The sequence below is a fragment of the Leiobunum rupestre genome, chromosome 1 (assembly GCF_980474605.1).
Source record: "Leiobunum rupestre chromosome 1, qqLeiRupe1.1.hap1, whole genome shotgun sequence".
Taxonomy (NCBI): Eukaryota; Metazoa; Arthropoda; class Arachnida; order Opiliones; family Sclerosomatidae; genus Leiobunum; species Leiobunum rupestre.
Genome location: NC_143384.1, coordinates 93,331,046 through 93,403,134, shown reverse-complemented (window position 1 = coordinate 93,403,134; position 72,089 = coordinate 93,331,046). Strand labels below are relative to the sequence as shown.

Genomic DNA, 72,089 nt, shown 5'->3' with positions numbered 1-72,089 from the left:
TGATTTCGAATCTAGGGTACGAGTTTAAATTATCTTTGTTATTACCAAGGGTTAATTTAACCTGAGGTTTTTCTTCACATTTTCTCTTTGTTGGAAAACGCTTCTGTAATTTCAGGACAGTCACAAATATGACCGCGTTTCAACGTTACATCATATTTTACGGTTGTTTGCAGTAATTTTGATTTAACTTCTGGGCCAAATTGTGAAGAAAAAACCGCCGTCATTCGCTGACTTCGCTCCGCCATTTTTATTAAACCATTAATTTTGTAAGAAAACCCGTCTGCCAGCCAAAGAGTTGAAACGAACTACTTTCGCAAGTTACGTCACTAGAAACTGCTAGTCCATCCCAAAGACCATAGCTCTCGAGTGAATTATGTTATCTATGGAGAAACTTTCATGTTCGCGATTTTTACCATTGGCTCTATGGGCCATTTCATACTTCCCCCATTATCCACATCTGCTGATAATTGTTATTTTTTCAAAGATATCACTGTCTTTTTAAGATATTACGTGGGCCTCTTCACGAATCATTGTGCGGTATTTCAGTCTTATAAGTTTGGTTTGTTTTGAGAAATACATTTCCCTTCTTTACACTAGAAATTACCCAAACTTCTTATTTAAAAGATCAATTGAAAATAATTCCACATTTTCATTACGAAGGGAAGAAACTGGTATTGAGAAGTCGTGAGTTTGTTTACTCTACTTGATGATATTGGTTTCTTCTTGACATGTCACTTCTTTTTAGTGACACTGAAGTTGAAATGTTTGGGCGCTCCTTTGCTTATAATATAAACTTAATCAGTTTTGTTGAAAAGTTATATTTTGGAAGATGAAATACGTACATTTGAATTATCATATTCAGGACCAACATTGATCATCTCGAGTGATTCGTTATCATTACTAGAAGTGGAACTTGTTTGGTTAATTATCACTGGAATTGTTCCTATATAATCCTTCCGGACAACTTTTCTATGTTCATTCCAGATTACATGAATGAATATAATATTTTAATTTCTTAAGTATATATGTACAACAAATATAATTTTAATACATGATTACCTTTCCATTTAGTTGAACTGGATTTCATTTCAATTTAATTTCGAAGGCCATCGCTACCAAGAAAATATTTCGAGGCGATTTTGAATAAATAAATTTTTCAGATGAAGTCAAGTCCCAACCACTGGCCCTTAACCATTGCTCAAACTTAATTTGTTGCTTTTGGGGATTTGGATATCGATAAAATTTTAAGTTTGCACCTTTAAATAACCCAGTATCACTTCGACAATCACCGTAATAACATTATTTCGGGCCCCATAGCTAAAAAAATATTTATAAACTCGTAAAGCAGGCTAGGGAGATAGTCGCCATTTTGAACCAAATTTTTAACTCCTGCGAATTACGTACGGTAGCGCTCCAGTCGAATAGCGCGACAGTTCGAAGATAAATACTCTATGGGAGCTTAGTATAGAATTGCGATTCCTGTAGTTATTGCCCATGTTCAGAAGGACTGTGAGTTTCGGAAACGGGGAGGTGGGAGGCGGAGGCGGGGGGTTTAGGGGTCGTTCCGATTTGAAAGTCCCGTGGCTGCGTTCAACAACTCTAAAAAAGCTCAGCGCTGAGCTCAACGGTCAGCGGTTTTTTGCTGAACGGGTTTTTTACTTCCGGTTTTGACGTCACGTTGATCCTCGGAGACTCAGCGGAAACATCGGCTGAGCGAGATGGTTTTTACGTTGCTTATCGGTGTAGTGACGTCATTCGACAAAGTTAAAGGAGGGGTAGCAGACGATATCTTGTTCGTTACAACAACTTTTAGTTTTTCTCCGTTGATAGTTGTTGAACGCAGCCAGTGGCTCTCTCGGCGTACGTTAGTCCCGTGGCCTTTATGCATCAGCGGGGGTTTAAAGGGGTACAGGGGGGTTTGGTACGACTGCGAGTTTTAGTTATTTTGGCGGGGAATTCTCGCATTGGAAAGGGGGAGGGGAGTACTATGGAAATTATCGCATGGAGAAAAGGGGCAGAGGGTACCACGGTAATTATCACATGGGAAAAAGGGGGAGGTGGGTACCACGGTAATTATCACATGGGAAAAGGGGGAAGGTGGGTACCACGGTAATTATCACATTAGAAAAAGGGGAAGGTGGGTACCACGGTAATTATCACATGGGCAAAAGGGGGAGGTGGGTACCACGGTAATTATCACATGGGAAAAAGGGGGAGGTGGGTACCACGGTAATTATCTCATGGGGAAAAGGGGGAGGTGGGAAAAGGGGAAGGTGGGTACCACGGTAATTATCACATTGGAAAAAGGGGGAGGTGGGTACCACGGTAATTATCAAATTGGAAAAAGGGGGAGGTGGGTACCACAGTATTTATCACATGGGAAAAAGGGGGAGGAAGGGCCTTACTGGGGGTACCCCGGTAATTATCACATGGGGAAAGGGGGAGGTTGGTACCACGGTAATTATCACATGGGAAAAAGGGGGAGGAAGGGCCTTACTGGGGGTACCCCGGTAATTATCACATGGGGAAAGGGGGAGGTTGGTACCACGGTAATTATCACATGGGAAAAAGGGGGAGGTGGGTACCCCGGTAATTATCTCATGGGGAAAAAGGGGAGGAAGGGCCTTACTGGGGTGGTTCGACTATGGGGAAAAGGGTGCCACGGAAATTATCGCATGGGTAAAAGGGGGAGGGTGCCTTACTGCGGTGGTTCGACTATGGGGAAAAGGGTGGCACGGAAATTATCCCATGGGAAAAAAGGGTTGGGGGGCGTACTAGGGTGGAGTGCCTCGAAACACACAACTAGCTGAGGGCTAGTTTTTATAATAAGGAAATAATGGAGAGTGACGCAGCACCAAAAGTTTTTAGCTGCGACCCCTAGCGGTGAAGTTACTTTCCCTGAAGAAGCACGGGGTTTTAGCTGGTGTCATTCGATAGTTCTTAGTGAATTTAGAACAAAGAATATAAAGCCCCAGGAATGGAAGGTGTAGCTCCGTCTAGTGGAACTTTTGCGCCTCTCGTTTTTAAAGAGAGGCCGGGTTGCGTTACCTGTTTCCGGTTACTCTGATTTGCTTTGCCGGAAGTTTCTAACGCAACCAAAACACGCGGCCAATAATATCAATCCTTCCATTCCTGGGGCTTTATATTCTTTGTGTAGAACATGAAAAAAATTCTTAGTCATAAGTTATTTCAAACAATAGTTATAACTAGTTTAAGATTTGGAAAAAGTCATTTTGTAGCATGTTAAACCGCGGTTTATTCCGAGAGACGTGTGTAGATAACTATAATTTTTTCAATGTTTATTAGTAAACGTTACAATTAGTTCATTCAATAATTTTATTAAGTTTCCCCTGCAACCTTTGGAGAAAATTGGGTTTTAAAATTTAAAAATTAACAGCTAAATTCCTAGCGAAAATTTGGCTAGAAATCATTGTAGCAGAATTAGTCCTACCTTTGCGCAAATTAAGGTTACCACTTGATAAGACTAATTTGCCCACATAATTATATTAGAAACAATATTAAATTAATCTATTTTGTACCAGTAATCGCTAGAGTACATGAAAAAGATCAGATAAATACCGAGGGGGTGATTACTCCCCGCAATAGGTGTAAAAATTGTAGCTTTGACTGTACTAAAGTGATTAGAATATTAGAAAGTGGTTAGCCCCCTTATACATACTGATACCAGTATAATAGCAACTGTCAGCTCTAACATTGCCCCTGTATTATGAAAAGGCCACAGTTATTAGAGATGGCCATGAATCTATCCGATTTTGGTTTAAAAATGCGATTTTATTGGAAAGTGTGGTGCCATCTATTAATGACAAAGGAAGCTAAAATTCAAAATAACGAAATGATAACGTCGTCAGAGAGCCATTGTAGAGTATTATAATTAGATTTTTACTTCATTTATAGGACTTTAACATAAATTATGTATCCCGTGTAAAAACTAATGTTTAAAATTAATTTATTTAGGTAATTGATTAATTACCTTTTTGATTTCGACGCTAGTGACATCCATTGAAAAAAAGAGTTACTTCACGTCGATCCGACACTTGCTTTAAAACCTTTCGAACAAAAAGCAATATTTCTCGATAAATGGAAATTTATAACATTTAAGATTATAAAATGAAATAAAATTATTTTATATCCGTTCTCTTTTTTAAGAAAAGTCTTAAAAATATTGAAACCTTTTTCTTTCAGTTAACTTTATTTACTATTAATTTCCACGTGTAAATAAGATGAACCAAATTTATTAATAATTCCTCTCATTGCCGGCTTTTACAATTTATTGCTAAATATGGCGTTTTTAGCATAGCTTTTCGCTAATATTCTCCAAATTTTAAAACCCTACTTTCTCCAAAGATTGCGAAGGGAAAATTAAAAAAATATTATTAAATGGACTAATTTTAACGTTTACCAATACTCGTTAGAAAATTATAGTTATCCACATGCATCTCTCGGAATAGATCGCGTGTTAATCTGCTCCAAAATGGCTTTGTCCAACACTTAAGCAACTTTTGGTGCTGCGTCAGTCTCCATTATTTCCTTATTATAAAAATGTACATATTATTTGTAACAGACCAATTTTTAATTTTTGTCAAAATTTGGGCTCTTTGAAACACTGTGGTGTGGTATCATGTTAAAATGTTAAATATAAATAATGAAATTAAATTTAATTATATAATTAATCAAATAAAATAATTAGGAAAATTAAATAATTAGGAAAATTAAATAATTAGTATAATTAGTCAAATAAAATAATTAGGAAAATTAAATAATTAGTATAATTAGTCAAATAAAATAATTAGGAAAATTAAATAATTAGTATAATTAGTCAACTAAAATAATTAGTATAATTAGTCTAATAAAATAATTAGGAAAATTAAATAATTAGTATAATTAGTCAAATAAAATAATTAGGAAAATTAAATTAGTATAATTAGTCAAATAAAATAATTAGGAAAATTAAATAATTAGTATAATGAAATAATTAGGAAAAATAAATAATTAGTTAAATGATATAATTAGTAAAATTAAATAATTAGTTAAGAGATAATTATTAAAATAAATAATTAGTTAAATGAGATAATTATTAAAATAAATAATTAGTGTAATGAATAAAATAGTCAAATTAAATAATTTGTCAAATTAAATAATTTGTCAAATTAAATAATTTGTCAAATTAAATAATTTGTCAAATTAAATAATTTGTCAAATTAAATAATTTGCCAAATTAAATAATAATATTAATTTCGAAACTATTTAGGTCTTTTTAAAAATGCATCTCAAAAAAGCTAAGCCATGCTTGTAGAAATTTGCTCCAATTTCTATAATTTGTAAATCGTTTTCGATTCGAAGGCTTATTTGACCCGATCTTCGTGGTGCGAGTAATGCGGTATGTTTTATAGTATCTCTAACCCGACGAACGAAAACACTTAACACACAGACAATTTGCCAATCAAATGGTCTTTTCATCCATTTTTTCAAAACACCAAAAAAAAGGGGGCCAATCAAATGGCGTTCGATTATTTGCCCCCCAATCGGTATATCCATCGATTCGCTAGTTTCAGATATCCACGGTAAAGAAACAAAATGAAGCAATCCGCCATATTTGAAAATGGCGTCGACGATAACTTACCTCATGATAGCTAGTTACAAAACAGTTTATGGATTTTAAGATTTCTAATTGAAATATTTAATTTAACTTGATTTAATAATGGAAAGTTTCTTAGACTTATTTTATTCAAATAGCCCATTTGATATTGATAGAGAACAAGACGAAAGACAAGCTCTGTTGAAATCAATTGCTTCGAAACCAGAGGACAGCACCGTCGACAAAGGGATCTCGACCAACGAAGCCAACTGGAGTATAGACTACGGCGACCACTTGTCCGGAAGCGATTCGGCGGAGGCGACCATTTCCGCCGGAAAACCACTGACTTTTCCTCAAACCAGCGCCATCAAAGGTTACATTCTTCCACCTCCAAGGACCACAAAATCATTTGAATTTTGAGGGTTGAATTATGAATAAGTCTCTTGACTGAAGAGGAGGACTTACGTGAAATTCAACCCGAGGTTTTTAAATGATCCTGTGGACCTTTACTTGGACATTTAAGTCTTGATTTTTATTAAAGCAATTGTCAGCTCCATCATTGCCACCTCTATTTTGATATTAGAGATGGCAATGAATCTATCAGCATAGGTGATGAGGCTGGGTACACGACGAAGCAAAAAATTGACCGCCAATACTAATGCGATGTTAATAGACTGCAGTCTACCATACCCATTGCGTCGTCGTGCACCCTGATTTACCGACGTATTTTAAAAAAGTATAAATTTGCGAATTGTTAGAAATAAAGCGGACGAGCCAAAGTAACCAATCAAAAAGTGAACAAGATGCGAGATTTAGAGCCTCGCCAATAGGCGCCTAAATAAATCATCCTCCAAGGAAATCGTCAAGAAGTAATATTTCCGAGAGCCAGGACCCTCAAGGTATTGTTTATATAATACTTGTTGAAATAATGGAAACTTTTCACCTGTAAACAGAACTTCGTGTTTTTGCCAAGCCTTACTATGTCAAAACATCTACCTGGCTAAAAGCGAACGCTTGTTGCTGCCGTAAAGGTGAAACATTTCCCTTATTTTAACAAGCACTATATAAACCGTGACTTGCAGATCCTGGCTCTCGGAAATATTACTTCTCGGCGATTTCCTTGGAGGATGATTTATTGAAGCGACTATTACGGAGATGATTTCGAAGCGTGTGATTCCCAAAAACCATAGAAGGCAGGTTGACGTTTTGGCCTTTAAATGAAATTGTTGTTTGAATTTCTACCGTAGTAACGTTTTTGACGACACTGGCTTTAAGTCGGTATTCTTGATGACGCCTATTTGTAAAACGAAAACCATGCGTCGTCTGCTTAGAGGTTATTTAGCTCGGTCACAGCTTGGATTAATAAAAGTAGTTCCTACCTGGATATATCACTTGGAAAAAAAACTGACAAGCAACTGGCTTTTGCGACAGCAGCGCCGCTTTGGCGAAGTTAACGGAGAATTTCCGAAACTCCCGTAACACGTAGCCTTCTACAAGACAGAACCCGTAACAAACAATTAGCAAATGCACGCGGAACGATGGTGATATATCCAGGTAGGAACTACTATTATTTATCCAAGGTCAAACCGCTATAGTCAGTTGCAGGCTAAGAAAGACAAAATATATAGTACAGTCGGCGCAAGGATACCTCAGACCATTTCCGGCCAGTCGACCGCGCGTAATTTAAATTTGACCACTTTACGGTCAATTTCAAATTTCGTGAGTTTCATCGTTTTTTCGCGCCATCTAGGAACCGAAATTGGAATCTATTTTTTAATTTCATGTTGTCATGAGTTTAGTTACTGAATGCAGCTAAAGAAGGTTCGATAATTGAAGCTCCAAATATTTTAAATAGCCCAAGAGGTTACTATAAAAAGCACGATAAAGGTTTATTGTTAAAAAGTAAAGATAAAAACATAATTTTAAACGTCTATAGCTCATTAAGACAACGTTACCCCAAAGAAAGCGTGGTAACTATTTTACAAGAAACTGCCGATTTAACTGGTAAGCCGTAGAAATAAATTAAATAATTATAAATACTATTTTAAATTTAAGAATGATAGGAATGCCTTATCTTTTAAATTTGCTCACCACCACAATTATGAAATTTACAAATAAAGATTCCAATTTCGGTCTCTAGATGGCGCTAATAGACGACAAAAAGAGCAAAATTCGAATTTTACCGTAAAATGTCCAAATTCAAATTTCGCGCGGTGGAATTACCGGAAACGATCTGAGGTATCCTTGTGCCGATTGTACTATATATTTTGTCTTTCTTAGCCTGCAACTCACTATAGTAGCAGAATTTATTTTCTTACATTATCATTGGTAACGAAATTTTATAACAACTTACCATAAGCACGGTTATTCAATCGGAGGAGGTTGTATTATGAAAGCTTTCGGATGGCGACCATAAGTCAGACTTGCTTTCCACCATGGACACTGTATCTCTAACCGGACGGGAAAAGCAGCCTAAAAGAGGTACCCCCTCACTGTCCGTTTGCGTCCTACTTCGTATTAGCTGAAATAGTCGGCCGTATTCGATTCGCAGGGCCGTCAAGGTAATTCGAAAGAATGTAAACCCCTATTTCAAACGGAACTTTTTGTCGACCACGTGACGAATTATATGGCCTTGACAGCTCGAAACTTTCAAAATTCTTGAACCTCCCCTCCTTTACACGGCAGGTGATTTTGTATGGTGGAAGCTACAGCTTTTCCCGTCCGGATAGAGTTACAGTGTCCATGTTTCCACAAATTCCCTCCTCTTTTCTCGTTATTGCATAGGAACGCCATCTCGATTACCTATTTATTAACTTTGCTCATTTAATTGAGTAAAGATATCCATCATTTTAAATAGCAATGTACTGAAAATATTTATTTCCAAAGTGATAAAAGTAAACAAATTTTAATAAAGTTTATTCGTAATTAATAATAGACCCCACTATTATATTTTATGTTTCGCGAGCTTCTAATTATTGGCTAGAGAGGGCGCTATTGACGTATCCACATAAACCCTCTGCCACCTAGCTGGAGGGACGAAAGTCTGACTGATTGTGCGACACCGTTTCTATTTCGGTTATAGTGTCGTAGTCCAACCTTCTAAAAGTTGAATACCTCTGCCAAAAGTATGTCAGTTAATCAAAATAATTTATTGTGCAAGAGTACTCGTGACTAATAGAATTTTAGTTTATACAGATGTAACTAAACTAAGGTATAATATTAATTAAATTTTTGAATCCATAAGTGTGAAATAATTACTGAGAGCTATGCGTAGAGCGACGTAAAACCTGAACACGTCGAAGATATGGAATTGATACACTTATATGTGTAAATTGTTATTAACTTATGGTTGAATCCAATTGAATTTAGTTGTCGGTGGCGCATCTGAGAGTGGCGATTTCAAAGACCCGAGCAAGTCGTTGATGGCTTTTGTGAGCGGCGTCTCCCAGCTGGGCCTGCACCACAAAGACCTCAGTCTCATTCTGCACTACGCCTTCTTAAAACAGAACGACTATGACCACGAAGAAGCATTGGCTTACATTAAAAATGGTGAGCTACATTAAAACCGGCTTTTTTGACTTTCATTGGGCAAATTCTTTTGCCATTTTGACTAATTAGTTTTTTTTGTGTGGAAATGCTATTTACACACTAAATAAGGTCATAATAGCTTAGGCTAATTTCCTGGCGTTAAAGGGATAATAAAATCGGAAAATACAGTACCTTCAAACTATTCAGCTTTCAAAACTACATATTTTTCCAATTTACAGTCATTAGAAAAAATGTAAATTCAAATTTTAAGAAAATAAAAACTACGCCGAAAAAAGCAGACGCCGCCAACGCGAAATCGCCGTGTGTTTTGAAAGTCCCGGAATCAGCCTTGGAAATAACGGTGGTCAGGTGGTCAAAGACCAGTTTATTAATTGCTCAGACCAGTTTATTTATTCAGAATTATGGGGGGTCACTGGTCACCGTGTCCAGTTTATTAATTCGAAATAATATCAAATAATAGGAGATGACTAGTTTATTAATTCAAAGTTTCTATCAATTTTGATTTTCCTATTCACTGGATTTCTATGTATCGCGTACTACCGTCGCACGTTGAGGCATTGCAGAGTACCTCGCTCGCATCCCTCGAATGAGTCAAACTGTCGAAGCCCCCTCTGGCCTCAAAGCCTCATGTCTAGCTTTCCCCGGAGTACGTTAGGCTACGCGGTAACGGAGCGGGGACTCGGGAGCTACGGGGCCTCGAGTAGAGAGAGAGAATACTTTAAATTACGAGGGTCTTCTAGGCTATGGCAGTAGTCTTAGGTGAGATATTGTGATACTCATAAAATAAAGTTAACTATTTTGAATACGTTTAAAATTAATGTTACCAACATAATCAAACTTCTAAACATGTATAGGTTTTTTTAGGCTTATAAAATGACATTAGAACATTTTATATGAGACCAGTTTAATAATTCATAAGCTAGGGGGACACTGGTCATAATGACCAGTTTAATAATTCATTATCTAAGGGGTCACTGGTCATACGGACCAGTTAAATAAAATACCTTATTTCCAAGGCTGCCCGGAATCTGTACGGATGCCCAATGAGAAGCGACGTTTTAACTTCAAAAGTCGCCTCTCATTGGGCATCCGTACAGATTCCGGGATTTTCAAAACACACGGCGATTTCGCGTTGGCGGCGTAGTTTTTATTTTCTTAAAATTTGAATTTACATTTTTTCTAATGACTGTAAATTGGAAAAATATGTAGTTTTGAAAGCTGAATAGTTTGAAGGTACTGTATTTTCCGATTTCATTATCCCTTTAATAGCAACCCACTTAGCGGCAACTATTTTCACCCGAAAGTCCGGCCATAATAATCAGACTAATTTCACCCGAAATAATAGTCTAAAATAGACTCGTTATGTAAGTTAAGCCACGGCCAACTTTGATCTCTCGCGCTCGCTTGCGCTACAGTGGCTAACCCATTCGTGAGCAAGGATTCCCCCCCCCCCCCTATAAACTGTACTATAACTTGAAGGAGTTCAGCGCCACACTCGTTTTCATATTGACTTCAATGCAAAAAAACTATTCTAAAAATAATATACCGCTAGGGGCGCTCAAACCATACAGATATCTTTTGCTCATAGGTTAACATAGAAACTTCAACGAATGGGTTGGCCCTTGTAGCGCGTGATCAAATTTGGCCGCGGTTAAACCAATTAGTAGACCGCTATTTAAAGTGATCGCTATGTAGACCCAATACCAGGATCCTTTAAGAAGAGGTCAGCGCACGTATAATGAATTGTAACCCGTTCGTCACTAGCTTACTACGCTCCTGCTGGTTGAAAGGTAGTATAATAGGATAATTCCATTATGTCAACAAGCTCTATATAAACAGAGACTTGCAGGTCCTGGCTCTTGATAATATTACTTCTTGACAAGTTCCTTGAAGAGGTTTTATTGAAGCGCCTATTATAGTAGATTGAATACAGGGTGTACACTAAAATGCGCCACCTTTTATTATATAACATAATTCCTGTTTAAAAATTAGAATACTATTAGAAATAATTAAGAAGACAAATTAATTATATTGATACCATAAAATATTTATTTTTTATTACTTCTTATATTACTTTGGGTGTACCAGTAAAAGTTTCTCCCGGCCGGAAATTGGCGAACGAGTTGCACATAAAACCTGGCAGTTCACTGATTTCTCCCGATTTCTCCATACCTAGATCTGCGATGTGTATTTGATAATTTTTTTTACGCTGGTTTTTATTTGCGGAAGTAGTTACGGCGGAAGTGGAGAGCAAAGGACTGCTGTCCCGTCCTCGACTTCATCAACCAATCGTCTTGAAACCGGATCTGGGCCTGCCACCCGCCACTATCCCATTGCCCGGCGGAGGCATCTACCACGAGGACCAGTGTTTCTCGAAGGGCTACCGACTCGTCAGACATCCTAACGGGACCCTGATGTACATGCCGCGGACTCACCCTTACGCTAGCGCCGCGGAGTACCAAGACACTACTCGCCTTTCCCACTGGCAGTGGTAGTAAATCATCGATTCGATTCACGGTGTAAGGGGATAATAAACAAAAGCCACGGTCACACGGCAACTTAAACCCACCAACTATAGTTTTAAACCGGGTAATTACGGGGCTATATTTTGTGGGAAACCAGGATAAACGAACAAAATAAAATTTTAAGATGTTTAGCAATAGTAAAAAGCACATAGAACTTCAGTCCAGGCTTACTATTTCGTCATCGTGTACCCTGCTGCAGAAATAATTAATGCAATGTGGAAGAATAACAAATGGCTTTCCAAGGCTCGTGCGAACTACTTTGAATAATCTATTAGTTAAACCGTTTTCAAAAGACAGTTTTAGCAACACATATCTGAAGTCTGAACCTAGGTAGATGTTGTTTAAAATTTTAATGATAACTTTTAATTGCGATAATGAAGGACACACGAGGGTGAAATCCGTGTTTGGACCGTATACATCGGAAAAGCTGTGTAGCAAATGTCGTGTTTTCTTTTTCTTTGTCGTGTACCTTGCAGCACCAAAATTATACTGAATTATTTTCTTTAAACGTAAGACGTTCCAACAGCTATAGGTGAGACGATTTTGATAGCCGAAGTTCTTGAAAATTTCGTACTTTCGCGTTCGTAAATTTTCGTTGGTTCTAAAGGCAATATTGAACAGATTTAGTTCGTCGTGTGACCGTGGCTGACGTAACGCCAAAAGAGATTCATATAAAATGTGCAAATTTGTAATTTAGTCTTCTCGGAAGAATTATTTACTCAAGCGACATAGTCGTACTTTATCTGATTGTTTTCTGTAAAACACCCATACTCCTCGAAAGCTTGAAAAGGAATTTTAAATGCAGTTACGAATAAAATCCATGTAGCGTTTAACGTTATTTACCTGACACCTATACGAGCAACAAACACAGCGGAAAATTAGCACTTTCACCTCGCAGCAAGAGGTGGCAGCTAGGTTCGATAAAAGTTTGTGGCACCTAGGAGCAACAAACGCAGTACCCCACACAAGGAGAACGCAACCAGCCAGCTTTCATTGGTTTGACACTTTAGCGCCTGCTGCCATCGGAAGGGGAAAATTCGGAAATTGTCTTCCCCCTTTCCGTAAAACGTTCAGCGTAAAGGTTCATCGAATAAAATTTGCACACAACACTGCGTTAGCGTGTTTTAAGGCTAGCTTCGTTCTCCTGGTGTTTGTAGCTCCTAGCTGACATTTACGAAATTATAACGAAGAATGCGTAGGAATATGAGCCAATAGGATAAGCCTCTGGTAGCGAAAGTTCGTCTGTTTTTAACTGGAAAAACAGAAACATAGATGCCGATCCTGTGTGAAAAGCTGCACGAGATATAGAAAGCAGACGAACTTTCGCTACGAAGTATGCTAGGGAACGAATCATAATTTGAAAACCACAACCCCGAATACAAAATTCCCATAAATTCCCATATCTCCGAATTCTCATAACTCAGAATTCCCATTACGTAGAATTCTCATATCTTCGAACCAAAACCCCGAATACAAAATTCCTATAACTTCGCATTCCCATAACTTCGAATTCCCATAACTTCGAATAGTAGTTTTTTGGGTACGGAAATATTCTCAACACAATGGTGAAGTTTGTTTTCGTTGTAAAGCTCTCTTGCGGAAGTGAATAGGAGAAAGCGTGTTGATTTCAAATAAATGATGAAAAAAAGGACTATAATTCACTGAAATTATGGAAATATTCAATAGGCCATATCATAAGTAACATAATAACAATAAGTATGACAATTAACGAGATTTACGGAATTGATTTTCATAGCTATTGCGCAATCCAGATGTTTTATCAGCACAGATCCCCTTAGTGTCTAAATTGAGCGAGACTGAATTAATGGCTTCAAAAGTCGCTTGATGACTTAGGCCTAAGGTGGTGCCTTGGGGATTAGCCTAGCTGATTATTATTATTATTATTTATTATTAAAGAAGGTTCGGTTAGAAAATTAATATTAAAGCAATAGGAAGTGTCATACTTATAACTGTTATGTTACTTATGGTCATACTAAAAATAAAACCCAACTTTCCAGTTTTTAACGAACAATATTGAGATAAATTAACCGTGAAATCTAATCTAATTTGGTCTTTTTGTTATATTGACCAAAACTAAAATAAATAATTTATTCTTTTCAATAAAATGTTATTTATTTTGATATAGATACATATTGTAGTAGACTAAATGTTTTTTTTTAAATAAATTAAAATTATTTTTTTTCGCCGAAAAAAGATTATAAACTAAATTTGTAACGACTGAAATTTCGTTGATACCGCATTCTGTTTTAGGAAATCATTTTAAATGATTTGAAGTTGTAGTACTACAAAGTGATAGGATATAAGGGTTTACCTTTGGATCCCGTAATATTTTCAAAAGTTAATTAAACTTTACAAGTTTCTATGGAAACTAATATCTATGAGACATTAGACAATTATTTTTAATTTTCTGATATGTTCGAAGTTGTTAAATCTCTATTGTATATTTTTGTTTTTATTTTTAATTAATTAAGTCAAATGCCAATAGGTGGGTTTACTGATGTATAACTGGGTAGTAAGTCACAGGGACAGGGTGATGTTAGGATTTTGTTTTTAATTTCAGAAGTTCTTGAGATGCCGCCACTAGTACGTTTTCGCTACAGTTCAGTTCAGTTCAGTTCAGTTCAGTTCAGTTCACTTTTCCTTTTTGAATTTGGTCCGTTTTAGATCAGGGAGGCTCACTTAAACTTTCGTAAAAGGGGCGCAGTGGGGGTACATGGTGTGTGTCACCACGTTGGTCATTTATTAGGTTTGCGGAGCGGCCACCACCTGTCTAGGAGGTGATTGTTGCTCGGACTCGCGTATTAAAAGACGGGACAGCGCAGAGTTTGCATGTTGGTGCGTTCCCAATTAGGATCTCGAACTCCCTGGCTGCCGTTGGTACGACCTTCAAGCAAAGAGTGTTTATGTAGTCTCAGGGGATTTTAGCGTATTTTACAATTGTTCTCTTTCTGTAAAATGAATAGCATCGCCCTTCGATTAGGAAAGCCCCAAAATTTGTCATAATTTATAAAAAAGGCTTCGTTGAAAATTCGTAGTTTTTAGGTTTGGCCCGAGGGGCAGTTCACTCCCATGATTAAATCTGCACTCTTAGTTGATTAAATCTGATTAAATTTTATGTCTGTAGCTTTGGCTGTATTAAATTTAATGTCTGTAGCTTTGGCTGCATTAAATTTAATCCAATTAAATTTTTAACCTTGATTACTTCTGCACTCTACGAAGGAGTGAACTGGCCCTCGGTTTGGCCTCGGGTTTGGCCCCGTTGGGCGCTTTTCATTTCGCCGTCTAGCTTACCTGCAAAAAGTTCCGATTCCTCGTCTGCTTTTATTTTTTGATGACGTGTTCGGTAAAGCTAAATTGTATCCAAAAAATTCCAAATTCGATTTCAAAGAACAAAATGAGTAGAAATGTTTAAAAAAATTAAGACTCGAGGCAATGAAGTGAATAAACGACTACAGGCCAGCTCTTATTTTCAAGGAGTCGGATTCTACCTAACCTAACGTACATAATCTCAGAGTGTTATAGAATTTAAGGAACGTGTGAAAAGTATGGGAGACGTCACACTGATACTACTTTATTTCCCATTTTCTGTATTTCTGCTTAAAATACTTTAACACAGTAATAATAATCTAAACTACTAACGCCCCCCTTTCAAATGAAAATGGACTGCAATTTCTTGAAAACAATATAATAACTTACGAAAGTTAGTTCCGCCATTTAGACACCCAGATTTAATTTTCATAAACCATGGTACGGATACTAACAAGGAGAGTACCCAAGGTGTTTTTTCCCGATTTTGTTCAAAGTTGGGCGTAATGTAGACCAATATGAAATTGGTTTTGCCATGGCAACCGAAAATGGTTTTGACCACTTAAAACAGAAATGAGATTTTTTCCTTATTTTACCCAAAAATATTTACAACTTTAAGGGGGAAGACTACAGTAGCCATTGTCTACTTTCGCGCTATTTCAAGCTGAACTCTTTTAATTTTGTATTTTAACTTATAAAATTAATATTCAAGTGTAGAACAGCCTATTATTTAGTGCTTCAAATAATTTGGACAATTTTAAATTTAAAAGTAATTAAGTTATTACGTTTTAATTCGGACCCCCGGAGCTAAACAAGTTGGGCAAGCGCCTAAACTACCCTTTAGTTAGGACCTTATATCTCGTTAACTATTGATATTAGAATTATCAAAATTATTTCAAGCACTAGAGGAAGGTTCAGCCTAATAATAAAAATATAATTCAATTATGTAATTGTTAAAACAGAAACGTTCAGCTTGAACGAAAAAGAGGCTTTTACTGTATTCTTCCCCCTTAACCCAAAAATGTTCCAATTTACTCAAAATTGATGAAATTTTCCTAAACGTGGTCGAAATTACACATTTCGTGATTTTAATTTTTTTTTAAACCGAAAACATTCCATGCTTTTTAAAATGGAATTTTTTTTGTTTAAAGTGGTCAAAACATTTTCAGCTTCCATGGCAAATCGAAAGGGAAGTGCAACGTCTCCTTTTGGGAAATTTCATATCTCAGATAGGTCTACATTATATACGCCCAACTTTGAACAAAATCGGCAATTAACACCTCGGGTACTCTCCTTGTAAGTGCCCAGTTTGTAACTGGAACTTACCCTTATTAGAGACTCTTATATTGGAATAATGACTTAGGCGGGGAATGAACTAGCGGCGACGTGGAACCTAATCACCGCCGATTAAGTTATATTTCGTCGCTAGTTCAATTCTCCACGTAATTATTCTAATTGTACTGGTCTAGCTTGTACCAAAATATTTTTATTGTTAAAAACTTAAAACTTACCACTAAACTGAATAAAATATATGATTTAATCATAATTAACATAATAATCATAAGTATCACTGAACGACGTCGGTTAATGATATTAATGATGATATGTCGCGGGGTGATTGCGTAATCCTAGGAGCAACAAACACAAGGAGAACGCAGCTAGCCTTTAAACACGCTAACGAAGGGTTGTGTACGAATTTCATTGGACGAGCCTTTACGCTGAACGTTTTACGGGCGGGGGGAAGACAATTTCCGAATTTTCCCCTTCCGACGGCAGCAGGCGCTAAAGCGTCTAGCCAATGAAAAACGTACGCAAGAAAATCCACCACTTTTGACGGGTTGCGTTCTCCTTGTGTGGGGTGCTGTGTTTGTTGCTCCTAGCGTAATCGGAGGATTAGAAACTGCAAATTCGTCGAAAAAATGATACCTACGTATTATATAGCAGCCAAAGCGCTTCCTTCAAAAACCAGGGTAATGTTTAAAATTTGTCACGATTTAATTTACAAAAATCTGTTCGTCCATAGGATGAATGGTAATTGCCGAGACAGACTATCACTAACTAACGTAGCATTGGGAGAATAGGACGTGTCATACTTATAGTTATTATGTATTAATATAAAATTGCAATTATAATTATAAACTAAAATTATGTTACGTTTTTTAAGGCTAATATACTTCTCAATAATAATATGGTAGATAACTATACTACGTTCTAAAGTATTACTCGTTATATTAAAATATGTAGCTTTTTTCGCTCGGGTTTTTTATAATTTAGGTCGCCATTTACCAAAATGGCGATTTTTTTCTCTTCTTTAAACGTGTGATAGACAAGAATTCGTAGAAGAGCGCTTCATACTATTTAAACAGTGAAAATTTAACAAATTATTTAATTATAGTATGTGGAAACTTTAGATTTCACGAAATTTATCGATTGACCCTGTTTCAATGCATGTTTCCCACCTTCCGGTTTGCCTGTACTATAAAGGCAGTCTGCCCGCGCGATTTAAAAAAGTCGTAGTTTTTAGGCCTTTAGGGTCTTGATATTCGTGTTTTTTATTTAAAATTATTTATCTACCTCAATTTAAATTGTCTTAACATATTCTACTTACAAAACATTGACATTTTTTGTAAGCATTTTATTTGAAAGCTGTTTTATTAACCGCGGAAGTACTCCATGACTAGCTCCTCCTACGACTAAAGCATAAAGAACCCTACATTACCATGCCAAATGGGGGTGCATTTGGCCCTACCTGCCCCCCAATTCCGCGGCTCCGGCTTTTATTTAGTTACGTAGCTTACATGGATATTGAAAGCTTAATATGTGTTTTTTTATTAAAAATTCATTCTTCTGTCCCCTTCTGACGGAGGACGGAAAACACAACGCCATCTACATTATAGAATTTGTACTGTAACAATAAAATATGCTACCAAACAATTTTCTTCTACTGTAATAAAACAACATATTTAATTACACCAAAAATTAAAATAAAGGGAAAACTTTAGTCAAGAATATTTAATTTAAATAATCTTGCTTTAGCCACAAGCGGGCGTGACACGTAGGAGGTTTATCTCTGCATAGTGTAACTATAAATACATTTCGGAGAAATGGGACTTCGGTGATATGAGCTTTCGGAGTAAAAGCAAGAATATGTCAATTCGGTGAAAGGGAATTCGGTGATATGGGAATTTGGTGATATGGGAATTTGGAGAAATGGGAATTCGGAGAAATTGGAATTCGGAGAAAGGAGAATTCGGAGATGTGAGGTCACTAAATACATTTCGGAGAAATGGGACTTCGGAGATATGAACTTTCGGAGTAAAAGCAATACGTAATTATATAAAGATAATTCAGTGATATGGGAATTCGGAGAAAGGAGAATTCGGTGATGTGAGGTCGACCCGTATGCTAGGGCATGGAGGCGGCCATGGCTAGGGTGAGTATGGAACGCCAAAGCAGCCAAACTGGACAAAACTAGTCCGCGTTCTCTAGCGGTCTGACTACGAACATATCATATATTTTCTCGCTAGCACCCATCGTCATCTCCCCAGTAGACCCCGACGCCGCCGATCGGTTTATAATATTTTTAACAGGGCTACCAGATTTTTCGTAACGTAGTTCTTTCTTGTTGTAGACTAAAATACGTAAAAAGGCCCGATGACAAAATACCGATATTGACCTTTGTAAGATAAGAGTATTTTGCCGCCTATTTCTATGTACAAATACTAGGATTCTTTATGTACGACTCAGGGGGTGATGGCGCTAAAAGACATCTTGAGCTATGGGTGTAATAACAAATCATCAAGTTACATGCAAAGGTGAAGAATACTTTATTCAAACCTATGCAAGTATGTACAACTACTCGACTGACGAATAAATCGCGTGTAGATGTATACTCGGGAGGCGGGTGGTGCCCCCCATATGTATCTACCACTAGTACGAATTATCCTCGGGCAAACAACCAAATAGCCGGGAGTAGTGGCTCACTCCTGTAATCCCAGGCGTCCAGGAGGCAGAGTTTGTGGATGGCCGTTTGAGGACGACCACCGATCCCCCAACGGGTGATCGGAATACTTCCGTCACGGGTGTCCACACCCCTGTCCCCTAATATCCCCCCGTTGGCGTGGCCTTTACACAAGTCCCACCCCTGATTAATCGCATAGCGGTTAGTGGACTGTATTGTCCCATCTAAAAAAAACCCAACCAAATACGTAACCATTAGTATACCTCTTCACATGTAAATAAACTATCAGTTTAATGTCATAAGGAAACTAGTCCCTTTCAGTCACCGATAACCCACAAACAGTACAATAAATGGCGACGGAGATGGGATAGAAAATGAATCTTCAAAAGCAATTCCTCAATCCCCTTGATGCGAGTACGACTGAAAGTAATAACGCCTTCCATTGGGTTCAGCTCTGATGACCAATTCGCTGGACTGAAAGAAAAATGTCAGTTCCTAAAAGTCACTCGAATCCCTTGGATACAAGATCAAAGGTCAAGGAATTCACCTTCTTGGCGACCAGATGAAGGCTATCATGGACGCTCCCGAACCAGAGAATCTCGACCAACTTCGATCATTTATCGGACTATTGAACTGCTACGAACGGTTCCTTCCAATAATTCCACGAAGCCAGCGCCGTTGTACCGCTTAATGCAAAAGGAAACACCATGGGAATGGAACGAAGATCAACGGAAAGCATTCCAAGAAGCTAAGATTCAAATATGCTAGTCCACTACGATCAAATAAAACCAGTAACGTTGGCATATGACGCATCACCTGAAGACAAGAATGGGAAAGAGCAGCCAATCTCATTTGTATCTAGAACTCTCACTGAGGCTAAGAAGAACTATCCACAGATAGAGCACGAGACACTGGCCATATTGAATTTGGAGTTACCAAGTTCCAAAACTATCTACTTGGAAGAAACTACAAGCTGTTAACTGATCACAAACCGTTAATAACCAGCGTTGCCAACCTGATCGAATAGAATTATCGTACCAACACCCGAAAATTATCGTATTTCAGTTCTATTTATCGTACGCTTCAAAAATATCTTGAGGTCTGACTAGCGAGTACAAAAGGGGGCGAAATTAAAAAAAACGAACGGTCCTTCTCTCTCTTTTGACATAGAGGAATAGAGAATCACCGGCAGCGTTGCCATACGTACTATAATTACGGTACAAATACCATTTTGCATAATATTATAAATGGTACTATTGTTTTGAGAGCGTCCTATAATTTAGCGTCAAAATTGGTATTTTTCAACAACGTACATAACAAAAACTCATTCCTACTGAATTTGCCGATATCTTACGTTGTAATATCGTACAACCTACTGAATTATTGTACAATTGCCGATATCGTACGTTCTGATATCGTACATCGTACGGAAGGTGAAATTATCATACAAAACGATAATTATCGTACGGGTTGGCAACGCCGTTAATAACGTTATTTTCAGAAAACCAATCCATTCCAGCTATGGCATCTCCAGAATTCAGAGATGGGCGTTGACAGTATCCTCGTATCAGTGCAACATCTGCTACAAACAAGTTTAACGGTAACGCCGACGCTCTAAGCAGGCTGCTTACGAAAATATCGGAATTAATATCACCCGAACCAGAAGAGCACGTCTTCAGTATTTCCGCCATGCAAACTTTTTTGAACGTCACACTGCGAATGCTTCAACCAGTGGCGTCGCTAGGGTGTTTTAGGCGGCGCTTGAGCCACCTGTAAAATGTCTGAAGCGCCACATAAAATTTCCGAAAAGCGCCTCCTAAAATTCCCAATCGAACTTAAAAATGGGCATCAAAATATAATTTTTCCTAGTCGGCCTCAATTTTTCAACGTTACAAACCTTTTTGCGAGCTCCCCTCTCCCCCATATCACTCACTAGGACGCCCCTGACCAGTGCTTATGGCTTAAGCGCCACCAGTTTTGAAATCCTGGTGACGCCACTGGCTTCAACAAGAAACTCAACAAAATCCGAGTTTTCAGGAAGTCCTGAAGATTACCAAGGACGGGTGGCTAACTTCAGATCTCAAGTGATACTTAACTACTGTTTTACCCATAGAGTAAACCACTCACATAGAGTGGAAGGCTATCAGCGAAACTTGTGAACACTTTTCGTACGCAACGTCTTGTTTTCGAGGCGTGAAATAAACAAGTTGGCCTAAAGGTAATGTCCAATAACTGGATAAAAAAGTAAGTTTATATTCTAAACAATGTAAACACAACACCATCGCTCTTCGGACTATATTTATTCACGCCTCGGAAACAAGTTGGCCCGTTCGGATTAATGTCTAATGCGCTTCCATAGGGCCTTCCACGCTATGTTAGTGGGTTACTCTATGGTTTTCCCATTCTTCCGTCGTAAGGACGAAATTACTTGTAGTAAAGGAATCTAGCTGTGGAATAATCGAGTCATCGTTCCCGTGAAGTACCGAGAGCGAATCTTAGAAGAATTTCACCGCACACACCGAGGAATGAGTCAGACGAAGGTGTTGGCAAGGTCGAAAGTCTGGTGGCCACACTTCTTTACCACATTTCAATTATTACTTTGGTAGTGCAACATCTTAAACTCCTAGAAAAGGGACGATAAAACGTCCTACAATGAAAACGAAAGTTCATATAAACGCCGCGCCAGGCCGCCGCCGCCGTTAAATTTTGGATCAATGCCGCCGCCGACAAAAAAGGCGGCGCATGCCGATTGCGCCGCCGATGGAAAAGCACCGGATCGCCGCCGCCGGTCATAATTTCGCGGCCTCGGGGTCTACTCCTTAGCACATCGTAAAATTGCAAACTAACATTTAAACGTTGAGAGTAAACGTAGCTTTACTGTATATACAATCAACACTCCTAGATATAATTTTTCTATATAGTTTTCTATAGTTTTATGTTGTGTTTGAAATCTGAGACAGCTTGAGAGGTGACGATGTAGGCTAGCAGCAAATTTACAGCTAAACGACAACGACTAATAATGTTCGGGTTGGCGTGCCATAGGTGCGTTTCGAATCTCTGCAATCGCATACAAGTACCTCAAAGAATTTTTTTATTTTTTTTCAATGTTCACGTTCTCTTAAAGGGGTAATATTATTGGGCGATAGGCAGTAAGAAGTGTAGGATTTTGCGAACAGTTTTTAGGTGTCGCGACTCTGATGAACTGTTGTTCCCGCTGTAAGGGCTTGAGACATTATACTAATCCGACGATCATGTGAATTGAAAAATAAACAGTTAAAACTAAAAACTAATAATCAGCTAGGCTAATACCTAAGGCACAACTCATCTAGCGACTTTTAATGCCTTAAACAGGTGCGAACCAACAGCTCCCTACACTAATCATTACCAGGTTATTACCGTTAACCTCTAAAGGTTTTTGTGGAAAGGGGAAACCGAAGAACTCTGGGGAAAACCCCTTAAACCAGTGGGGAGAGAACTTGCAAAATCTACGAGGAAGGGGTTGTTCCGAGCTGTAGCCCAGTGCCACCATTTGGGATCGAACCCGGCTCCTCTTGCTGCGAGGCGAAAGTGCTAACCACTCCGCGATTAAATATTGGTTACAACTATAAATACTGAATAGTTAAGCAAAAAGGGAATATATAGTTTAAAGTTTTACACGCTAAATATTTGTTCTACATTGTACGCTCGCTCGCTCTTCTTCGCTTCTACGCTTCTACTTCAAAAACGCTAACTGAAACCAAAACTTTCTTTCGGCGAGAGGAGCCCTCTCACTTATCTTTTTCCCTGCCCTTTTGCAGTACAGATTTGGGACACCCCTAATTCCTCACTTAGTCACGGCCCAATGGCGACCAGAAACGTCCGCTAGAAATGGGGGTAGAAAATGGACTTGGGCTCTCTCTATTTTTCGCGCTTACGTTGGTTAATGATATTAATGATGATCTGTCGCGGGGTGATTGCGTAATCCTAGGAGCAACAAACACAAGGAGAACGCAGCTAGCCTTTAAACACGCTAACGAATGGTTGTGTATGAATTTCATTGGATGAACGTCACGAGCCTTTACGCTGAACGTTTTACGGGCGGGGGGGGGAAGACAATTTCCGAATTTTCCCCTTCCAACGGCAGCAGGCGCTAAAGCGTCTAGCCAATGAAAAACGTACGCAAGAAAATCAACGACTTTTGATGGGTTGCGTTCTCCTTGTGTGGGGTGTTGTGTTTGTTTCTCCTAGGTTACATGAGAAGAAAATATAATAAGTATAGGGGTACAGAAAATATAAAACAAGGTTACAAAAAATAAAACTTATACAAATTTAAACGAAGCCGAAAATTATTTCTACAATAAGCACATTGTTAATATTTTTTGACCATCTCAAATTATAACATAAGATTTTAAAAAACTTATACGTAATTACACCGAAAAAATTGCGTAAATATTCGTTGTCAGCAAAAAGAAGATCAGTTTCAGCAAACCTGTTAACAAAAACAGCAAAACTATTTATTTCTCACTTAAAAGCTTATATTTTGCATAGCTTGTACCCTAGTCTCCTCTGTTTGCCCGAATCATCTACCCTAGTCTCCTCTGTTTGCCCGAATCATCTACCCTAGTCTCCCCTGTTTGCACGAATCATCTACCCTAGTCTCCCCTGTTTGCACGAATCATCTCCCCTAGTATCCCCTGTTTGCACGAATCATCTCCCCTAGTATCCCCTGTTTGCATGAATCATCTACCCTAGTCTCCCCTGTTTGCACGAATCATCTACCCTAGTATCCCCTGTTTGCACGAATCATCTCCCCTAGTATCCCCTGTTTGCATGAATCATCTACCCTAGTCTCCCCTGTTTGCACGAATCATCTCCCCTAGTATCCCCTGTTTGCACGAATCATCTCTCCTAGTATCCCCTGTTTGCACGAATCATCTACCGTAGTCTCCCCTGTTTGCACGAATCATCTACCCTAGTCTCCTATGTTTGCACGAATCATCTCCCCTAGTATCCCCTGTTTGCACGAATCATCTACCCTAGTATCCCCTGTTTGCACGAATCATCTACCCTAGTATCCCCTGCTACTACGAATCTTCTTGGCCACTAAGCTCTGAAGAATGACCGCAGGAAAATAGTTTAATACCAGGCAGTAAGAGTAGACGCTACTACAAGTCTTTTCACCTTAAAAACAGTATTCTTAGGGGCACAAACATAAAATAACTTTCAAGACATTTTCGCCGAAAGCGGTTGAAGTTAATTCCGAAACGAGAAAAGCGTGTTTTTGTTTTCAAGCCAAAAACGCAGAAACTTTCTGTCTTTTCATTTGTTTTTCATATTTTAATAATTTTCACGAAAAGGGTTGAGTTTAGCCGGTAGCAAGTCTACTTCCGTAAGTTAATATTACGCTTGATATTATACCTAAACCAGATGGCCCCAAAAGGAAGAAATTAAAATCTGATTCTGTTAGTGAAATCTTAATGAAAATACATGAAATGAAAGAAGAGGCTCGAGACAAACGGCATAAAGAGAAAATGGACCTTCTTAGGGAACTTTTCAAATCTCAACCTGTTTAAAACAATCTTGATTTTTTTAATGGTAAAAAAATATTGCGATACTGCTTTGTATTTCTAAAAGGAAAATAAAGAGTATTTTTTAACAATTTCATTTTTATTTCAGTTAAGTTTACGTCTAAAAAAATTCTATTATTGTATTATTCATTCTAAGGAATTGCAGATGTCATTTCTTTTTGCTTCACCAAGTTGAATATAATTCCTTTTGGCGCTGATTTTGAGAACCTATTTCTTCAGGACAGCATTCCCGCATATCATCTTGAATTTCATCATCTCCACCATCACTATGATCATCTCCCCCCATTCATCATCGTACTCTATACATAAGTTATGTAGAACGCAGCATGCCATAATTAGTTTCAAAATGCCGAAAGTGTTTTCAATCAAAACCCTGGTTGCACAAAATCGATAATTATATATTTTTTGCAGTTCAGTTAAAGGTCTGGAATCAGGGTAAGGTTTCAGGAGCCTTTCTCTTAGTGGATAAGCAGCATCTCCGATGATGTGGTAATCTTTCTGACATATATTGGGAAGCTTTTTTGCAATGAATGACAGTTTCATAACTCTAGCGTCATGTATTTTATTTGGTATTCCAGTGAATACATCAAGAAACCTTCGCTTTGAATCGCATATACCTTGTAATGTGATAGAAGTCATGTCGTGCCTATTAGTATAAGTGGATTTAATTTTGTGGGCGGGAGTCCTTATACTAATATAGCAGCCATCGATACACCCAAGAACACCGGGAAATCCACCCTCCTAAATTATGAAGTTGATATCAGTATCTTTATAGTACGCGTATGTGGTCTAATATGTAAATATATAATCAATCACATCCCTAAAACCTTCTTCTATTTCTTTTTTTCCTTCCCGAGTTGCTGGAAATTTAATTACTGTTGGCGCAATGTCAACAAAAAAGTCCAAAACTCTCTGCAAAATCCGAAAAAAGAACTTTCCGCAACTCCAAATCGGCCAGCCACATCACGAACACAACACTTATTACCAGTAAACCTTAAATAAGAGTTAATTAAATAATAAGGATATTTGTAATGCTACACAAAACATACCAAAGAAAAGAGAATACATGAGTCTCTGCGGAAATAGGTTCCCTGACACCATGACTTATATTTTTGGGAAAAAATACCGATTCTTCAAAACGAGCAATAATACTGTCCGAAGTATTTCTATTCAAACGGAAATTTCTTCTGAACTTTATAAAAATGATAAGAATAACAATTAGAATCATCAAACTATTGTTTACTTGAAATTTAATGTTACATCTTTACAAGGCTTATGAAACAAATTACTTACTTCTTCATCCGAATATTCATTTACAACATTTCCAATGTACCCAACTATCTTTGGTCTTTTCATTTTAGCTTTTAATAATTCTAAAATATCATCATCAGAACTGTCAGTTGAAGACTCAAGGAAAAGATAAGCAGCTCTCAATTTGTTGTCGGCCATTTTTAAAACACCTTAAAAATTGCTCTTTTTTGGTTTCCCCGTCCCTCGAGTTGGGGCAGCTCGGATCAATCCGCGAGGAAGCAACAGTGCCAATGGAAGACGTGCCTCCTTTTTGGAGTTGCCCTTTTTGTCCCAATGGAACACGTTTTATATTTAGGAGCGCTCCAGGAGTGCTCAGAGGACTCCAATGGAAAACGCCATTAGATAGATAAATTAGAACTCGTGCCTATTACAACTCAGTTGTTATACGTAACTAAACTAGTAACAACATTGTAACTTTGTAAGTCAATATTTAAAGCAACTGTCAGCTCTATCGTTGCCACCAGCCTGTACTATGATAAGGGTCTCGTTGTTAGAGATTCATCGAAAAACCGACTTTACCGGAGAGCCTGGGGCCATCTATTAATGGCACAAGAAAGTTAAAATAAAAAATAGCGAAACGTCAGATAACCATTTATCAAGGTTATAATTAGACAACTTATACTATACTCAGTGGACTTTAACCTAAATTATATATCCCGTATAAAATATATTGTTATAAATTACTATAATTTCGGTCATTGAAAAATTTACAAACGAGCCAATCAACGCGAGAGGTACATTTTGGTCAAAATGTAGCTTAAGTATTTTGTTTGGATTTCGACGCTAGCGACATCTCTAGAAAAAAGAGCTAGTACACGTCGAGCGCGACTTTTGCTTTAAATACATAATTAAAATTTGGTTAAAGGAGGAAATTCGAACACCATGCGAGACAGTGGCGTAGCCAGGATTTTGTTTCGGGGGGGGGGGCACACCATTGAAAAAAAAGTAAAAAAATATAAATATTTGTATGTACGACCATACGTTTCGGAGGGGAGGCATGTGCCCCCTGTAACAGTTTGGACAATAACAAGATATTTTTGACCTTGAAAACAGAACTCAAAGCTCGGGGGAGGGGGCTACTTTGGTACCTAACCAAATGTTTATGAACTTTTGGAATGGTTATGAATATCTAAGCTACGACAACAGCCCTAAAAGTTTAACCTATTGGTGCCGTCATCCAGTAATAATGGGTTGACTCTAGCGACCCCATACTGCAGTTTGTAACTTGACTAATAAACGATTTCACTAGTTATATTATACAAACTATTTATGGAATGAACATCATTATTTTGATAAACCTACTTTTGCACGTGACAATTTAAAGTTTAAAATTATCGAGTTTTTGCGTTAAATCTCGCTTCGCTTCAACAATAATTCTCCATGTTGCTTTAATGCTATTTTTTAGCGAACCGATTTATAGACAGGTACACTTATTTATTTACCCAGCTGCCAGTTGAACTCACAACTGAACCGAGTAGTATGTAATAGTCTTTGGTAGCAAGGCTCCGAAGTATTATTTAACAGGTCGTAAATAATATGGTAAATAATGGTAAATTACGTTATGGTGTAAAATGGGAAACGTGGTAAATATTTACAGATAATGGTAAATAATATATTTCCATTAATTATCTACAGATTTTAAAACTTAAATCTACGTTTATGGAGATACAACCTTTAAGATTTAGAACAGACTTGTAGAGTAATGAAAGTTAAGATTAAGATCTTATAAAGTTGATATATTCCTTTTTAGAATTAGTTTCTAGATTTATCATATTATTATACAATATTTACCATTATTTAACAGAATTTAACCCTATTTAACCTTATTTACCATATTTAGCATTATTTACCCCTATTTGACATGATTTATCTTATTTACCACATTTACCATTATTTACCATTACTTACCCCATTTTACCATATTTATCATATTTACCATTATTTACCCATATTTAACGTTTTACCATATTTACCACTATTTACCATATTTACCACAATTCACCATTATTTACCACAATTCACCATATTTACCACTACACTATTTACCATTATTTAAAAGTGGTATTTTTGGAAGACTGCTTGGTAGTAGTATTTTTAGACTAGGGCTTATTAAGACACTATGGTACTATGAGCTGAACTAAATCTTGATTGCACAATAACTCTAGAGATCAGTTCAGTGATATTTTTTTTGCAAAGCCAAATTGTCATACTTTTATTATGCAACTTATGGTAATATGAGGTTAAAATACATGGTCTGGCACGAAAAATCGGCAACAAACTTTAAACATGAATAAAACATAATTTAAATACTAATATTTTTAAAGTTTAAATTTAAAGTAACGCAGTGTTTTGACCATCGTCATTCGTAAGAAAATCCGCTACTCCACTAAAATTAAAATGGGAACCCTGTTTTAAAATATTATGTAACCAAAGATTGCATTCAAAACTATCTACTTTTCTATGTAAATTAATTATGTAGATTTTGTTCGTGATTTTAAGTGCAAATTCCGTAAGCAGAAGAAAATAGGGGGAAGTACGCTTCTAGTCAGCTTTGGAAAGGCGTCACTTTTCACGAATTTTCGCGCTAAAACGGTTTGGCGGGAAATCGCGGATGATTACATCGTTTAAAAAATAAATTTTTCTTAAATTGAACAATTGTGACATATTGTCCTTCTCATTCTCTGCTAATTGAGCTAAGGCGTATTTGCTTTCGTCGTTTATAGCCGTGTTGAATCAAAACAAAATTGGAACTACTTTTTCAGTTTGGTTTATTATGCGTAAAAAGGCATTTTCGTGGGTCACACGACGACTTCTACGGCTCAAAGCTACAGATACGTACTTCCCCTATTTTCTTCTGGTAAGTTATGAGATAGCTGTTGCTTTTCTGGGTGCTCTGATTTAAAAATTGGCACTGGTAAGTCAATATGGTAGATGACTGGCGCCATCTACTGCATAGTTGATGAAGCTCTGCTGATATTTTTTAAACGGAACAGAAACTAAATCGAAAAGTCGTCTGCTCACACGCGTTACTACTCGTTTTCTACTTAACTTGCGCCAATCACTTTTAGCTTAATTACTCAAACGTGAAATTTGGTACTAGAAATGTGAAGTTCGTTGATTCACCATAAATATGGAAGCACAAACTCCCTCTAGGCTCTAAGGTTAAATGCCGACCTATTTAGTAGTTTCAGGTAATATTGATTTCACTTTTAAAGAAATTTATCGTTGAAACAAAAAAAATTACATCGTATTTTTTCAATGCGCGTTTGTAGTTTTAGCTGAAGAACTAGGTGGCCAAAACGTCTGCAGAGGAGCTGTAGAAAAACATTCGTTTACGTGGATAATAAAGCTTGCCTCACCTCCTGCTAGGAGCAACAAACACAGCACCCCACACAAGGACAATGCAACCCGTCAAAATTCGTCTTTTTACTTGTGTACATTTTTCATTGGTTAGACACTTTAGCGCCTGCTGCCGTCAGAAGGGGAAAATTTAGAAATTGTCTTCCTCCTTTACGTAAAACGTTCAGCGTAAAGGCTCGTCCAATGAAATTTGTACGTGCTCTACGTTAGCGTGTTTAAAGGCTAGTTGCGTTCTCCTTGTGTTTGTTGCTCCTAGCCTCCTGTTTACATGTATTTACTTCGATAATTTTAACACATTTTTGGAGATTTGAAAAATAGGTCTTCAATGCGTCGCTTTTACATTTACGATTCCTATTTTTTGTGTAAATAGTTCAGTGAAATTAAGATTGAATTACGATTAGCCTGATAGAATTATGATTAGTGTTATTAATTTACGATTAACCTTGCTAAATTGCGCTAAGTCTGATTTAATAAGACTAATTCGATTGCAATTAGACTAATGTAATAACTATAAGCCTGTTTTAATTACAATTAGACTGATTAAATTACGATTATCCTCATTAAATTACGGTTATCCTCATTAAATTAGGTTATCATAATAAAATTTTGGTTATCCTAATTAAAGTACGATTATCGTAATAAAATTACGATTACTGTTATCTTCATTAAGTTACTATTATCTTCATTAAGTTACTATTATCTTCATTGAGTTACTATTATCTTCATTGAGTTACTATTATCTTCATTAAATTACGATTATCATAATTAAATTACGATTATCATAATTAAGTTACTGTTATCTTCATTAAGTTACTATTATCTTCATTAAGTTACTATTATCTTCATTGAGTTACTATTATCTTCATTGAGTTACTATTATCATAATTAAATTACGATTATCATAATTAAATTACGATTATCATAATTAAATTACGACTATCATAATTAAATTACGATTATCATAGTAAAATTACGATTATCATCATTAAATTACGATTATCATAATTAAGGTACAATTATCATAATTAAATTACGATTATCATAATAAAATTATGATTATCATAATTAAATTACGATTATCATAATTAAATTATGATTATCATAGTCAAATTACGATTATCATAAGAAATTACGGTTATCCTCATGAAATTACGATTATCCTCATGAAATTACGATTATCATAATTAAGTTACTATTATCTTCATTATGTTACTATTATCTTCATTAAGTTACTATTACCTTCATTAAATTACGATTATCATCATTAAATTACGATTATCCTCATTAAATTACGATTATCATAATAAAATTACGATTATCATAATAAAATTAGGATTATCATAATTAAATTACGGTTAGCCTGATTAAATTACGATATGTCAAATTAAATTACGGTAAGCCTGATTAAATTACGATATGTCAGATTAAATTAAGGTTAGCCTGATTAAATTACGATATGTCAGATTAAATTACGGTTAGCCTGATTAAATTACGGTTAACCTGATTAAATTACGATATGTCAGATTAAATTACGGTTAGCCTGATTAAATTACGATATGTCAAATTAAATTACGGTTAGCCTGATTAAATTACGATATGTCAGATTAAATTACGGCTAGTCTGATTAAATTACGATATGTCAGATTAAATTACGATATGTCAGATTAAATTACGATATGTCAGATTAAATTACGATATGTCAGATTAAATTACGATATGTCAGATTAAATTACCATATGTCAGATTAAATTACGATATGTCAGATTAAATTACGATATGTCAGATTAAATTACGATATGTAAGGTTAAATTATGATTTGTCAGATTAAATTACGAGATGTCAGATTAAATTACGGTTAGCCTGATTAAATTACGAGATGTCAAACTAAATTACGGTTAGCCTGATGATTAAATTACGATATGTCAGATTAAATTACGGTTAGCCTGATTAAATTACGATATGTCAGATTAAATTACGATATGTCAGATTAAATTACGGTTAGCCTGATTAAATTACGATATGTCAGATTAAATTACGATATCTCAGATTAAATTACGGTTAGCCTAATTAAATTACGATATGTCAAATTAAATTACGGTTAGCCTGATGATTAAATTACGATATGTCAGATTAAATTACGGTTAGCCTGATTAAATTACGATATGTCAGATTAAATTACGATATGTCAGATTAAATTACGATATGTCAGATTAAATTACGATATGTCAGATTAAATTACGATATGTCAGATTAAATTACCATATGTCAGATTAATTTACGATATGTCAGATTAAATTACGATATGTAAGGTTAAATTATGATTTGTCAGATTAAATTACGATATGTCAGATTAAATTACGGTTAGCCTGATTAAATTACGATATGTCAAATTAAATTACGGTTAGCCTGATGATTAAATTACGATATGTCAGATTAAATTACGGTTAGCCTGATTAAATTACGATATGTCAGATTAAATTACGATATGTCAGATTAAATTACGGTTAGCCTGATTAAATTACGATATCTCAGATTAAATTACGGTTAGCCTGATTAAATTACGATATGTCAAATTAAATTACGGTTAGCCTGATGATTAAATTACGATATGTCAGATTAAATTACGGTTAGCCTGATTAAATTACGGTTAGCCTGATTAAATTACGATATGTCAGATTAAATTACGATATGTCAGATTAAATTACGATATGTCAGATTAAATTACGATATGTCAGATTAAATTACGATATGTCAGATTAAATTACGATATGTCAGATTAAATTACGGTTAGCCTGATTAAATTACGATATGTTAGATTAAATTACGATATGTCAGATTAAATTATGGTTAGCCTGATTAAATTACGATATGTCAGATTGAATTACGATATGTCAGATTAAATTACGGTTAGCCTGATTAAATTACGTTATGTCAGATGAAATTTTGGTAACCCCAATTAAATTACAATTAGAGTGAGCTGTTGTAGAGATACCTTGAATTTATGTACAAGCGAATTTTAGTTACCCTTTTATTATAGTGAATCAGAATTTGCCGCGTCGAATCCATCATACAGAGGTTATCGTTCGGCCGGAACGTAGCAGTTGTTTGGCAGACACGCCTCCACACTTCCCGTAGATAGTTCATTTTTCGAGGACGCGCACATACAGTTTATATAGACAGCTTCCCAACATTTCGACGTTTTTGTTTATAATAGTGGATCAATTTAAAGTGTTTTGAAAATTTGGTTGGTACCGAAATCGCTTTTATTTATACTTTGAGAGAATGACTACACTGTTAGAAAAAATATTTAATGCAACTGTCGGCTCTATCATCGCCACCTGTATTATGGCAAAGCCCCTGTAGTTAGAGACGGCCATGAATCTTTCCGATTCTTCGAAAAAAAGCGACTTTAGTAGAGAGCGTGGTGCCATCTATTAATGGCAAAGTAAGTTGAAATTCAAAATAGCCAAATGATAACGTCGTCAGAGCTAGGAGGATGGAAATACTGGAGGGGAAATATGGAATTCATAGGCCTGGCAATGTGGGGAATTCGGACATACGATACTAGAGACACCTAGCGGACACCGTAGTCAAAATTGCGTCCGCGTGTTCGTTGGGACTTAGTTAGAAATGCGTGCTGGTTTTAAAATCATGTTAAAGATTTATTTATTTTGTCTTCCAATTAAATCAACATCTCCGAAATTAGTTTCGTAGAATCCAGGTAGAATATTCTTGTTTCAACTTGTACAAAAAATCCTTGTGAGTAGAGTGTTGTCGTCTGAAACCCTGCGACGTCACCATTGTAATTTGCCTATTGATAAAAAACGGTAACTGTCATGGCGGCCACTATTAACACTACAGCTGTGACGTTACAAGTTTTCAAAATCGTATCAGACGACAACACTCTATAGAATGAAAAGTAGACAAAATTTATAGAGACAAAAAATTCCGCTCGTATGTTCGAAATTGTATAGCTCTCGCGTTGCCGAAGCTCAGCGAGTCCGTGAGGGGGGAATACAAATTTCTGTTCCAGGTACGCAGTATTATGAATAAAGTAAAATCAAACCACTTTTGCATAGTAAAAATTAAAAGAACATTTTATTTAAAATGCTGGTCACGACTAGTTTCGCTTACCGTTCGGTAGCATCATCAGGTGTGTGAGTGAAAGCGAAACTCGGTTACAATTTCCACAAAGTGGCTAAAAAATTATTTGGACCTTCGTCACGATTAAAGATTAAGTTTGTTTTTTTGTGGTCTAAAATTTCCAACGATTCCCTGAGATTAAGTTTTATATAGTTATCAATTTTACATATTATTTTGCTTTCATTAAACATAATGGAGTGGCTGGGGTTGTTTTTTATATGTTCGGCGAGAGCGGAAGAATAGGTTTTATTATTTTTTACATCGTTTTTATGTTCGTTTAATCTAAATTTGAAGTTGCGTTTAGTTTGGCCAATATATATGCCTTTACATGAACAAGGAATTTTATAAATACCATAGTTTTCGGAAATTGGGATTTTGTCTTTTTTGGGGGCCAACGTGTTAATTATTTTATTACATGGTTTAAAAACGGGTTTGATTTTATAGTTACTTAATATGTTGCCTAATTTTTCCGACACATTTTTTATATAAGGGATAACTGTATATATTTTTTTATTTTTTTCGTATGGGATGTTGGTGTTTATTCTTATTGAATGTCTGCTTTTAACTTTAGATAGGGTACGGTTTATTAGGGTTTCGTTATATCCTCTGTCTTTCCCGATAGCTCTTATGAAATTTATTTCATTTTCTAGAGAATCTTGGTCTGAGGAGATTTTGAAGGCTCTATATATGTAGGAGTGAAAGGCTGTTGTTTTTTGACTTTGGGGATGGTTAGAGTTTGCGTGAGGAGGTAAAGATACTGCGAATGGTTTTCTGTATACTGCTGTAGAGATTTGGTTATTATTTTTTATGATTGAGACGTCTAGAAAGGAGATTTTGTTATTAGTTTCTAGTTCGTATGTGAATTGGATCGAGTGGTCTAAGCTATTAAGGTACTTTAAAAAAATTAATAAATTTTCTATTCCATGTTTCCAGAGGGCTAAAATGTCATCTACGTATCTCTTCCAAAATTCTATGGTAAATGGGGAGTTTTTTAAGGCTATGTTTTCTAGTTTATCGATATATAGGTCACATAATAATGGGGAAAGAGAGGAACCCATTGCTAGGCCCTCTATCAGGGTATAGTAGTTGTCGTTAATTTTAAAGAAGGGTTGAATTATACATAATTTTACTAGGGTTAGAATTTTGTCGATTTCGATTGGGTTGTATTTATTGTCTAAGAGTCTTTCTTCTAGTACCGTTAGGGCCCCTTGAATCGGTACCTTAGTGAACAAGGACACAATATCAAAGGACACGAATAGGTCTTCGTTTTCTATTTTTAATTCTTGTAAGTTTGTTTTCAGTTCTGTAGAGTTCTTGATGGTGTGTTGAAAATTTGATTTAAGATGGGATAGTTTTTAACGATGTATTTGGCGGTCGGTTGAGCAGATGAGTTGATATTGTCAATGGGTTCCTCTCTTTCCCCATTATTATGTGACCTATATATCGTATTCCTAGCTTGCGTAAATGGCCCTCGTGCATAAATTAATAGCAAATTTTATGGAAGACCCCTTAATAGGTCCAATTTGCAGCGCCGTCTCTCGTAAATAAAATCATAGAAACAAGTAGTCGCGATATTGATAATACCCCCACTTCTTAGGGAGCGTGCCCGGGCCTTTATAATAACGTAGGCAACGATGTGAGCTTAGATCTCACTAGGCTTAAGTGTTTTAAAGCAGTTAACAGAGTTTACACTAGGCTTAAGAAAAGTGTTTTAAAGCAGTTAACAGAGTTTACACTAGGCTTAAGAAAAGTGTTTTAAAGCAGTTAACAGAGTTTACACTAGGCTTAAGAAAAGTGTTTTAAAGCAGTTAACAGAGTTTACACTAGGCTTAAGAAAAGTGTTTTAAACTAGTTAACAGTTAGAAAAAAGGGTTTGATTATAAACCTCCAAGGTTCTTAAAAATAATTCCACAAATTCAAACCCTCCAAAACCCTTTAACGGAAATTTTCAAACCCACAAGGCTTAAAAATGAGCACTTTTATGATTATAAATTGAACCATTAGAAACCCTTTAAAAACTTCCTAGGGTTTGCAACAAAACCCCGTAAATACAATCGACACAACACGGTTTATATTTAAACTCTTTTCAAACCCTTCAAAAACTTCCTAGGGTTTGTATTTATAGATTAAATTAAAATTAATTAATTTAATTTACGACTTTATAACAAATTTTGACGATTGCAACGGGTGCGTTTCGAACCCAAGCCCCCTAGCACGGCAGGCGGCCGTTTTACCACAGAACCACCGAAAGATGTGTGGTTGCAACGATGTTTAGAGAAACCATTTTGGTTAAAGTCCGTCTTCCTTTACGTTTTATGAAATTATTATATAAAATAAATATCAAATTTTGGCGTAGATGGCGTGAGATAGTTTAATACGTGCAGGGTTTGAAAAGGGTTTTAAAAAGTGATAAATTATTATTTTTTTCTATAGGTTCTTAAATGGGAATCCTAAGGGTTTTCCATTAACCTATAGGGGTTTCCTTTAAACATGTAAACCCTTTTCAAACCATGCTAGTTGCCAAAACAAACCTTAAGGGTTTATAATTTTTTCCTAAACTTTTTTTAAACCCAAAGCAAACCCTAATAAAACCCATGGAAACCCTTTTTTCTAGAGTTTAGTTCTTTCGCTAACCGTAAAATGCCGTAATGTGTCCGTCTAGTCCGTGCGACTACGTTCGCTACGTGTTCTTTGAAAAAGAGACCGGAGTCCAGGATAATGCCCAAGTCTTTTAAGCTGTCAATGCGCAACACCGCCTTGTCATTGATGGTGTAATTACACATATTTTTGATGGTTTTGCGTGTGAAGGTGGTAGCCAAATTTTTACTTTCGTTTATAATGATATTATTTTTAGTGCACCAGGTATTAATTCTGTTAAGGTCGTCTTGAAGGTTGCTGTTGTCATCGGGGGTAATAATATTATTGTAAACTTTGTTGTCATCTGCGAATTGTTGGATTTTCGAGTGTTTTAGGACGCTTGGTAAGTCGTTAGCATAAATGTTGTAAAAAAGGGGACATAAGGAGCTGCCCTGCGGCACCTCACAGGCGGTAGGGAAAGAAACTTTGGTTTCACTTCATTACGTTGGTGCGGCCGCTAAGATAATCCTTAAGCCAATCGGAGGCCGAGCCCAACATTCCGTATTTTTGCAGTTTCTGGATCAAAAGGAGGTGAGAAACCCTATCAAAGGCTTTCGACAAATCAATAGAGATGACGTCAGCCTGACCGCGATTTGCGACTTGTGGCATAACATCGTGTAGATATGAGATGTGGTTGGTTTCCACTGATCTTAACTTAAAAATACTTTAAATTAAGGATAAAGTCGAATAACTGTACAAAACCCCAACAATTTAGAACAGAAAGTATGCCAAGTTTCAGCATTAAACCCATTACACTTGAACAGATTAAAATCACAAAACATTGGCTTTACAATCAGGTTTAGGCCTTTCTATAAAGTAGCATTGGCCTTCTTGTTTTGTTGTATCGGGCGCGTCACTCGTGACGTAGAAGTGACGTTTCACTATGAAAATTCGACGAGTCACTCTTTTTATAAAGATCTAACCTTCAAAACTGAACTGAACTCATACGTATCTCGCGACGAAATCGATACATTAAAACAAGTTCCGCAAGCGTAATGACTTTATAGAAAGACCTAACCCTAAAAGTATAGTTCATTGAATCTAATAGACGCTTAAATAAATCATCCTCACAGGAAATCGACAAGTAGTAATATTTCAGAGAGCCAGGACCCGCAAGTCATTGTTTATATAGTATTTGTTAAAATAAGGGAAATTTTCAGGGTTGGCAAAAACCTGGCGAACGGGACATGTGGTAAAAACCGGAAAAAGGCGGAAAAAACTCTTTTCATGCTAAATTAATCATTGATATATTTATTAAGTGACTAATTTGGTCATTGCAAATAGGAGAGATGAAAAAAAGGCCAGAAGAAGAGTGAATAGAATAGAAGAATATACTGCTTTTATTATTTCTTCGTTATTGAATTTTGCCACTAGAGGTGGAAAAAACCATGGAAGTACGATTTTCCATACGGTTTTTAACAGGAAAACAAAAGGTGGAAATAACCGCGGAAAAATCTGGTTTTTTCCTCCACCCTTGGCAAAATTGTGCCAACCCTGGAAATTTTTCACCTTTACGCAGCAACAATTAACCGTTCCCCATGGCGTGCCCTTTTAACCAGGTGGCTTGTTTGACACATTTAGGCTTGGTAAAAACATGACGTTCTGTTTACTGATGAAAAGTTTCCACATAACTTCACTACCTTTATTTTCGTCCAAAATTAGTCTGTTTACAAAAGTTATTTTGATTTTGAAGATGCAAGTAACATTAAGATGAAATAAGCATCAATTTGATTTCGATAGATTCGTCCAAACGTAAAATCGCCTCGTCCTGTACCCTGTTTTACCCAATTATCTTAAGTTATGCTAGATAGCCTAAATACCTTCGTAATGCATGTAGCAAAGAAAGGCTTAATTATCTAGCCATGTACATAGTTTTCTGAGGACATCGACTTAATTGTAATCAATGAAAAAATAAAGTATTTAAGATAGCGAGCTTTACATTTTCTTGCCTAATTTTTAGTATATGAATTTTTGATAAAAAAAAATGGACCTGAACCACAGCCAACTTCGATCGCGCATACCGCGCTTTAGCGGCCCCGTCAATCGCCTCGCATCTAATGTTAATTTGCGTGTTTGAATAATCCCGATAGGGGCGCTACATATGACCAAAAACCTACTATCACCAAAGGCGGGGAATACAAGCGAAATCGCGGAAAAAAATTTTTTCTTCGGTTTTCCAATTTCCTAATTAGAAAAAACAAGGTATAGTAAGTTAAACTAACTTTTCGCAATATATTTATGTATAATTCATAATTTAAAAAAATATGACCGTATAAATATTAAATGAAGAAAAAGAGACGCGTTTTTTACGCGAAGGCGCCATATTAGAATACATGTCTTTGAAGGCTGTAGAAGTGTTTAGAGCGTTTGACGCGTAAATAATGTCTCTCTTAAAATTTATAAATCTTTAATAATAACAAATCTTTATTAATAGTAATATATATATATATATATATATATATATATATATATATATATATTACTATTAATAAAGATTTGTTATTAATAAAGATTTATAAATTTTAAGAGATACATTATTTATATATATATATATATATATATATATATATATATATATATATATATATATATATATATATAGTAGTATTATTTTTCTGTAAATCTAATTGGTTTTGAAATTAAGAATCTTAAAACTAATATAATTGAAGATAAAAGATGCTTAGGTACATCTTTGGAACTAAATAGGTAAAAGATAGATGGTCTTCAGCCTGCATTTCAAGGAGGATGATTTCTGTTCAGGTTTGTACCTTTATTATGGAAAATGTTTTCAGTCAGATAAAATTACAAACCGGCCCTTACTAAATAAACAATATTATTCTAGGTTTAAAAAGACGAAAGCTTAAAACTTGTTGAAACCTAAAATTATAATTTATTGCGCTTATGATATATTTTAACTTAATATTATTTAATAAAAAAATGTTAAATAATATATTTACCCTGAAGTTACAGTGAATCTTCTTTTCACTTTTTGTTTTATTTATTTATTTATTTACATGTGTTTATTAAACAATAATACTATGTTGCTGGCAGCATCTAGAGGATGTTCTTGGTTTCTGTTTAACTCTTTTATAATTTATAAACACTGTTAAAAAATTAGAATCATTAAAAAATATTATATTATTAGTTAAATATTAACCTACATTCGGTTTAATTCAATGTTTTTTAAAATTTATTTCAAAATAATTGTTTTCTGTGGATTTTTCCTGTCTGACTAACCTTAAATTTTGGTCGTAGCGAAACCCTGGTGGGAAAATATATACACGGTAAATTCAGGCGATTAACGGGGCCGCTAAAGCGCGGTACGCGTGATCGTACATGTAGTTGGCCGTTCCTGGACAGGCCAATGAGGTAGAATAATTAGAGCTCCAAATCCGCCTTCTAGGACCTACCGTTTCGCGGACAGTATTTGTTGAGTTGAAGAGTTAGGCCTAGTAAATGAACTTAATCAAATCGTGTTGGCGCCATCTATCGAAAACTAAATCTTAATATATTTTGCAAAAGTGTCTGCTTATAGAAACAAATGGCGCCAACACGATTGGATAAAGTTGAATCTTGAGCCCAATTTTCCTACTCAAATAAAATGAGTCCCGCGAATCCTAGATTTGTGTTAAATCGCACAATAGGTGGTTTCTTTTCGCTTGTTCCGGGATCTCGGAGTAGGGTAAGAAGAGTAAGGCTATGACGTCATTTTACTCCTATTCTGTGGTGGAGGATAGTTTGAGTCGGAGTAAAAGCGTTTTTCCAAAATGGCGACCTGTGGCCTTTATAGCGGATAAATCATTGAGTTGGGAATAAATAGAGGTACAACTAAATCTGGCTGGCGCGGGATCAATTTCGTTCAATAAGGAGACTTTATCAACTTTATCGTTCTACCGTGGCGGCATCTGTCTCTAGTGGTGGCAACTATATTGCAATTGAATTTTTTCGCGAATCTGATGCGAAATTGAAATGAATTGATTTCTCGTAACAAACAAACCTTTCAAGTTGTTTAAAAATAATTTTATTATGTCAACACGATCCTTTTTAACTCAAGTTACGGTGAGTTAGCTAATAATTATTTATTTTTAGCCATATAGATGGCGCTACCGCCTAATTATAAAGATGAATTTCGTTCAGTCGTATCAGAACAGGTCCAGCGTAACCATGGCAACCGAAATCGTTATTGTAATTCTAGCAGTATCCTTCCCAATTCAATGGGATAAATTCTGGCTAGCAGACGACAAAATCCGATTTACTCCTTTACACCTCCTTTTCAGAACGACTAAAAAGAGTAGCCCTAATACTGCGGAACAAGCGAACAGTTTATGGGCCGGAGTAATTCTCATCCCCGGAACAGGCGAATAAAACGTTTTCGGGTTAAAAGAGTACACTTTTAAACCGATAACGGGCGAAAACAAACCACCTGTAGTTGGTGCAAACCACGCGATTCCAGTTTGTTTTAAATTACTACAAATAAGCATTGATTGAATAAAATTTTATTAAATTATTTTTCTTTCTACTAGAAAGTTAAAAAAATATTTAATTAATTTCCAAAAAGTGACATTTTTTAATTTACAAAAAGAGTACTAATTGGGAAAAATTTTGAAGTTAGTAATTTGCTAAATTCGGCTATTTGTATTATTAGAAAATGTAATGTGGATACAATATTTGTGATTAGTAAAGTACTTAGTAAATTAGTAAGTCCTTTAATTAATCATTTCTAAATTCAAAACAAAAATTTAATACCGCGAACAATGAAATCCTTTCAAATAGGCGGTTAAATAAATCAACCTCCAAGGAAATTTCCAAGAAATAATATTTCCGAGTGTCAGGACCCGAATGGCATTGTTTATATAGTGCTTATGGAAATAATTGTAAATTTTCACCTGTAAAAAGAACGTCGTGTTTTTGCCAAGCCTTAATGTGTCAAAAAAGCTACCTGGTTAAAAGGGAAGGCTTTAAAAGTTTCCATTATTTTTACAAGCACTATATAAACAGTGACTTTGCAGGTCGTGGCTCTCGGAAATATTACTTCTTGGCGATTTCCTGGGAGGATGATTTATTGAAGCGTCTATTGAAACGATAAATGTCGCAGTCCATTATTATGAACATCTTGCATTTTTAGGACTTCCCAAATTAAAATTAATTTAAGTCAATAGTTATCTTTATTACAATCAAGTCTGTATGTTCTAAGACGCTCTTAAACTATACACCACCATGCAGTGAACAAAATTTCAATGTTTGTTTAATCGAAATAGCTCTCCATACAGTTAAAACCCACTAAATAGCTCTTTACTGATTTCGGCCATCGTGGGTCCGTGGATCAGAATAAAATATTTCTTAGTTATTCCCATAGATATAAGAAATGTATATAAAGGTCTAGATAAATTTCGGGGCGTCTAAGCCTAACATAAAATACGGAAATGACACCTAGCAGACACCGAGGAAGGCACGTGACCAAGAGCGCGAGCTCTCTTAGCATTTTAGTACAAAGTATTTGACCTTTCCGCAGGCGGTAGTCTTTAGACACCATCTGTTGGTGACTTTTAGTATAATTTTTAAGCAGAAGACAATGGCTCTCGCGACGATAGCACGAGCTTTCTTACCGATAGATAGCGCCTTATAAGGATAGCCTGCAGAAATTACGCGTTTCTGCTAGCTGTCACCTCCGTATTCACTCCCTCTGAAATATTTTATCTAGACCTTTATATACGTTTACTATATCTATGGTTATTCCCAACCAATTCGTGGGTGCTGGTCAACCAGTGCAAAGTGCTTTCGACACTTTTTGTTGAAACAGGGTACACGAAGAAGGAAAATAACGATTGAACGATACTAAAGAAAAGGTAAAAAGCCTAAAGGACTTCAGATCACGCGTAATATTTCATCGTCATGTAAAAATTAAAAAATACTATAAGGTTTTTTTCTTAGGCTAGTGAAAACAACTCCGAATGAACTAACAACGAAATAGATAGTTTTGCTCGGTACAGACCGATTCACAAATTACTTACAGGTGTAACAAATATACAAAGCGTAGCCCTAAGGTATAGTGATGGGCAAATGATAACCCGCGAGTCATTTGTGGTTAGCCGGTTAATTTTATTTTATCCATGTTGAGCTTGAAAGTTATTAATGGATCTTTGTGGAAATGCGTTGAATTTGTGAGTAATGGCTTAGTTAAGTCTAAAATAATATTTTATTAATCATGAGTTCTACTTTAGTTCAAAAGTATTTATTTTTAAATCTCCAGATTTTAAATTTGTCGTCGGCTCGATTTTTTTCAGTTGCTGAATTTCTTCCACCAATTTAACTAATTTACCAACACTGCCTTTGAGGTTTGATTTTAATGCTTTTATATATACTAGATGGCGCTAATTCAAACATTTAGAAGGGAAAGGTATAGTAACATGTTGATTTATTACTTCTAAAACTATTAAAACTCATCAACTCAAGAAAAATTCAGCATAAAAGAAAACACGAAACATTCATTTTTTCCGGTTTTGGTATAATGGAAAATTTCTACTTTCCAGATTGCTGGCGCCATCTGCTAAGATTTCGGGTAATTATAAATTGACCACTAATAGCGTTGCCACTGTGAAAAGATCTCCTCGCTTGTCAAATAGGTGCCGGTTTGTTGCAACATATATTTTGTCCGGAATGTACATAAAAATTCTACGATTTCCCGATTAGTAGCTAGAGCAGAGTTATTCAACTTCAGGAGGTTCGGTAACGACGTAATACTAGTTATGCGTGTCCAACAATAAAGAAGCTAGTTAAAATAAGAAAACGATGGTGCTGTTGATAAATTATGAAAATAATTTAATAAAATTTAATTACCTTCATAATTTGGAAAATATAATTTTAGAAAATATTAATTTAAAATTAAGGCTATCTTTACTCAATATAATTAACCTAGGTGGCGGTTCAATGCAATAACGACAAAAGAGAGAAATTTGGGGAAAAGTGAGTTTGTCTTAAAGGCGCAATCCGAAAGCTTCCGTACTCGAACCTCTCTAAAGTTGAATAACCCTGGCTAGATAATTGAGTCCTTATAGATTGTTAGTCCATGACTGGGTGGATTTTTGATTTTTACACAGCGCTGTCGAACGTTTTTACAGCTTAGTGTCCTGACAAGGACGAATGCATTTATCGTCCAATGGGATGTCTTTGAAGGGCACCACCCAACAGTCCTCGATGGTGATGGGCAGGTTCTTGATCTGGGGCGAACCTTTGCCCCCCGAAATGACCACCACGGCCGATCCGTCTCCGAAACTGCTGTTCTTGTTGGATTCCCCGTGCAAAATCTCGCTCTCCGAATTCAGATCTTGACCGTCGAAAGTCTTCGTTCGTATTCCCACTTCTTTCAGACGTTCCTAGAAATTTGAATGGAATATGAACCATGAACCTATTTATTGATACCGAGAACGTAATTATTTGTATATATGGAGAATGACCATTTGACTTTTTAAGTTTGAATGCTCCTCATATTAATTTTAGGGCGCTGATTCTAAATTCGAAGTCCGTTTTCTTCTATCTGGTCTAGTTTCAGAGATTTGAAAATGCAAAAACGCATTGAAATCGAATAGTTTAAAAAATACTCTGCAGAAACGCATTAACGACCGGCGGAAATTTGCAGAAACGCATTATGTCGTTTTTAACCAATAAGGGTCTTTATTTCGTATAATTTCGTCTGCTCTAATTCCTTCAGCTGCATTCCCAGGGTAACAGTAGAAATGGCCATTACTCAAGTGTTATTATACCATATAATGGGTTTCTGCCAAGAGTTTTAGCTAATTATAAACGTACAAAACGCATTATTTCAAATTATTCTGAGATTTACTTAATTTTGGCGATAGTCGTTGTCATATTTAGATTGCGGACTAAAAGAAACCCCTAAAAAGTCTCTAAATTCAAAAGTTCTCTAGATAAATTTTTTATGACCTTGAAGACATATTTCAAGGTCATTAAATTATTCTGAGATTTACTTAATTTTGGCGATAGTCGTTGTCATATTTAGATTGCGGACTAAAAGAAACCCCTAAAAAAGTCTCTAAATTCAAAAGTTCTCTAGATAAATTTTAATGACCTTGAAGACATATTTCAAGGTCATTAAATTATTCTGAGATTTACTTAATTTTGGCGATAGTCGTTGTCATATTTAGATTGCGGACTAAAAGAAAGCCCTAAAAAAGTCTCTAAATTCAAAAGTTCTCTAGATAAATTTTAATGACCTTGAAGACATATTTCAAGGTCATTAAATTATTCTGAGATTTACTTAATTTTGGCGATAGTCGTTGTCATATTTAGATTGCGGACTAAAAGAAACCCCTAAAAAGTCTCTAAATTCAAAAGTTCTCTAGATAAATTTTTTATGACCTTGAAGACATATTTCAAGGTCATTAAATTATTCTGAGATTTACTTAATTTTGGCGATAGTCGTTGTCATATTTAGATTGCGGACTAAAAGAAACCCCTAAAAAAGTCTCTAAATTCAAAAGTTCTCTAGATAAATTTTAATGACCTTGAAGACATATTTCAAGGTCATTAAATTATTCTGAGATTTACTTAATTTTGGCGATAGTCGTTGTCATATTTAGATTGCGGACTAAAAGAAAGCCCTAAAAAAGTCTCTAAATTCAAAAGTTCTCTAGATAAATTTTAATGACCTTGAAGACATATTTCAAGGTCATTAAATTATTCTGAGATTTACTTAATTTTGGCGATAGTCGTTGTCATATTTAGATTGCGGAATAAAAGAAACCCCTAAAAAAGTCTCTAAATTCAAAAGTTCTCTAGATAAATTTTTAATGACCTTGAAGACATATTTCAAGGTCATTAAATTATTCTGAGATTTACTTAATTTTGGCGATAGTCGTTGTCATATTTAGATTGCGGACTAAAAGAAAGCCCTAAAAAAGTCTCTAAATTCAAAAGTTCTCTAGATAAATTTTAATGACCTTGAAGACATATTTCAAGGTCATTAAATTATTCTGAGATTTACTTAATTTTGGCGATAGTCGTTGTCATATTTAGATTGCGGACTAAAAGAAACCCCTAAAAAAGTCTCTAAATTAAAAAGTTCTCTAGATAAATTTTTAATGACCTTGAAGACATATTTCAAGGTCATTAAATTATTCTGAGATTTACTTAATTTTGGCGATAGTCGTTGTCATATTTAGATTGCGGACTAAAAGAAACCCCTAAAAAGTCTCTAAATTCAAAAGTTCTCTAGATAAATTTTTTATGACCTTGAAGACATATTTCAAGGTCATTAAATTATTCTGAGATTTACTTAATTTTGGCGATAGTCGTTGTCATATTTAGATTGCGGACTAAAAGAAACCCCTAAAAAAGTCTCTAAATTCAAAAGTTCTCTAGATAAATTTTAATGACCTTGAAGACATATTTCAAGGTCATTAAATTATTCTGAGATTTACTTAATTTTGGCGATAGTCGTTGTCATATTTAGATTGCGGACTAAAAGAAAGCCCTAAAAAAGTCTCTAAATTCAAAAGTTCTCTAGATAAATTTTAATGACCTTGAAGACATATTTCAAGGTCATTAAATTATTCTGAGATTTACTTAATTTTGGCGATAGTCGTTGTCATATTTAGATTGCGGACTAAAAGAAACCCCTAAAAAAGTCTCTAAATTCAAAAGTTCTCTAGATAAATTTTTAATGACCTTGAAGACATATTTCAAGGTCATTAAATTATTCTGAGATTTACTTAATTTTGGCGATAGTCGTTGTCATATTTAGATTGCGGACTAAAAGAAAGCCCTAAAAAAGTCTCTAAATTAAAAAGTTCTCTAGATAAATTTTAATGACCTTGAAGACATATTTCAAGGTCATTAAATTATTCTGAGATTTACTTAATTTTGGCGATAGTCGTTGTCATATTTAGATTGCGGACTAAAAGAAACCCCTAAAAAAGTCTCTAAATTCAAAAGTTCTCTAGATAAATTTTTAATGACCTTGAAGACATATTTCAAGGTCATTAAATTTTCTATCATCAAATGACCCCCTGCGCCCTATGCGATCTCAAAATATTAAATTCTTAGCAAAAGTAGATTTTGAATTATTAGCAGTGTAGCATTTTTTCGTAGACAGCCTGTATGGTAAATGTGTTACCCGTTCCAAGTCGTATCCGCTCTGGGCGTAGAATCCTCTTCGGGAGCATTTGATCCAGACGAGAGCGCTGATGGCGACGAATGAACAGCCTCCGATGACGGCGATCAGCGCGATGATCAGCGGGGCGTACTTGGTCGGGAAGATGGTCCAGTCGTCGTCCTTCGACGTTTGCTCCTTTTCTCCCGGTTGGATCATGCCCTCATAAATGGACGTCACGTTGCAACCAAACTGCGGAAATCATAAAAATAATTCAAACGAACTTAGACGGGGTTAAAGGGGAATTGTTTTAGAATGATAGAAAATATATTAATGATTATGTCCCGGAAATTTTATAGTTATTGGAAAAGTATTTAAAAAGTTACGCTACTTTTTCCGCAGCCTATATCAAACGGCTCCAAAAATTTCAGAAATCGCGGTTGAACCATTGAGTTCGGAATATTAATCTAGAGGTCCAATCAAAACGTCGGATTTCAGTATTTCGCGAAACAAGTTTTTAAAATATAAGAATACTGCCTTCTGCTCCCAAATGACGAGAAAACTTTATCGTTCTACCCGTGGCGCCGTCTATCTCTCAATGGCTCGTTCAAATAAGACACGTTTTCCGGCAAAATGATTTTTTTTTTCAAAACTAATGGATGGCGCCACGGGTCATATGATAACGTTTTCTCGTGATTTTAGAGGAGACGGCACATTCGTAATTTTCAAAAACTTGTTTCGCGGGGAGCAGATTTGATTGGATCTCTAGATTAATATTCGAAACTCAATGGGTTGAACCTACGTGCAGCGCCAAAAGAATGAATCGGCAAAAATTTGAGAAAGGGCGGCGTGTAAGGCATTTTAAAAACACGATAAACTACAATTTACGAATATAATTCTGTTAAAAAGCCAAGGAGAATGTCGTAGCAGACGACAGTTCCGACTGATAAAACAGGGGAAATTAATATTTCGTTCACGAGATGACACTGCAGGTAGGTTCAACCAAGCGGTTTGAGATTCTTGAGTCGGAAGGTGGGGATAAAACACGAAATTTGTTTGCTAATAATAAATCAAATACTGGAAGTATTAATAAGAAATGTTTTGTATAACCCTTTTCGGACGTCCTTTATCCATTTAAATGGTTTTAAACCAATTATAGAGTGGTGACAATTCCGTTTAACAAAGAAATAGTCAACGTTACTTTTGAAAGAAATTTTAGTGTAGTTTACAATTATTCTTCGTTAATCGTCAGTTCTACTTTATATCAAAAATATTTATTTTTAAATTTTCAGATTTTAATTTTGTGGCTCGTTTTATTGTTTCAGTTTCTGAATTTGGTCCACGATTTAAACTCATTTCCAATCACTGCCTGAGAGGTACGATTTTAATGCGTCTATTTATTCTAGTTGACGCCAATTCAATTCGCGACCGAAAACTATCCCTACATCCCCTTTAGTTCGCTATTGAAACCTAGATAGATAGCAGCTAAAGCAGACGCTATTCGTTTTTCCGCATCGTTATTCGTAAATTTGACTTTATAAATAATGATACTTGCATTTAAATATAATTTTTACATCGTTTGCTTTTATTTTGAAAGGATTATTTAAGAAAAAACTTTCTTATGACTTTTTAATTCGTCTGTAGCAGATCATAGGCGCTACCTCGGAGAAGCTAGCACCGTTACGCCACCTAGACTCGTTGACGGCCAATGGATAAATACTTGACGATTTAATACAAAAACAAACTTCTATTAAAACTTATCCTCAACTCAGGAAAAATTTAGCATACACGTTTTTACAATAGGCTGATCCTATCAAATTAGAATAATTCCTAAATGAGCCTATCAACATACTAAAATTCCCAAATTATCCTATAAAATACTAACAGTTTTAAATGATCCTATCAAATCCTAAAATTCTTAAAAAATCCTATAAAATCCTTTAACTCCGAAATGTTCTAAAAAGGATAGATATTTGAAATGTTCTAAAAACGTTAGAAATCTGCAATTTCTTAAAAATCATAATAATATGAATAAAAACAATTGGGGCAAATAAACTCCATGTGATTTCCTACTAACAAAAACCTATGTTAATTACTATCAGCGTTGCCAGACATACGATAATTATCGTACACGTCGTTAATTTTTAGTAAATGTTTGGTCAGTACTATGATTTCAACGTAACAATGTATGGTATATACGCTATTTTCGTTAATCAAAGCGTTCGATAATGTAAAATACTTTTCGATTTTAGTTTAAAAACGGCCAACATTTTTATTATTTATTTTTTTAGTGTATACACTTTTTTTTGGTGTTGAAACCATAATTTGATATTCGGGATCTGGCAACGCTGCCGCACTGACCGCCGAGTTTGCAATTCCCCCTCGTTCTGATAATGTTCAAAATAAAATGATCAATATTATCACCAAAACTTCCAGTCCAGTTTTCCGATTTCCCAAGCTTTTGATGACCATCACTGACGGAAATACGGCGAAGTTGCCTGTAAATGTTTTTAGTTATAATAATAACATCGAACTAGAAAGTCAAAGCGTTATCTACGTTATTAAAATGGCCCAAGCACGCCAAATTTCAATTTATAAAACATCTTCAAGGAAATAGCCAAGTAATATTTCCGAGACAGGGTTGCCACAGTTTTTTCACAATCAAATTCCCTGACTTTTCCAGGTTTTCCGTGACCATCTCTTGAGATTTTCCCTGACTTATTTTGTGAAAAGATTTTTTATTTTTTAAACTATATTTTAGTAAACGTTTCCTATTTGCAACCAAAATTAAATTCCTAGACATTTCCCAGATTTTTAGACGAATTTTTAAAATTCCTTGATTTTTATACCCATATTCAAATATGCCCTTAATAGAGGGAACCACGCTCTACAGTAAAATCGTTTTTTCAAAGAATCGGTTAGATTCCTTGCCATCTCTAATAACAACCGGGCCTTTGAATAATACAGATGGCAACGATAGAGCCAACAGTTGCCCGACTTCACCTTTACCAACTTTTATACCCTAACATGGCGGCGTATTTTCACGTGCAAAATGAATTTTAAGATCCCCATTTGCTTTAAAATTAACCCCACTTATCAGGAAGCGTGCACGAGCCTTAATAATAACGTAGGCAGCAGTCAAAGCAAAGGCTTCACCGTATCGATGAGGGTTGTTCACGAAGAATGTCACTGCCAGTTTCTGTTCCTGCAGGAAAGGAGCCTTGTTGAAGATGACCACGTCCTGGGGACCAAGTAATTTCGTGGCGCTCGAAGACCCCCGTATATCATTCTGTGCCAAGAAATATTGTTATTGGTCATAGTACAAAAGGAAAGTCTATAATTACGTTCCATAAGTCTGTCAATTAATCGAAAAATAGAGTTTCAGCAAATCATCAAAATGCGTAAACGCGAATGTCTACGTCTCTTACCCATTTTTGGTTTCGAATTTCGTAAAAGTGGCGTGGATAAATTTAAATTTAACCTATTGAAATTCTACCCTTCCAACGTTCCCAAAGTCAGATAAATATTTCAAATCTAGCGTTCTAGAGCCATAGAGACTGCTACATTTAAGGAGAAAACGTCGCGAAAATAGAGTGCAATAGAACTCGTGACTAATACAATTTAAGTTTTTCGTAACTAGTAAAACGTTGAAAGTGGAGTGATATAGAATGAGAACTATATTATATATAATATATATTAACTATATCATTACTATTTCTACCATCTAGGGCTAGGATGCGGTTTACGTAATCTTAAAACCAATCAGGAGACAGCCCTTTGTCGTTGATTCGATCCACAAAATGTTTCGGAATTGAGAATTTTAATCTGAGAAATACCTGTACTACCACAAAATCAGTTTATAATCATAAATAAAAGTATTCACTGTTAATATATTCACTTATTTTCGTTTCTAGTTAAAAAAATTCTTTTTAAAATTAATTAATGTAATTTTGAACTAAACATTGGCAATGGTACTAGCCAAGTTTAAAAGCGTTAACCATCAAATCAATGGCTGCGTTCAGTAACTGCAAAAAAGCTCAGCGCTGAGCTCAACGGTCAGCGGTTTTTTACCGACCGGGTTTTTTTACTTCCGGTTTCGACGTCATGTTGCCCTTCCGTTGCGCAACGTGTCATCGGCTGTAAGAACAGGTTTTTCCCTTTGCTCAACGGTCACGTGACGTCGCAGCACCGAGGAAGGCTAGCTGCAGACGTCGCAAAACAGACGATATTTTACAAAATTTACAAAATCGTTCAACAAGATCCTACGTCACTTTAGCAACGGTCTCAACGAAAATAAGTTTTCAGATACTTCGTTGAGTGTTACCTATATTTGAGCGGTGGCACGTGACCAACGTCATAGTAACCAAGCCCATCCCATCCTAACGACTGAGACAAATCTACCTAGATGCAGTTCGATGGTTGAAATGAATACATTCATTTTTCTACTGTCAAAATTTAAGATAGAGAACTGGTACACTATTGGCAAAAGGGAAAAAATTGAGTTTACCATTTCTCGAACATCCGCCGTCAGATTTTTACCGAATTCTTCCAGATAATTGTTGAGAGTGTCGGAGACGAAGGACAAGAACCTGCTTTGCAATTCCGTCACCCAGTCTGCGAACTACAATCGGAACCAATCATAGAATTAGTATTTAAAGCATGTGTCGTCAAGATTAAAACAAGATAGTTAAGCTACATTTTGACCCAAAAGGTGGGACATAAAAGTACCCCTCGCGTTGATTGAATCATTTGTAAATGGGTCAATAACATAAATTACAGTAATTTTTAACAAAAGTTTTCATACGGGATATATAATTTAGGTTAAAGCCCACTAAATAGAGTATAAGTTGTCTAAATATAATACTCTACAGTGGCTATCTGACGACGTTATCATTCCCTTTTTTTAATTTAAGCTTTCTTTGTCATTAATAGATGGCACCACGCTCTCCAATAAAGTAGCTTTTTTCGAAGAATCGGATAGATTCAAGGGCATCTCTAATAACAGGGGCCTTTTCATGATACAGGTGGTCATGATAGAGCCGACAGTTGCTTTAAACTATCGCTTACCAAATGTTTTAAAAATAAGATAAATAATGGATCTACGATTACGAATTTCATGTTTTTCCCGTTAGGAGCGCTGTTGACTAACTTGCAGGGTGGAATGTGTGTAGGAGCCCCTATTCCTACTGCCTTATGCAAAAATGAGGACGCGTGTGCCTATTTCGCTGGACTTCCTCCGAACTTACAAGGAGACTACCCGAGGTGTTACACACCGATTTTGTTCAAACTCGGGGCATTGGTAGACCTTCATGTAACTTGAAAAATCCTAAAGGGATTTTATTCAATGGGCAACGGTTTTGCCATGGCAACGAAAAATGTTTTTGACAACTTAAAATGGAAATTTTCCCATTGAAAATAACATGGAATTTTGCCCGATTCCAAAGGTCCCCCCTGTGAAACATTTTACAAAATTGAAAAAAATTAAAATACCAAAGTTATAAAAAAAAATTGACGAAAAAAATCAAAATTGGTCACATTTCTATCGATTTTTTAAATTTTTTTCACAGGGAAATCGGTCAAAATCCCATGTTATTTTATGTTGTCAAAAACATTTTTCGTTGTCATGGCAAAACCGTTGCCCATTGAATAAAATCCCTTTAGGATTTTTCAAGTTACATGAAGGTCTACCAATCCCCCGAGTTTGAACAAAATCGGTGTGTAACACCTCGGGTAGTCTCCCTGTTAGTGGAATATGATTCGTTCAAAGACTCTACTAAACAACTCACTGTGTAAACTTAGGGGAAAACTCCCTATCTTACTATACCGCAGTAGAAAATTTCTACCCCGCAATTATCCTTAGTTTCCAAAACACTTTGAACTCCCATAAATAAACTACCTTCTACCTCAACGTGGGAAAAATTTGTTAGCTTTTTTTTTCGAACACCACCTAGCGGAATAGGTGGTTTTCTGGAAGAAAACCGTTACCATGGTTACGAACAGAGATATCGCGTTACCATGGGGATGGAACCAACACTCAATCTAGCTATCGGTTGGTGTAGATATTTAGAAAATCTGGTTAAAGGAGCTTTCGAAAAGTCAGCAAATGTTTTGTTATTTTGAAACACGAAGTACCCTATGCAAAGGTTCCTTACCGGGTTTGGGCATCCGGGGCCAATCACCACTGTCACTAAGTTTTCGTCTTCCGGGGTTGGAGTTCCAGTAAAGCCCTATTCAAATATTCACACTAGTCACATTTATTTTGAACTTCGTTGTACATCAACTATTTTACCTTTGATTCGGTGGAAATTGTCGTCATCTCGTATTCAGTATTAGTTTCCACTGAAATTAAAACCAATAATAGATGTAATAAATTTTAGTTAATCTAAAATTTTTAAACTTTACAAATTCTAATAGAAAAATTCAGGTAATATATTAATAATAACATAAGCCTATCAACCCTAAGTTTGAAACGCGCATAGCGCCCTTTGTACCACCACTGGACGGGCGAAAAAGAAGAAATCAGGCGATAGTATCGGCACCTGGTAAAGATAAATTGAAGCTTCTTCCTTCCCCCTTTCTCTCTCTACGCACCTCTCTCTTACCAAAGCAGCTGGCATCATGCATTGCGAGACACGATACGTTTCTCTTTTCCGCCACCGGGTGGATATGGACAGTCGTTAGCTTGAACCAACACTGCCTTTCGATTCAAACTTAGGGTTGATAGGCTTATGATAATAATCAGCTAGGCTGATACCCAAGGCAGCACCTTAGGCACAAGTCATCTAGCTCCGAGGTTTCAGCCAGTGCCACAGACTGGGTTCGAATCTGGCTCCTTTTGTTGCGAGGCGACAGTGCTAACCACCATAAGAATGTAATTGCCTCCTTGTGTCCTTCGTACAAAGATGGCGCCATATACGTTTGAACCCCACTTTTGGGGATAGGCTGACTTATAAGCTTAGAACAGTTTAGGTTGGGTCAAATTAGGTTACTATAATGATACTAATGGGGATCAACGAATTTTAAATTTCTACCACTAGGTTTAACAGCAGCTAGAGGTGATTAGAACAAGTCGTAGTTCGTGTTAGTAGACGATTTTTTCAATGTAGTTCATATTCCCTTTAAGATCGGCCTCATAAATTATAATACTCAAAATAGCTCTTTCTATAAAATAATACATACGCATACATGTATAAAAAGTTTTATTTTTTGGAGCGCGCGCTTCCTAATATTTCCGTGTAGAGGGTCTCGTGCGTTTTCGCGCGAGCTCAACAAAAACGAAAAATATGCGCGCGCTCTCTAACTTTAACTGCACGATGAATCTAACGTAATCACGTGACCTCTAGTATTTTATACATGTATAAAGAGCTATTAAGAATCGTATTTAAAATAGAGGTGACCTTCTTTGCGTCTCGTAGTTTTCTCGTCATCGGTGACGTCGGGTTCAAGAGTTCCCACTTCCGTTGTTTCTGGGAAATACTCGTCGGTATTTAAGGTAGTTGGTGGCACCGCTTTAGTGGTCATCGTTGGTGTTTGCCTGGATGTCTTCGACGAAGTTAAAGCGTGAGTGCCACTTGGAGTGGTTGTCGGGGCAGGCTGAGTAATTGTTCCGGTTCGTTCTCCATTGATTGTCGTGAAAAGTCTGGTGATGACCGGATGGAATCTCGTTGGTGTGGCGAGGCTTAATGTCGTGGATGTGGGGATTTTGGTCGTTTCTGAAGACGCGGAACCTATTGTGGTTTCCCGGTTCATTGTGGCGGATCGCGGTGGTGTGGTTGTCGTTGCGATATGCAGTAGCGGTGTTGTGGGCTGTAATCTGGATATCGTGGTCTCCGCTCTATCGAAAGTTAGATCGAATTTTGATGTCGTAGTTTCTACTCCGGGTAGCGTAGTTTCTAATCGTGGTGGCGCGGTTTCCACTACGGGCAGCGTAGTTTCTAATTCTGGTAGCGTAGTTTCTAATTCTGGTAGCGTAGTTTCTAATTCTGGTAGCATAGTTTCTAATTCTGGTAGCGTAGTTTCTAATCTGGATAGCGTAGTTTCTAATCTGGGTAGCGTAGTTTCTAATCTGGGTAGCGTAGTTTCTAATACGGGTAGCGTAGTTTTTACACCGGGTAGCGTAGTTTCCACTCCGGGTAGCGTAGTTTCCACTCCGGATAGCGTAGTTTCTAATTCCGGAAGCGTAGTTTTTACACCGTTTAGCGTAGTTTCTAATCCGGGTAGCGTAGTTTTTACACCGGGTAGCGTAGTTTCCACTACGGGTAGCGTAGTTTCTAATTCTGGTAGCATAGTTTCTAATTCTGGTAGCGTAGTTTCTAATCTGGGTAGCGTAGTTTCGGATCTGGGTAGCGTAGTTTCTAATTCGGGTAGCGTAGTTTCTAATTCGGGTAGCGTAGTTTTTACACCGGGTAGCGTAGTTTCTAATCGTGGTGGCGTGGTTTCCACTACGGGTAGCGTAGTTTCTAATCTGGGTAGCGTAGTTTTTACACCGGGTAGCGTAGTTTCCACTCCGGGTAGCGTAGTTTCCACTCCGGGTAGCGTAGTTTCCACTCCGGGTAGCGTAGTTTCCACTCCTGATAGCGTAGTTTCCACTCCTGATAGCGTAGTTTCTAATCCGGGTAGCGTAGTTTCTAATTCCGGAAGCGTAGTTTTTACACCGATTAGCGTAGTTTCTAATCGTGGTGGCGTGATTTTGACTGTGGTTTCCACTCCGGATAGCGTAGTTTCTACTCTGAGTAGCGTAGTTTTTACACCGGGTAGCGTAGTTTCTACACCAGGTGGCGCGGTTTCTAAACCACGTGTCGTAGTTTCTAATCTGGGAGACGTAGTTAGAATGTCTGCGTCCTGAATGGAAGCAACTGTCTCTGGCGTAGTAGCGGAAGTGGTGGTCGGGATGTCTGGTCCTCGTTCGGTGGCATCCCATTTCGTCGATGGATTATTTAACCAAGGATCTGTATAAGGCCTGATCACTCGGGTCGTGGTTACATCGGCTTCCGGTGCAACTGCTCTCAAGGTCACCCTGCTTGGTCCTTCGATGGCCGGCAGTACCATGATTCCATTTAGCTCATCCTACAGAGTATAATCATTTTCTTATTGAGAAACAATATTAAATAATTTAATTATAATTTATAACGTTATACAGGGTGTCCACTAAAAATTATCCAGAGCGAATGTCTCAAAATCTATTTTGGGTACGAGTTTGAAATTTTCAGGTTCGCATAGAGTGTGTAGGGGGAACACCTACTATGAAAATGTCGATGACCTTGAACCATGTCTTCAAGGTCATGCAAAAATTATCTCGAGAACCGTAAGTGTTAGAAAGTTGGTTCCAATTAGTAAAGTATTCCACGTCACGTTTTATGTCTAAATAGCTTTGACCCGATCGGATTTGACCAATAGGAAGTCGAGAAAATGTTTACTAAAATCACGAAGGTCGTAAAAGGGAAAATTGCAAGAAAGAAATACCAAATAGATACATTTTAAATTTATAACAATGAGCTTCTTCGTCTTTAGACTAACAAAGATTAAAGTAAGTTTTCGCATCAACAAACTATATAGATTTTTTCGTATTAAGTTTTATGTTGAAATTTAATAATAAGCTTCTTCGTTCGAAGTTCGTCGTTAGACTAAGATTAAAGTGTAGTAAATATTAAAATCAACAGAATAAATGGTTTCGTATTTTATTTGAAAATTATAATAATAATTAAGCTTAATTAAAAAGGAAAAACACCTGTGTATATGGTCATAAAGAATAGTAAAAACAACTTTAATTACACAGTACTGTGTAATTAAAGTTGTTTTTACTATTCTTTATAATAATTAAGCTTCTTTGATGATTGACTAAGATCAAAGTGTAGTTTTTTTGGGTATTAGCAAAATAGATGACTTGAATAAGCTTCTTTGTCGTTTAACTCTAAGATTAAAGTGTAATTTTGTGAAATTCAGAACTTAGTAATTTTTTTTACAAATTTGTAGTAATAAACTCCTTTTTTGATTAGCTAAGATCAAAGTGTAGTAAATTTTATCATCAACAGAAAAATTAATAATAAGCATCGCCGTCGTTTAACTCTAAGATATTTAAGTGCAGTTTTTTAAGAAAATATTTTTTTATTTATATAAAAACTTTTTATTTGATTGCCTAAGATTAAAGTGTAGTACCATTTCGCATCAGCTGTTAACCAAATATCGCCAAATTTCAATTGAACCGATGTAATATATTTCACTACTAGTTCACTAAACGTCTACGAAACTCACCCGAGTTGTGTTTACTGATGATGTCATCTCTGTTTCTGCATTTGCTGTTTCCTAAAAACGGGGGAAAAAATGTTTTAGCTTTCGCCAATACTAAATGCAACGACAGAACACAGAAGTATATAATATATCATTTACGTGAATAAGTGTCCATCTAGAACGTTAAAAAAAAACACGTACCTTCACAGACTCGAGTCAGTTTTAATTGGACCCGATTTTCTCGCCAACCGTTCAAAATTTACCCCTTGTATTGCTACGCTAAACAATGAAAAAATCTCACTGAGTAGGGATATTTAAACTAATTTTCCAACAAAATCTCACTGAGTAGGTATATTTACTTATATTTTGACTAAATTTCCAACACAATCTCACTGAGTAGGGATATTTAAACTAATTTTCCAACAAAATCTCACTGAGTAGGTATATTTACTTATACTTGGACTAATTTTCCAACAAAATCTCACTGAGTAGGTATATTTACTTATATTTTGACTAATTTTCCAACATATTCTCACTGCGTAGGGATATTTAAACTAATTTTCCAACAAAATCTCACTGAGTAGGGATATTTAAACTAATTTTCCAACAAAATCTCACTGAGGAGGGATATTAAAACTAATTTTCCAACAAAATCTCACTGAGTAGGGATATTTAAACTAATTTTCCAACAAAATCTCACTGAGTAGGGATATTTAAACTAATTTTCCAACAAAATCTCACTGAGTAGGGATATTTACTTATATTTAAACTAATTTTACAACAAAATAGTTTTTCAAAATATCTATAATCACGAATTTTCAACGGACAACTTTTTCTTTCAACACATCTTTGGAAAAATGCGATGGAGCCTGCGATTAAGGCACGTGTTTCAAGCGAATATCATCAGCAATATTGGTAGAGGAATACTTATGTCGTAAGAGATATTTATATACTTGTGCCAACGCGTGATATTTGTACTTGCATTGTTTGTTGGTTGGACAGTGACTGTTAATGCCACTTGGAGCACTAGACCTAATAAAGAACGAACCACACAGTTATTCCTAAAAGTTCGTTAACGTGAAACACTAGGCAGTCTTAGAAACAATTAGAAGGGTTAAGCAAAGCGAGAGAGAAGTTTAAACAACAATGTCGGGAATACCTCGACGTTCGAGCAGAAACATTCTTTCAAATCGTTTAAGCGCACTTTCAGTTCGCCGGCTAACGCAATCAAATACGTTTGCAATCAAATTTTCACAAATTGCACATCTTTCGTTAACCCAGGGTACACGAAAAATTAAAAACGTCGTTTGAACTATACTAAAACAGTCGTTATGTATCGGTATGAGTGTTGTCGAAATACAAATATTTATTTCTTCGTGTGCCCGGGTGTACCGCAAAGTTCTCTATTTGTATACTCGTGCTTATTTCGCCATATTAACTTAATTGTACAAGGCCTTTTCGTATTAAAAAAAAGATACGTAGAAAAACTAAAAAACCTTTCGGTGGCGAGATCAAAGTTTATCAGCGGCGGCGGTTCTTGAAGTTGTTAATTATTCATCAATGACCACTCTCCGTTTTGAAAATTTATAATTTATACAATGGTCTAGGGGGAATCACCTGTTAGGAATACAACCTTGTTCGAGTAGTTAGTAAACTACGTTTTTGACAATCCCGATTAATAATAATAATAATCAGCTAGGCACCACTTTAGGCCTAAGTCATCGAGCGAATTTTAAAGCCATTAGTTCAGGTGGGGGGGGGATTAGTAGGAACCTCTGTTGTTACTGTCTTTTCTCGAAGGTGTTCCTAAGAGATTATTGGTAAATAAAATTATATTAGTCAACTCAAGAGTGCTGAGTAAACAGGGGGAAAATCCCATAGTAATATACCGTAGTGCAGAATGTTTCGAGTCTGAAATGAGGATTTGAAATTTGTTCAACCTAATGTTGTAAGTCGGAAATTTTTCCGGAAAATGACCGAGGCCTATTTTTCCGGAAGATATTCCGTATTTTTCCGAAAAAAATAAATACAAGTTTTAATTCCATGATTAGTCTAATATATTGTTTGCAAATTTAAATGATGCGGCATTTTCGCCTAATTTTTTCGAATCTGAAAGTAAAACTAAACCTCTAGACTAGTTTAAACTGTTTAACAATGTTTTGTAGTACGTTTACTGCTATTAGAGTCTCATTTTATATCGATGAAAAGTTAAAAACATTAAAAACACTTAAAAAGTAATTTATGTTTCAATTTTTTATTTTTCCGATTTGCGGAAAATGTTTCGGAAATATTTCCATATTTTATTTTCTCGGAAAATTAACAACTTTAGTTCAACCCAAATTTCTGGTCGTAATTTTCGAGATATCTGAGGATAATCAGTTAGTCAGATGATCAGACCAGATAAGTTTTTTATAATCTCCTCGTATCAAAAATTTGTACAGGAACTGCTTCTGAATCATTATCCCAAGTAGGCGATCTGAACTGATCTGCTATAATTCATCAGACCAGGTTGAGTTAGTTGAACAGTTATCTGACTTATACGTTTAGCATGAAATTTTGTGGAAAGCGAATAAAAATTATCAGGAATTAAAATTTGAAAAGGAATTTAATCAGGGAAACTTGAAAATTCGATAAGTAGGTGCATAAGTGTATAATATTTTTACATAAGTGTGACACTTCCTATTCTTCACATGCAAATTTTTCACTGAGATCTATTCACAAGACAGACTGCATTACTGGCTTCGCCGCCGTTTTACGTCTGCTTGCAAACGCGTCACGCGTAGCCTTTGACAGCGCCTCGCTAGGGGTAGATTTTATTCTTGTGATGACGTAACTCCGTTACTAGCTCTCAGTAAAATTTTCCCCAAAGTGACAAACTTATGGGAAAATATTATAGACTTATGGTACGTGTGAGGCATCTGAAATATCTCACCTTCCGCGTTTGTCAATTTACCATTAATTGCTAATTAGTTTCGGGGTTAAAATATCTGGTTTCCATTTTGACTGATCTGATAATATCAGAACGTAAATGCGGATTGTCTAACATCTGATCTATCGTTAACATTTCCTCAGTTCAGATAGCGGTTGTGTTCTACTCTCTTCCGTAAAACTATCGCTACGCCCCCTTTGGTTCTCCATTGAAAGCTTGATAGGTAGCGGCTAATAGACTCTGGCTACGTAGTACCTTCAGTAGCTTGCAACAAATTAAACGTTGCAGTATTTCGGAACCGGTTTTCTACTGTACGCTTTTTTTCATTTCCGGTGTGACGTAGCGTTGCTGAACCGTTGCTGAAACATTGGAACCTGCTCTTCCAGCCGGTTTCTTCGTTGTTAAACGGAATCGTGACGTCACAGCACGCGGGAAGGCTAGCTGCGGACGACACAGCAGACGATATTTTATAAAAATTACAACAATCGTAAAAAAGCGTTCAACAAGACAGGATAAAAACTCTCAACGGAATCAACGCAAACGTAAAACGGAATAGACCGTTAAGCTTCACTGAACGTAGCCTCTATAAGCGTTGCCTCATCGTTATTCGAAAATTTGACTTGATAAATAATGTTACTTGCATTTTAATTTAACTTTTGCATCGTTTGGTTATATTTTAACAAGTTTATTTAAATAAATATTAAAAAAATAGTAAATATGGTAAATTTGGGGAAAAAAATAATAAATTTGGTAAATTTGGAAAAAAATAGGAAATATTGTAAATATTGTAAATAATGGTAATTTATGATAAATATTGTAAATTATAGTAATTTTTGGTAAATATGGTAAATATGATAAATTATGGTAAATAAACTAAATATGGCAAATAATGGTAAATATGGCAAATACGGTTAATAATGATAAATATGGTTAATAATGGTAAATATGGTAAATTATGATACATTTGGTAAATTATGGTAAATACTGGTTTATTTTAAATAATAATATGTGAAATCAAGAAAATTCAAATCAACTTTAGAAGATCTGAAACTTTATTTTCATTACTTTACAAGTCAGTTCTAAATCTGAAAGATTTTATCTCCATAAATGTACGTTTAAATTTTAAATACTGTAAATAATTCGTGGAAATATATTATTTACCATAATTTACCACGTTTCTCCTAAAATTGGTCGTATCACATTCCCTTTAATTAGAATATCAAAATGTGTGTTTTAGGCTGAAGGTGAAATGCGTTTCTTTATAATTCCGCATCCGCTTTGGGTAGGGGTTGGCAAATCATCTCGAATATCAGTTTGAAGGTGGAGAAACTGCTCAGCGCGCGCCTTAGTCGTAAGACGATATCCCGATTATTCCCGAGGAGTCATTTCTCATTTTGACGTCTCCGTCGTGGCAATCGCTTTCAAAACTCTATTACCGAGAACTCAGTGAGATTTCCCTGCTATTGAGGCCTCGGTATCAGGCACGCGTTTTTACACTTCGATTCTCAGAATTATTGAACGACGACCAATATTAAATTCAATCTTCAGAACTACGTCAACTTTATTCGGATTTCTTCCTCAAATAGACAGATTTTGCAATAGAATTGCAACATTGACTAAAATAATCAGATTTCTTGTTTCAATATCAAATTACTTTATCAAGATTTATTCATACAATTTCTAGTCTTTTTGATACGATAGCAAGATTTATGGTTAAAATAGCAAGATTTATGGTTTAAATAGCAAGATTTATGGTTAAAATAGCAAGATTTATGGTTAAAATAGCAAGATTTATGGTTAAAATAGCAAGATTTATGGTTAAAATAGCAAGATTTATGGTTAAAATAGCAAGATTTATGGTTAAAATAGCAAGATTTATGGTTAAAATAGCAAGATTTATGGTTAAAATAGCCCGATTTCTTTCGAAAATAACAAGTTTTGTGGTTTAAATTGTCAGATTGTAACCCGGCCACCTGAATTAATGGCTTTAAAAGTCGCGTGATGACTTAGGCCTAAGGTGGTACCTTGGGTATTAGCCTAGCTGATTACATTTACATTCATGATAGAATAGTAAAATTTCATGATTTCCCCGCTATTGAGGTCTCGGTATCAGGCACGCGTTTTTACACTTCGATTCTCAGAATTATTGAACGACGACCAATATTAAATTCAAACTGGAGAACAACGTCAATTTTATTCAGATTTCTTCCTCAAATAGACAGATTTTGCAATAGAATAAATAATCAGATTTTTTGATAAAATAGCAGGATTTCTGGTTAAAATAGCCTAATTTCTTTCGAAAATAGCAGTATTTCTGCTTAAAATAGCCTAATTTCTTTCGAAAATAGCAAGATTTCTGGTTAAAATAACAGATTTTGTTGATATAATTCCCAGATTTCATTATACAATAGCAAAGATTTCTGGTTAAAATAGCCAAATTTCTTGAGGAAATAGCAAGGTTTAGTGGTTTACTGATAAAATGGCAAGATTCACAGAGGAAATAGTCAAATTTCTTGATAAAGTAGCAAGATTTAGTGATAAAATAGCAAAATTAACTAAAATTTGGCAAATTTCGTGACACAATAGCAAGATATCTTACAATCTCGTTAATATTACGGTTTTTCCAACCGGGTGTGAAGATGAGTTAATCTTCATTCGAAAACCTTTTAATGTTGTTTTGAAATTTTGGATTAAAATATTCTTGAATTTAAATTTAACAATTTTTAAATTAATTTATTTATATATTTAGAACCTCTCTTATCATAAAATTAATAAATTATCATAAAATACAATTAAAAGATGACAACTCTTTTTTTTTTCAGTAACCTGTAACCGAAGACTAAGAAGTGGATGTATATGCTAATGAATATTTTCATTTTTCGTCTCGAGCTAGAGTTCAAAGTCCGCAAGTTGTTGTTTTTTTTTAAATAATGCATTTTTACAGGTAAATTCCAAACACACTAATGAGAACCAGATACCACCAATGATAATGTGGCATTTTTCAAGTCCTTTTTCTGAAATTGAATCGATTCTGTGGCCATTTAGAAGAAATATACACTCAATCTATAACACTCGTTTTGTAACGTAACCTAGTAAATATATTACTTTCTATTCTGTTTAATAAAGTTTGTTAATGTTGTAACATTGATTTGCAATTATATACCCATATTTTGATACCTTATAATCAGCTAAGCTAATGCCCTTGGCCTAAGTCATCAAGCGTATTTAAAGCCATTAATCCAGGTGGCCGGGTTACATCTTATACCATAAGTCCATAATATTGTTCCATACGTTTGTCACTTTGGGGAACATTTTATTGAGAACTAGTAACGAAGTGACGTCATCACAAGAAGAAAATCTCCCCCTAGCGAGGCGCTGTCAAAGGCTACGTGTGACGCGTTAGCAAGCGGACGCAAAACTGCGACGAAGCCCGTAATGCAGTCTGTCTTGTTAAACTTTTGCATGTGAAGAATAGGAAGTGTAGTTAGCGCCTGCTACAGACAAATTAAAAAGACAAATGAACTTATCACAATATCAGCCAAAGTGGCAAAATTTCTGGGTTGGCACAATTTTCCAAAGGGTGAAAAAAACCGGGTGGAAAAATCTAGATTTTTCCACCCGGTTTTTTTTACTTTTTGTTTTCCTGTTAAAAATCGTGTGGAAAATCGTACTTCCGTGGTTTTTTTCACCTCTAGTGGCAAAATTCAATAAAAAAATAAATAATAAAAGCAGTATTTTCTTCTATTCTATTCACTCTTCTTCTGGCCTCTTTTTCATCTCTCCAATTTGCAATGACTAAATTAGTCACTTAATAGATATATCAATGATTAATTTAGCATGAAAAGAGTTTTATCCATGGATTTTTTCCGTTTTTTTCCGGTTTTTACCATTTTTTCCCACATGTCCCGAAAAAAACAGGTTTCGGCCGGGTTTTTGCCATCCCTGCAAAAATTACATTAAAAAAGCGTCTGCTTTAAACGATACCTATCTAGGTTTCGATGGCGCACCAAAGAGGGCGTAGCGATAGTAGGCATTTGGGCGGCTCGATATTAAGAAGCTCTTTTTCAATAGATGTCGCTAGCGTCGAGATCAAAAAGGGGTACTTATAGGTACCCCTCGCCTTGATTGACTCATTTGTAAATTGGTCAATGACATAAATTACAGTAATTTTAAACAATATTTTTACATGGGTATATAATTTAGGCTCAAGTCCACTAAATAGAGTATAAGTTGTCTATCAATAATACTCTACAATTAAATAGTTCTCTGACGACGTTATCATTTGGCTATTTTGAATTTCAGCTTCCTTTGCCATTAATAGATGGCACCACGCTCTCCACTAAAGTCGCATTTTTCGAAGAATCGGATAGATTCATGGCCATCTCTAATAACAGAGGCCTTTTCATAATACAGGTGGACATGATAGAGCCGACAATTGCTTTAAATCTTTTAATTTAAGATAAGTCCATCAGTTCATGAGCTTGTTACGTCGACCGCTACGTGGCTACGAATACTTTTTTCGTAAGAGCCTTATGCTATGTACTTTTGCTAGTACGAATTTGGGCAGACAGTTAAAACTTTGAATCTAAAATAAATATAATTGCTTCCATAAACTGCAACGAACGTAAACATTTTTTAAATCGATGATTGCATTCCTTGTTGAGCATTTTTATCGGTTAAATGACTTCACTGACGTAGAACATTCGCCATTTCCTACAACAGGCAACGTTGGTTGTACACGCGAAACGGGGAACCAAGGAGAAGGTAGTGGGCTGTCTAAATGGGCACAAAGTCCTCCCCGACGATAAAAGGTGCTTTTCGCGAATGCATCTTTCATTTCCGAGGTCAAATTGCCGAAGAATTTCGTATGAAAATATACATTACGTCAAGAACTTATTTAGGTTAACGAGTACGTAGGAGTCCACCCTACTGGCATGATCCACTACCTCAAACGGAAATTACTTCATCATTCTATTAACGGCCATCTTCTTAAAGGGCAACTACCTCAAACGGAAATTACTTTGTCATTCTATTAAGGGCCAACTTCTTAAAGGGCCACTACCTCAAACGAAAATTATTTCGTCATTCTATTAAGGGTCAACTTCTTTAAGGGGCAACTACCTCAAACGAAAATTACTTCATAATTCTATTAAGGGCCAACTTCTTAAAAGGCAACTACCTCAAACGAAAATTACTTTATCATTCTATTAAGGGCCAAGTTCTTAAAGGGCCATTACCTCAAACGAAAATTACTTCATCATTCTATTAAGGGCCAAGTTCTTTAAGGGCCACTACCTCAAACGAAAATTGATTTATCATTCTATTAAGGGCCAACCTCTTAAAGGGCCTCAGAATTATTTGAAAAAGTCGATCCGAATTTAAAATGGCCTGTCCTCGAAATAGCAGATTCAACCAATCCAATTCTGGAAACTAGCCGGGAAATTACTGATATTCAAACAATCTTGTGTATGAAAAAAGTCGATCCGAATTTAAAATGGCCTGTCCTCGAAATAGCAGATTCAACCAATCCAATTCTGGAAACTAGCCGGGAAATTACTGATATTCAAACAATCTTGTATATGAAGTGTTTTTAAATTTTTTGGTTGTAATTGAGGGAGAGGTAGTTATTTAATTTAAAATCCCCATTTCACACTCTTCCAAATCGACACTACGGTATATTACTGTAGGGGTTTTTCTCCTGTTTACACACGGATTAGTTTAGCTTACTACAGACTTTTCACCCTAAAAAGTCAATATATACTGGTTTAAATTGTAATGCTCCTAAGCCTCGTCTATTATAGGCGAAATTGGACTACGACGATATATTTCAAGTAAAGTAGGGTGCACGAAAACAAATATTTGTCTTTAGACAATGCTCATAGCCATACATAAGGCGCGTTTTAGTATTGGTTAAACACTTTTTTATTTTCGTCATGTACCCGGGTTTATCAAAAATTTCTAAAACGTGTTGATATTCTATTGCAACTTTAAATGTTTTCTTTAGCAGTCAAAGTTAAAGCACGCTTAACCGATTTTAAAGAACTTAATTTAACGAACGTCTAGATGACTTTAAAAGTTGCTTGATGACTTAGGCTTAAGGTGGTGCTTTGGGTATTAGCCTAGCTGATTATTAGTAATAGTAATTATAGTATTAGTACTCCCGACGATGTTATTCCAACTTCTAGAGCGTCCTGCTTAACTTCTCTACCAGTAGTGATTAGTTTAGCAAAACGACGGCCGCGTCTAAATTTTCCAAAAGGCAGTAGGAATAGAACCTACTACAGACTTTTCACCCTAGCCCTGTGACGTCATTTTATTCTGTGGGGGCGTAATGTTTTCTTAAAGTGGCCATTTTAGCAGATAAAGTCTGGATAAGCAGACGATGTTTTACTCTCGTTACTCCATCGATAGGAGTAAAAAGTGTAGCCAAATATTTAGAGTAATTTTCTGCACTATAGCAATCGAAATAGTTTAGTTTTCTGCACTAGAGCAATCGAAATAGTTTAATTTTCTGCACTAGAGCAACCGAAATAGTTTAATTTTCTGCACCAGAGCAATCGAAATAGTTTAATTTTCTGCACTAGAGCAATCGAAATAGTTTAATTTCCCGCAGTAGAGCAATCGAAATAGTTTAATTTAGAGCACAATCGTTTGTTCGGGAACAATTTAAATTGTAAATATTAAATTAAAAAATTTGGAACACCCTATTGTCATACTTAATTCAATTATGTTACTTGTGGTTGAATATATCTGCAAGTGAAGAGTCTACTAATGTCACTTACCCGATAAGAAGAGATAAGCAATTGGGAAAGTTCTCATTTTGTGATGATTCAGTCGCGGTTCAATGAGCCTGTAAATAAAAATTTAATACGCACCTTTGGATCTAGAACCTATCGAGGTTACTTAGAACGTACGAATCAAGAACCTATTGAGGCTACTGAGAACGCGTGAATCAAATTGTAACAGTAACACCATCTGTCGGGCACTTGATTCGAAATATTAATATTATAAATATTTTACTATTTACGATAAATTAAGCTAAATGGAACTTTAAATGCAAATATAAAAGAAGACGTTCTTACGACCGATACTAGATGGCGCCATGCAATTGAGAAAATGAAGAGTTTCTTTTGCAGGTTCGCAAGGCGAGCCTGGTTCGAACCTTGCTTGTGGCACTGGGTGAAAATTCGGAGATACTCCTTCTGCATTGAGTTTCCAAGTTCTCTCCCCACTGGTTAAAGGGGTTTTTCCCTGAGTTCTACTGTTTCCCCTTTCCATAAAATTCGTAGAGGTTAACGGTAATAGTTAGTGTAGGGAGCTGTTGGCTAGCGTGGCACGAAGGGCTAGCCACCACCTTCCTAAGCATTGTACCTAACCACTTAATTTAAAGGCATTATAAGTCGCTAGAGTTGACTTGGGCCTAAGGTATTGCCTTGGGTATTAACCTAGCTGATTATTATTATTATTATGATTTTATAGATAAAGAAGATAGTTTCATACGTTCTCAGTAACCTAAATACGTTTTTAGTCGTACTTTTGTGGCGTTCAATGTGTTTAATATCAGACGTATGTAATATATATCTTAGAAGATATGTATTAATCTTAATTTTTATTAGTTACCAATACACGTTTTCGAGGAATAGATTAACCTTTTTACTAATAGTGATATCTCGACCTTCAGAATGGTTATCTTTAAATTTATAACTTGGTAACTTCTTTTAAGGGTATGTTATATACTTCTGAACCCTTTATGGCAAACATTTACTTCTGATTTAACTGTGGTGTCCTCAACGACAGATTTTCTGATTTCAATTTATGACAGTAGACTGTATTATTGTAGGGTTGTATTGTTTATAAGTATTTGAAAATCGTTCAACCAAACATTGACAGTATATCGCTTTGAAAAACAAAGCTTTGAATTCCACATAATTAATGAAATCAAGTAAACAATTATCAACAATTTGGTTAATATCTTGCCTTTCTGAAATCAAGAAAATTTACAAAAGAAAGTCTACTTGGATAATTTAGTTTTAATCAAACAAATCAAGAAATCACTGTCAACGTGTTGAAATCAAGAAAAATGAATAAACGCAATCGACCCTATAATTTAGTTTTAATCAATAAAATCAAAATGTAATAATGTTTAACAAACCCCGATAAATGAAATCAACTCGAATAACAGTTTTAATCAAGGAAATCGAGGAAAAAATATCAACAAGTCGACCCGGATAATATAGTTCTAATCAAGGAAATCCAAGAAAAACTATCAACAAGTTGACCCGGATAATTATAGTTCTAATCAAGGAAATCCAAGAAAAACTATCAACAAGTTGACCCGGATAATTATAGTTCTAATCAAGGAAATCCAGGAAAAACTATCAACAAGTCGACCCGGATAATATAGTTCTAATCAAGGAAATCAAGCAGAAAAATATCAACAAGTCGATTTGAGTAATATTACTCATGTTCCTTATTTAATCAAGAAATAATTATCAACTTTGATAATCTAGTTTTAATCAATCAAATTAAACAAAACTATCAAAAATTCGACTTTGATAATCTAGTTTTAATCAATCAAATTAAACAAAACTATCAAAAATTCGACTTTGATAATCTAGTTTTAATCAATCAAATTAAACAAAACTATCAAAAATTCGACTTTGATAATCTAGTTTTAATTAATCAAATCAAGAAAAACTATGAACATGTTTGGTACTGTTAATAATATGCCCCGTTAAATCATCATAATTATGTAAAAACCACTTAAGTTAAAAAATAAACAACACCAAAATATTAATATTAATCAACTTACCATTAAATTAGACGCTATTAATCCAAGAAGTTAAAAATGTTTTTTTTAAACAAGCAACACCAACGTTGTTTCGATCCGAAACACTTGAACGCAGCGAAGAGAGGCGAGTAACTGAGGAGAAACTCCAGATTTCGAGACTGAAAAACTGTACTTAGTGATATCCCACCCTCTGCGGCCACAAGCCAGCCTCCCCCGCCGCCTGGGCGAAGACCCCCCTCTTAACCCGCCAAATGCCAACTAATGTTTCTAGGAGCGGGTGATCTGGTATGGCTCATGGATCACGTTACATCGGGATTCAAGTTCACTTATTTATCTGACTTGCCCGTTTCGTCATTCCGACGGTGGTTTTGGTGGCCCAGAAGGGAAAATGGATGGACGCACGGCCCCTTTGACCCCTTTAAACGTTACCCCCATTTACTTGTTGGGGCTTGGGAGGCCGTTGTTTATGGAAGAACGGAAGAAGAATTTATTTAGGTTACCGAGTGCGTAGGAGTTTACCCAACTACATTACGCCATCTAGTTTCGGTATCTTTCGACTAGTAGCGTTAATAAAGGCTGTACCGTCGGTGGGCCCCGAAGAATATGGGCCCGCAATGATTGCGGGATTTGAGAAGTAGCAGAAGTGTATAATATTGCTACATAAGTGTGACACTTCCTCTTCTTCACGTGCAAAAGTTTTACTATTCACAAGACAGACTGCATTACGGGCTTCGTCACCGTTTTGCGTCCGCTTGCTAACGCGTCACACGTAATCAGCTAGGTTAGGCTAATACCCAAGGCACTACCATAGGCTTATGTCATCAAGCGACTTTTAAAGCCAATAATTCAGGTGGCCGGGTTACAATGCGTAGGAGCTCCCTACACTAACTATTACCGTTAACCTCTACAAATTTTATGGAAGGGGAAACCGAAGACCTCGGGGGAAAACTCCTTAAACCAGTAGGGAGAGAGATTGCAAACTCAACGCAGAAGGACTTGTTCCGAGTTTTCACCCAGTGCCACAAGCTGCGAGGCGAAAGTGCTAACCTCTCCACCACCCCAAAGTGACAAACTTATGAAACAATATTATAGACTTATGGAAATAGGGGACCCAAAACACGTTTTGCTGGCGGACCGCAGAAACCTTAGCTACGCCACTGACAAGGAGAGTACCCGAGGTGTTTATTGCCGATTTTGTTCAAAGTCGGGCGTAATGTAGACCTATATGAGGTATGAAATTTCTCAAAAAGGAGACGTTGCACTACCCATTCTATTGCCACGGCAACCGAAAATGTTTTTGACCACTTAAAACAAAAATAATATTTTTTTCCTTATTTTAAGCAAAAATTGTTACAATTTTACCCCCAAAATGTTCCAATTTTCCCAAACTTGATGAAACTTGCCTAAATTACCCATTTCGTGATTTTCAAATTTTTTAAAAATCCCGTGCTTTTTTAAATCGAGATTTTTTGTTTTATGTGAAGAAAAACATTTTGGTTGCCATGGAAAATCGAATGGCTAGTGCAACGTCTCCTTTTGGGAATTTTCATACACAATATAGGTCATAAACACCTCGGGTACTCTCCTTGAACCCTTCACGCCCTCTTTCGACGGAACTATTGACTAATTATAGTGAAACTAAAGTAGCCTATAAAATATTTGTAGTAACATACTGTAAAGTAGTAGTTTCCTAATATTTGAATTAAAATATATTTTTATGCGATTTTTCGTTTTATTCTACTAACAATGTGTTATATCAAATGTTTAAATTATAAAAGTATTTAATTTACTTAACTTGTCATAAAAGGAGAGGATTTAAATATTTAAAATAACCAAAAAATTAGCACGTTTTCGATGATGTTTAACAGTTTATAGCCTTTTGAACTAAGGCTTAACATTTCATTGACAGCCACAGTAGTGTATCAGGTAAAGATTGTTGTTTATCATAAAATTCTAGCTAGTAAATATCTAAGTATTAACAATACTTTCACAGAGTTGATATGAGTATTGCAATAATAATTCATTTACTTAGTATCGAAAATAGATTAAAATCAGTTTGAACCATTGAGTTGGGAATATTAATCTAGAGGTCCAATCAAAACGTCGGATTTCAGTATTTCGCGAAACAAGTTTTTAAAAATAAGAATACGGTCGTCTGCTCCCATCGGCGTCCCAAATAACGAGAAAACGTTATCATTCTACCCGTGGCGCCGTCTATCTCTCAATGGTTCCTTCAAATAAGACGCGTTTTCAAGCAAAAAGATTTTTTTTCTTCAAAATAATGGATGGCGCCACGGGTCATATGATAACGTTTGATCGTCATTTTAGAGCAGACGGCACATTCGTATTTTTCAAAAACTTGTTTCGCGGGGAGCAGATTTGATTGGATCTCTAGATTAATATTCCCAACTCAATGGTTTGAACTCCGATGTCACTAAGCCTAACCCGAGCTCCATGTAAATGTTTTGGGGAAATCTTACCGGAAAATGCAAAAAGGACAGCCAACTTATTGTTTACTTTAGTTTTAGCGAAATTGGTGGTGGGTGACGTAGCAAAAGCTCGTAGAAATATATTATGGAAAGGCATATTAAAACGCCCAAATTAAGACATTTTTCTCCAATTTGGCAATAGCAGACGTTAAATTGTAAGGGGTACTTCGGAAGAACGTGGCACCGGAGCACCACCTAGACGCGCGAATTGACGTTATCTTTAATTAAATAAGGTGTTAGATTAATTAATATAGTTTGTTCAACCTTAAATAGTAAAATAGTTGGTAATCTAAATTAACTAATTTATCAATTAATCTGTAAGGAAAACCATATTTTATAAAATGTCCACCTATAGATGGTGTCACTGTTTAAAGTTAACTTTACGAAGAAAGAGAACCTGAAGGAATAGGGTTCGAAAGCTCTGAGCGCCATCTCTATGTTATGCAGATAACTAAGGCAAAATAATAAAGTTGTTGTCTCCACAGCATAGAGAAGGCGCCTTGGGCGGTTGTTATCCCTTTTGGAGGCGGCGCATCAACCGCGTGACAGCCACTGACGAAATAAAACTACAAACCCGTTAGCTATACTTTTAAATTTTATTTATCCAAGGAAGTTCTACCTATCGGAATTCAAATTGAAACAGTAACCCCATCTGTCGGGGACTTTTTAATGACACAATTACAATTGTTAATATAACAACTATTTCTTACGTCACCTCTTAACCTTTTAAAGGTCACCAAAAGAGGATGCTGCGAGATATTTCAGTCGCAATTAGTCAGTTTTATATTTGTATTAAATAATTTTATAATGGTTTTCCCCAAGTAAGTAACAAATTGTCGATGGTTAAATTGAAGTTTTGGAAAAGATTTAATTTTTCGTAAGCCTTTGCCTAAGTATTATGAAGCTCGAATCGTTAGCTGGAAGTTATATACAGTGCCAAGTGTGTTAGCGGCGAATACGGGTACTTCATTGGGTCTTTAATAGAAAAATGTGTAAGTGAGGGTAAGTACAGTTTGGTGGCGCGGCGTTTACAATTTCAAACCACGCCAGCTGCGTCGATAAACTAGTAGCCGCGAATCCATCTAGCGAGTTATTGGTCCGTGCTGATTTCAAGGGGGGGTACATTGTACCCCTGTACCCCCCGTTCCTACGCCACTGCTCTGACGACGTCATCATTTGGCTATTTTGAAATTTTGCTTCCTTTGCCATAAATAGATGGCACCACGCTCTCCACTAAAGTCGCGTTTTTCGAAGAATCGGATAGATTCAAGGCCATCTCTAATAACAGGGGCCTTTTCATGATACAGGTGCCAATGATAGAGCCGACATTTGCTTTAAGCCATTCTCATATAAAGTGGTATTAAACATTAGCTAAATTTGTGTTTTTGAGTTGGTTTGCCAAGTTAAGTATTTTTTGAAAAGTAAAAAAAAGGCTAATCAAAAGGTTAATCAAAATATTACTCTAAACAGATTTGAGATTTCATATCAAAGTTTTAGTTCCAAAAAAAAACAGAACTATTTTAGATAGCCCAAAAGGCCAGAAAATGGTATCAAAAATGACATAAATCA

The 72,089-nt window shown here is 35.9% G+C and overlaps 1 protein-coding gene across 2 annotated transcripts; it reads right to left on the bottom strand.

The window, feature by feature from the left end:
- Nucleotides 1-40,725: 40,725 nt before the first annotated feature.
- On the bottom strand, nucleotides 40,726-68,139 carry LOC149968964 (uncharacterized). Of its 2 annotated transcripts, XM_090155033.1 has the most exons (12): nucleotides 68,053-68,139; nucleotides 66,023-66,090; nucleotides 57,294-57,343; nucleotides 56,336-56,386; nucleotides 53,482-55,150; nucleotides 52,374-52,423; nucleotides 52,237-52,311; nucleotides 50,592-50,705; nucleotides 49,241-49,373; nucleotides 48,509-48,582; nucleotides 46,109-46,336; nucleotides 40,726-43,349 (listed from the first exon to the last, which is right to left on the bottom strand). In XM_090155033.1, exons 2-12 carry the CDS (start codon nucleotides 66,057-66,059, stop codon nucleotides 43,089-43,091), a joined length of 2,742 nt encoding a protein of 913 aa, XP_090011159.1. In that variant the 5' UTR covers nucleotides 66,060-66,090; nucleotides 68,053-68,139; the 3' UTR covers nucleotides 40,726-43,088. The 2 variants fall into 2 exon arrangements, with proteins under 2 accessions (XP_090011159.1, XP_090011161.1); XM_090155035.1 differs by lacking the exons at nucleotides 66,023-66,090; nucleotides 68,053-68,139 and adding an exon at nucleotides 57,471-57,516.
- Nucleotides 68,140-72,089: the final 3,950 nt, after the last annotated feature.

Excerpts from the sequence above, each read along its gene's own strand:
- LOC149968964 (XM_090155033.1), bottom strand. The coding sequence starts at position 66,059 with ATGAGAACTTTCCCAATTGCTTATCTCTTCTTATCGG. Across the intron at positions 52,424-53,481 it reads AACTACGAGACGCAAAGAAG|TGGAAACTAATACTGAATAC; the intron begins GTCACCTCTATT and ends TTTTAATTTCAG. Across the intron at positions 50,706-52,236 it reads GCCCCGGATGCCCAAACCCG|TTCGCAGACTGGGTGACGGA; the intron begins GTAAGGAACCTT and ends TTCCGATTGTAG.